The sequence below is a fragment of the Ahaetulla prasina genome, chromosome 7 (genome assembly GCF_028640845.1).
Source record: "Ahaetulla prasina isolate Xishuangbanna chromosome 7, ASM2864084v1, whole genome shotgun sequence".
Lineage (NCBI taxonomy): Eukaryota > Metazoa > Chordata > Lepidosauria > Squamata > Colubridae > Ahaetulla > Ahaetulla prasina.
In genome coordinates this window covers 90,554,727-90,626,815 of record NC_080545.1, presented here as the reverse complement: position 1 = coordinate 90,626,815, position 72,089 = coordinate 90,554,727, and the positions used below count along the sequence as shown (strand labels likewise).

Genomic DNA, 72,089 nt, shown 5'->3' with positions numbered 1-72,089 from the left:
GTTTCTGGCGCACATCAGCGCGACGATCAGCTGGCCTTTTTGCATACGGCAGTGCTGGAAACTACAAGATCTTCTAGCGGGTCTTCTGTTTTCCTGCGTGAGCTTGCGCGCCAGCCAGCTGATGTCACATGTGCATGCGCACCAGAAAACCGGAAGAGTAGCTGGCTGAAACCGGAAGTTCAGTACCTGAAACTGGAAGTTCATTTTGGGGCACGCGGATGCGCCCTGGGCAGCTCCTCTTCCGGGATGCAGCCCAGACATGTGCCCTAGAATCTTTCAGGGCACATCAGTTAGGGTTCGAGTATTAAAGGTTTAGTCTGGCAAGATTCTGTCTATAAGTAGCCCTTGATTTACAACATTTAGTGATGCAGGATCCAATGTAGCAGGATCCAATTCCTAGCTAGAGAGAATTTCCCTGAAGATGGGCTCCAGCACGAGTCCAAAAGCTCGGAAGACAAAACCTCTGGTCCCAGTGACTGACCCAGACTGGATCCTGCAACATTATACTGGGACACGTATATTTGCCTTCATTCTTTAAGTGATGATTCGAACTTACAACGGCACTGAAAAAAGTGACTTACGGTCGTTTTTCAAACTTACGACCTTTGCAGAATCCCCACGGTCACATGATCAAAATTCAGATACTTGGCAACTGGCTCATCTTTATGACGGTTGCAGTGTCCTGGGGTCACTGAGACCCTTCTGACAACAAAGTCAGTGGGGAAACCAGATTCACTTAACAAACGGGTCACTAACTTAACAACTGCAGTGATTCAACTTAAGAACTGCAGCAAGAAAGGTCATAAAACGGGGCAAAATTCACTTAACAAATGTCTCACTTAGCAACAGAAATGTTGGACTCAACTGTGGTCGTAAGTCTACCTGTATTGGCATGAGCAAATTGAGAACTGAACTTCGGCTGAATTGTTCTATGTCATTCTCGTGCGGGGCCTGGCAACATCTTATTTATGCCTTTCAACGTAACATTTCAATTGGACTGTTCAATTGGACTGTTTGGGAGAAATGGTTTTCTTTTCATGCCTTCTCCATTAGCCTGATTGTAGTCGATTGACTAAGGACCTCCAGTAAGCATTATGGATAATTGATGTTGTAAGCTGCTCAGAGTCGCCTTCTGTCAAGAAGGGCAGCAAACAAATTTAATAAATAAAAAGGTAAAGGTAAAGGTTCCCCTTGCACATATGTGCTAGTCGTTCCCAACTCTAGGGGGTGGTGCTCATCTCCGTTTCAAAGCCGAAAAGCCAGCGCTGTCTGAGACGTCTCCAGGGTCATGTGGCTGGTATGACACAACGCCAAAGGTGCATGGAACGCCATTACCTTCCCACCAAAGGTGGGCCCTATTTTTGTTCTTGCATGTTTTAGGTGCTTTCGAATTGCTTTTCCGAGAACCTTCCTTCCTGCCGTTCATGAATAAAAGAATAACAGAATTGTAAGGGTCTTCTAGTCCACTTCTAGTCCACTTCCCAATACCAATTCAGACAAATGGTTGTCCAATCTCTTCTTAAAAACTTCCAGTGTTGGAGCAGCCACAACTCCTTGAGACAAGCTGTTCCACTGATTAATCGTTCTAAACTGCCAGGAGTTTTCTCCTTAGTTCTAGGTTGCTTCTCTCCTTGATTAGTTTCCATCCATTACTTCTTGTCCTACTTTCAGGTGCTTTGAAAAATAGCTTGGCTCCCTCTTCTTTGTGGCTACCCTTGAGATATTGGAACACTGCTATCATGTCTCCCCTAATCCTTCTTTTCATTAAACTAGACATACCCAGTTTCTGCAACCGTTCTTCATATGTTTTAGCCTCCAGCCCCCTAATCATCTGTGTTGCTCTTCGCTGCACTCTTTCCACAGTCTCAACATTTTTGATATCATTATATGACTTTGAAGCACTGAAGCAATCTCTTCCAGACTCTGCTATTATGTTCCTTTGTCGTCCGTCCGTCCCCCCAGCAGCGTACACCTGCTCCAAAAAACAGAGAGACAGAAGCAACGACAAAGGAAAATGCAAAACATTTTCCATACACATGCAAAAAAACAACAACAAACCCATGTGTGCTGTCACTTTCCCCACACACTTTCTAGGAAGTAGATAAAGATGGCTTGTATCTTGAAAATTCATCCAGTCAAAGCAAGGTAAAAAAGGGAGAAGGGAGAGTTTCACGCCCCTCCCTCTTCACAGCCAGTTATTGTAATGAAACAACAAAGTTTCATTTACACAAGTTTAAATCCCTCCAAATCTCTACCTTTGCAGATCTCTTTCCCTTTGAAATGTATCCCATGTATTATTATCCTTGAATACACATGAAAACATTAAGCTGTGAATTCGTAATAAGAGCTACATCTGGTTCGGGCCGCACTGAATTACACGCGCATGTTTGATTAAATGCCCAAATTATTCCCACTTAAGCAATATCCATATGGGCAAAGCTAGGCACCCTACTTAAAAATTAGCTTTTAACTGCTGATCCCAAGGGCTTGCCGCGCAAGTTGTGGACTTCACCGTGTGTGTGTGTGTGTGTGTGTGTGTGTGTGTGTGTGTGTGGTTGAAGCACTTGGAGGCTTATCTGTGTCCTCAGGGTCATCTGAGTAAAGCAAATGTGTGTGGAGCCTTCTTGGCTGCAGGATGTTTAACTGATAAACATCCAAGTGGCCTCAATGACTCTAATAGAATAGAATAGAATTTTATTGGCCAAGTGTGATTGGACACACAAGGAATTTGTCTTGGTGCATCTGCTCTCAGTGTACATAAAAGAAAAGATACGTTCATCAAGGTACAACATTTACAACACAAATGATGGTCAATATATCAATATAAATCATAAGGATTACCAGCAACAAAGTTACAATCATACAGTCATAAGTGGAAAGAGATTGGTGATGGGAACGATGAGAAGATTAATAGTAGTGCAGATTTAGTAAATAGTTTGACAGTGTTGAGGGAATTATTTGTTTAGCAGAGTGATGGCCTTCGGGAAAAAACTGTTCTTGTGTCTAGTTGTTCTGGTGTGCAGTGCTCTACAGCGTCGTTTTGAGGGTAGGAGTTGAAACAGTTTATGTCCAGGATGTGAGGGATCTGTAAATATTTTCAAATATTTGAAGGCCCTCTTCTTGATTCGTGCATTCTTGATTCTTAAATGGGTGCAAATGACCAGCTGTCTTCAAGGAATGTAAAGGATATAAATCCTTCCATTCTCCACCATCCAGTCAGAGCTGAAGAAGCTTCTTGGATGAGAAGTGAAACATCTTCAAAAGGAAAAACAAGAATCCCCAGTTGCCTCCTGAAAAACCCCTTTTGGGATTCCACTGAGTAATTATTCTAACTATCAGAAAACTTCTCTTTAGTTCTAGGTTGGTTCTCTCCTTAGTTTCCCTCCCTTGTTCTGCCTTCAGGGGCTTTGGAGAATAGGTTTACTCCCTACCCCTTCTTTGTGGCAGTCCTTAGAAACTTGTCCCCTACCAACTGAATATGGACGAGAGAGACGGAAAGTCCAGGAATATTTCCCAATTTGTATCATCCCAAAGGCACATCAGCTGACTTCATCCAATCCTTTCTCCTTGACGTTATGCACCCCTTTATTATTTCCCTTTCTTTCATTTTTCAGAAAGAAAGACATATCATTTTTCAAAGGCCCCCCTTGTGTCTTTTCAAAGAGATCAATGCAAAAATGAGGGTCTACACTTAAAGTTCTAAAAATGGAAACTAATTCCCAGGTTTTAATAACAAATTGCTGGGCTGTGAGTTGAGTCAATCCTGCTCATTTTCTCCTCTCCCTGATTTTTTCATGCGTTAGTAATGCATTCACACCATGTACTCACAAAAGGGTTTTTATACTAGGGATAAGTAAGAATCACGTCGCTTAGTCCAGTGGTAAGACCAGTGATAGCCTCTAGAACAGATGTGTCAAACTCAAGGCAGGATCTGGTACTGGGGCCAGCCTGGAAACAGTAACGGATAGGCCCATGGTGCCTTTGCTAGTGAAAACAGGGCCTCTGTGGTTCAGACTGGTAAGACAATCTGTTATTAACAGCAGCTGCCTGCAATTACTGCAGGTTCAAGCCCCACTAGGCCCAAGGTTGACTCAGCCTTCCATCCTTTATAAGGTAGGTAAAATGAGGACCCAGATTGTTGGGGGGGCAATAAATTGACTTTGTATATAATATAAAAATGGATGAAGACTATTGCTTGACATAGTATAAGCCGCCTTGAGTCTTCGGAGAAGGGCAGGATATAAATGCCAAAAAACCCAAACAAAAACGGAACTCCAGGGGTGGGGCTGGCAAAGGGCTGCAGGAGGCCATCCAGGCTGAAAATGGGGCGCAGGGGGGTCTGCACACACACACACACACACACACACACACCCTCAGTTTTTGCTAGCAGAGGGCTATCAAAACAAACAAAAAACAAAACAAAAGGAGAAATGCTTCCCCTTTTGCATTTGAGCATGCAAGAAGGCACCGGAAAGGGAAAGAGGAAAGAGGAAAGGAAAAGAAAAAGAAGGGAAGATGGGAAGAGAGCAAGGAAGGAAAAATAAGGAAAGAGGGGAAGGAAGAAGAAAAGAGAAGGAAGAGGGAAGGAAGAAGAAAACAAAGGAAGGGAGGGAGGGAGGGAGGGAGGGAGGGAGGGAGGAAGGAAGGAAGGAAGGAAGGAAGGAAGGAAGGAAGGAAGGAAGGAAGGAAGGAAGGAAGGAAGGAAGGAAGATTATAATGAGAATGAGTGAGTGTCTCAGGAAGTGCAGCCTTAGCACTTGCCCACCACAGATGCCCCCGACATGAGTCCTGTGTCATGCCCACCATGGCCACACCCCATGCCCCCCATCCGGCCCTCCAAGATCAAACACAACAGTGATGAGGCCCTCGATGAAATCAAGTCTGACACCCCTGCTTTAGGGAATCACGTTCCTCAAAATATATAGCTGCCACAGCAGATCTTAGCTTCTTCCTCACCTAACATCAGTGTGCTCAGAGTCAACCCTGATTAATTAATCCGGTTAAGCAACAGGAAGCTATTATTTGAAGTAGCAGCAGGTTTTATCTTCCTAGGCACAAAAATTCACAGGGATGGTTCCTGTGGCCAAGAAATGGAGCGATACCTCCTACTTGAGAGAAAGGCTTTGACAAATGTAGGCAAAATAAAATCATTTATTTAGGGAGAGCCTGGTTAGTTATGGAAAATGATGGCCAAAAGCATCGGTTTGGTCTAGTGGTTGAGGCACCTGGCTGAAAAACAGGAGATGATGACTTCTAGTACCACCTTAGGCATGAAAGCCAACTGGGTGACTTAGGACCAGTCAGTCTCTCTTAGCCCAACCCACCTCACAGGGTTGATGTGGAAAAAAATAGGAGGAGGAATGAGTATTACTATTGTTTACCACCTTCAGTTTTTTTAATAGAATGAATGGATAGATGGATGGATGAATGGATGAATGAATGAATGGATGGATGAATGAATGGCACTGACGACAAGGTTATGCGTTGTCAGAACTGGTTGTCCCAACTGTAAAAACCCGATCATCTGAAAGGAAAACCAAAAAGAATGATTGCTTCTAAACTGAACTTCTGCTGGAGCAAATCATTGAAAATACTGTGGATCACCAAAGAAGAACAAATAATTCAATATTAAAGGGAGTAAAGGCAAATGACTGTCCGGAGACACAAATAATGAAACCAACGCTTTGATATTTTGGACACTCAACCCAACGATAAGGGTTATTTGGACAAGATCCTGATGCTTGGAGGGGAAAAAAACAATCAGAAACAAGACTGACAAGGAGAAAGTATGTTACCACTGACGATACAAGCGGGAGCTTAGAAGATTGATCAATTTGTTTGTTAATGGCAAATGATCCTAATGAAATGAAGTCCATTGCGTTATGAAGATTTGGAATTGACAAATGAGAAGCTTTAAACGCAAACCCAAATGAGGGGGCTAACTGAAGCCAAACAGCTTGCCCAGTGAAGTCATAAGAACTTCAGAATGCTTTGCTTTCAATGCAATGCTTTCTAGATGCCAGATAGATCTCACAAGGGCTTCTAGGGAACAATAAGCCTTCATGCTGCCCTCCAGTGGTTTATCCTCCTATCATCCACAGCAAAATTTCTTTTGTCTAGTTCAGTAATGGCGAAACTTTGACTCCCCACATGGTGGCCTGCGTGCCGGAAGTGACATACAAAACCATCCCGTGAGGTATGCGCAGCCCCACTGGCCTTCGTGCATGTGGGAGCGCCAATACCCAGATGAGCGGCGGTCCGTCGCACATGCGCGAGTTGGCACCCAAACACCCAGATACCAGCATGGAAGCGCACCCGATGAACAGCTGGCCATCGCGCATGCGCGCAACATCAACCCAGAAGGTCGGGTGCCGGCCTGCGCATGTGTGATAGGAACGCCACTCTTCCGGGTTCTGCCGCGCACATGATGGTCAAATGACTGGCGGGTATGTGATCACAGGAATGCGGAATAGGAGCCAGCGAGGCCGCGCATTCTTTGCAGAATGATTTCGTGTGCCGCTTCCGACATACGTGTCATAGGTTCGCCAACACTGGTCTAGTTTTATTTATTTATCAAATGCATAAGGTTAGCCAACTCCATAGCAATTCTGGGCACTCTGTAATATTAAATACAAATTAATGCAGTGGTAGGATTCAAATAATTTAACAACTGGTTCTCTGCTCTATTGACCGGTTGGGTAGGCGTGGTCATGGTGGATGTGGTCAGGGGGTGTGACAGGTAGCACTCGGCCTCCTGCACCCCCCTGGGAGCAGAAACAGGCAACAGGGGAACTCCTGAAAGGACGGGGAGGGGAGGGACTGTACCAGCCAGCAATTTAACTACCAGTTCGCCTGAACCTACCTGAACCAGCTGAATCCCACCACTGAATTAACGGCAATAAGAATTTGGGCCCAGGAATCCCTGAAGCCTCCTGGGAGGGGGAGGGACTCCTGGAAGAGGCAGGGAAGGGAGGGATGGGGCCAGCCAGCCATTTAACTACCAGTTTTCCCGAACCGGCTGAATCCCATCACTGAATTAACGGCAATAAGAATTTGGGCCTAGAAGGCCTCCCTGAAGCCTCCTAGGAGCAAAAACAAGCCACCGAAGGTGAGGACTCTTGGAAGGGACGGGGAAGAAAGGGATGGGGCCAGCCAGCAATTTAACTACTGGTTTTCCCGAACCGGCTGAATCCCACCACTGAATTAACGGCAATAAGAATACATTGGCAATTCAGAAAGAATAAAATCAATACCCCTTCCAACATACAATGTCTCCACGTGGAGTCCACCACCAACCTAATCCAACTCTTGGAGAAAGAGTTGCATTCGAAGAGTTTATTCAAACGAAAGTAGGAGCCATAAATAAATATATATATTGCCTGTTTGGAACCCTCACCACATCTCTGACATCAATACAATTGAACGTGTCCAGAAATATTTTACAAGAAGAGTTCTCCATTCCTCTGAAAACAATAAAATACCTTATCCCACCAGACTTGAAATCCTAGGCTTAGAAAACTTGGAACTCCGTCGCCTTCGACAAGACCTAAGCTTAACTCACAGAATCATCTATTGTAATGTCCTTCCTGTTAAAGACTACTTCAGCTTTAATTGCAATAATACTAGAGCAACTAATAGATTTAAACTTAATGTCAACCGCTTTAATCTAGATTGCAGAAAATATGACTTCTGTAACAGAATCATCAGTGCTTGGAATACTTTACCTGACTCTGTGGTCTCTTCCCATAATCCTAAAAGTTTTATCCAAAAACTTTCTACTATTGACCTCACCCCATTCCTAAGAGGATCGTAAGGGGCGTGCATAAGCGCACAAACGTGCCTACCGTTCCTGTCCTATTGTTTTTCTTTTCTTCTTCCTATATATATGCTTATACCTCCTTATATTTACTCATATATGTGTTTATATACTATATAATCTTTTTTGTATGATACCTACATATATTGTTGTGACAAAATAAATAAATAAAATAAATAAATAAATAAATAAATCTCCGGGAGGGGGGGCCACAACCTCCAAGAGGGGAGGTGCCATAAGAGGGAAATCACTTCCTGAGTGCCATCAGATGACCTTGAGCAACTGATGGATCAAACAGGATGGGTGGAAGCTATGAGAGACAGACAGTCCCTCAAATAGTCCTAAGCTATAATTTTGGCACTCTACGGAGAAAAAGCATCCTAAAATCACATGGATATGGTTGTAAGGTCAGGGGTTTCCAAATTGGGCAGCTTTAAGACTTGCGGACTTCAACTTCCAGAATTCCTTAGCCAACTATGAGGAATTCTGGGAGATAAAGTCCACCAGAGGAATTCTGGGAGTCGAAGTCCACAAGTCTTAAAGCTATAGGCTTAAAGCTATAGGCTGAAAGATCAAGGGAAGTCTTTAAGTGTAATAATTAAAACATGCCTCAAAAATGCCACAAATGACTAGCTATGTAAAAGAAATCAACAGTCGTTTTCTTATTTAAACCCACACAAGTTAAAATGGGGAGGGAGAATAAATGATAAAAATGAAACATACAATGCCAAACTGTTCCAAAACGAATCTTCAACCTTAACACAAGTGTTGGTCTAGTTTTCTGGATAGGTAGATAAATGCCTGTGCTGGAATTTCCCTCTCCTCCTCTTTAAAGGTAATACCTTAATTTGCATAGTAATAACCCAATTATTGTAAGATTAGGCTACGGGAATCTCATTATGGTTATTCTTACCTAACCGTCAATATTCCATTCAATATCTTTTAATCTTACCTACCTTAAGACGTAATTATTCCAAAATAAATGCTCATTCATCATTAATGCAATTCTTTTAATAAGGTTGGGGGAGGGGAGGGGGGAAAAAAAGAAAACCTCTGTAATTTTAGCTTCACTTCCCCCCACTCATACATCACAACTTAAATTCCTTTCCCCACTTTTCTTTCTCTTCATTTAGGCTGCTATAGAAACAGTTCAAAAGTGGCCAATGGTAGAAAGGCAGGACAGAGGCTAAATTCAGAAATGGAGGCCAGACACCCTTAAAAATAGAAATAAATCAACCCTTAGAAATAAATCAACAGGCAAACAAAATATGGAAGTAACTGTAAGGTGACATATTTACAAAATTAAGATATGCAATAAATTCAAAGAGGCATACCAATAACGATCTTAATAATTATCTTAGGGCCGTGATGGTGAACCTATGCATTCGTTTGTGTGTGCGTGCCTCCTGCCAGCCAGCCAGCTGGTCTTCAGGTCTCTGCCGCGCATGCGCGGAGGATGGGCGTGTGCGGGGGGCATGCAAACATGTGCGGAAGGCGGGGCAGTTGTGGGGGGGGCATGCTTGCCTGTGCGGGGTACATGCAGGGACCACACCAGTTGTGGCATTCAGCCAGTTCTATCTAGTTCAGGCGAACTGGTAGCGACGGCTGCAGGAGGCTCCACCCACCCACCTGGACATCATCCCGTCCTGTTTTTTGACGTTCGGCACATGCGCGGAAAGCTCTGCTTATGCGCGGAGGTGGCACGTGCGAGCTCACATTCGCGAATCGGTAGCGAAGGTAAGTGAATACCACCCCTGGGCCACACGCACATGCACGGGTGGACGGGACGTGCGCATGCGTGGGAGGGGGCACCCGCAGGGGCCACACAGGCATTGCATTTTGGGGGTGCGTGCGTGCTTTCGGTCCGGGAAAAGGTTCGCCATCACTGTCTTAGGGAGTCCATCATCCATTGCATTCTAAAAGTGAAAGTTTGAGGAGCATAGGGATTTTCATCATCTAAAAGAAAAGCTATAGAGCAATCTTCTGCCTGGTCTGGAGTCGCTGCAGAAGAAGGAAGATTTAGGTTCTGCTATAACTGGGGCAAGGGATGCAGTGGCTTAGTGGCTAAGATGCTGAGCTTATTGATTGAAAGGTCGGCAGTTCAGATTCAGTTCGAATCCCTAGTGCTGCCGCGTAAAGGGGTGAGCTCCTGTTACTTGTCCCAGCTTCTGCCAACCTAGCAGTTCAAATGCACGTAAAAAATGCAAGTAGAAGAACCTTTGTTGGGAAGGTAACAGCGTTCCGTGCACCTTTGGCGTTGAGTCATGCCAGCCACAGGACCACGGAGACGTCTTCGGACAGCGCTGGCTCTTCGGCTTTGAAACGGAGATGAGCACCGCACCCTAGCGTTGGGAACGACTAGCACCTATGTGTGAGGGGAACCTTTACCTTTACCTTTATAATTGGGGCAAAGGAAGGCCTTTTTCTGAAATGCAAATAGGTCATGATGTTGTTCTTCAGGACATCTTATTCTCATCCCTTTCCTGATTCACCAGCCCAGCCTCCCCTACTTGGTGACAAAGATCCGGTCTGTCATTCCCAGCAAAAATTTAATCTCTAGTACCTCCAAGATGTCGTTTCACAAAATGTGGAGGCTTCCAAACTAACCTTCTACTGTAGAGTCACTTTGACTTTTAAATAGAATTTCAGCTGGGAGAAAAAACTGACAATGACTTTCCGTTCTAATCCTCCTGTGCTTTCCTTCCTTCCTTCCTTCCCTCCCTCCCTTCCTTCCCCACTCCCTTCCTCCCTTCCTTCTCTTCCTCTTTCCTTTCCCTTCCTCCCTTTTCCTTCTTTCCTTCCTCCCTTCCCTTCCTCGCTAGCCCTTTCTTTTCCTTCCCTCTCTCTCCCTCTCTCCCTCCCTCCCTCCTTTCCTCTCCTCTCCTTTCCTTCCATCTTTCCTTTCTCCTCCTCTCCTCTCCCCCTCCCTCCCTCCCTTCCTTCCTTCCCTCTCTCCTTCCCTGATTAAGAGAAGAAAGCTAGACTTCTTGAGGGAGAAAAGCAAGAGCCATCAGGAAGTATCCTTGAATCCCATTTATCAAGGGCAAATAGTTGCCCGTCTCCGCGCTACACAATTGTGTGTTTGCAGGAGTTTATCAACTGACTGCTGTTCACCCACAATCACTCGCCCTAGCCAAACCATCACAATTTCAAGCAAGATTTTGGCATTTGAAGGAGGGGAATCTTTCAGAGAGGTTGTGCAAATTACACTCCTGGCTACAAGAGGTAGCTAATGACAATGCAACGTGTGAAAAGAACTAGGAGCCTCTGATCAAGAAACTTCTAGTCCTGCAAACAGACCTACCCAAACCCCAACTTTTGAGCCGTGTGAATTTCAGACACGCGTGGTCTCATTTGCTCTCCATTTATGCACATACATCTAAAAACCGTTTTAACTCTTGGCTTGGGTGAGCCGGTCTGCAATACATTACCAGTACTAAAAAGATAATTTGGTAAAATTAATATTCTGTTCCTGTAAGAAAAGAAATAATTAAATAAAGCAAAGTGAAGACATCTGGTTGGGCTCGGCAATTATAGAATAGTCTTAATTGTCAATTGATAACTTCCTAAGGGCTGCCGAATGATTAGCTACTTAAAAAGAAAATGTAAGACAGGGCACATGTACTGCATCAGTGGGTTTTTTTCAAATATGTATGACACGTTTCTTTGTGCCTATGACACGATTAAATAAGAAAGGAGGGAGGGAGGGAGGAAAACTGCTTGTGCATTAAAAGCTCTTGATAAAACTGAATTTTTCATAGGAGAACATTAACTCCAACTCTCCTGAACGTCCATGATATTTTGAAGATGTTTGAAACATTAAAGTCTCTTTAGTTTGAATGATGCACATGCAAAGCTGGGTGGTTAGAATCGTTTTTCTTTGGCATGCAAAATCCAGACAGGGGTAATAGAATAACATAGTTGGACAGGAACTTGGAGGTCTTCTAGTCCAACCCCCTTCTCAGGCAGGAAACCCTACACCATTTCAGACAAATGGTTGTCCAATCTCTTCTTAAAAACTTCCAATGTTGGAGCACCCAAAACTTCTGGACGAAAGCCGTTCCTCTGATTAATTGTTCTCACTGCCAGGAAATTTCTCCTTAGTTCTAGGTTGGTTCTTTCCTTGTTTAGTTTCCATCTATAGGTTCTTGTCCTGCCTTCAGGTGCTTTGGAGAATAGCTTGACCCCCTCTTCTTTGTGCCAGCCCCTTAGATATTGGAAGGTTGCTATCATGTCTCCCCTAGTCCTTCTTTTCATTAAACTAGACATACCCAGTTCCTGCAACCGTTCTTTATATGTTTTAGCCTCCAGTAAAATGATCTTTCATGTTCTATTCATTGCATTAGATTGTTCCCTAATCATCTTTGTTGCTCTTCTCTCTACTCTTTCTAGAGTCTCAACATCATTTTACATCATGGTGACCAGGGTGGGTTTCTACTGATTCACCGGCGGCGGCAGAAGGCTCCACCCACCCACCCAGACATCATCAAAAACACTCTGCACATGCGCAGAAGCACTGCGCGCTAGCAAAGCGAGCTCGTGCACCCACACGCTACCAATAGTGAACTGGTAGTACCGGGATTTGAATCCCGTCTCTGATGGTGACCAAAACTGGATGCAGTACTCCAAATGTGGTCCTACAAAGGGTAAGATGGGATGTTGTAATGATGGCTAAATTTGGGCTAATATCAGATGATATGGTCCTGGCAGACCCTAAAACAATCACCATTATTTTTTTTTCCCCTAAAGAGAAATTCACTCTCAATGAAGGTAGCACGTTTATCGGTGTGCGAATCTGATAGTCGTGTACAAATCTAACTAGCATTCAGCAAGAGTCAATATTGTATGAGGTCTACTGCTCTAAAAGAAACTTGTGAATCCTTTCTTTAAAAAAAAAAAGTAGTACAAATAGTAACATGTTAATTATTAAGTTCTATAAACCCTGAAGGGATGTGGTGGCTCAGGGGCTAGGATGTTGAGCTTGTCAATCGAAAGGTTGACAGCTCGGCGGTTCGAATCCCTAGTGCTGCCATGTAACGGGGTGAGCTCCTGTTACTTGTCCCAGCTTCTGCCAACCTAGCAGTTTCGAAAGCACGTAAAAATGCAAGTAGAAAAATAGGGACCACCTTTGGTGGGAAGGGAACAGCATTCCATGCGCCTTTGGCATTGAGTCATGCCGGCCACATGACCACAGAGACGTCTTCGGACAGTGCTGGCTCTTCGGCTTTGAAACGGAGATGAGCACCGCCCCCTAGAGTCGGGAACGACTAGCACATATGTGCAAGGGGAACTTTTACCTTTACCTCTTATAAACCCTGAATCCAAGTTAACCTATTATGTCCAAACCAATGAACCATGTATGGGTCATCCTTGACTTACGACTGGTTGCTTAGTGATGGTTCAAAGTTATAATAGACCTCTCCCAGGACCACAGGTAGTTTTCGACTTACAATAGTTCATTTAGTGACTGTTCAACATTACAACAGCCCTAAAAATAGTGACATAACCACTTTCCAAGCTTAGGATGTTGAAGCATCCCCAGGGTCACGTGATCGAAATTCAGACGAATTTGGTAACTGGTTTATATTTATGACGGTTGCAGTGTCCTGGGGTCATATGACCTTCTGGCAAGCAAAGTCAATGGGGAAGCCAGATTCACTTAATGACCGTGTCACTAACTTAACAACTGCAGTGATTCACTTAACAGCTGTGGCAAGAAAGGTCGCAAAATGGGGCAAAACTCACTTTGTCTCACTTAGGAACAGAAATTTTAGGCTCAATTGTGGTCGTAACTTGAGGACTGCCTGTACTCACGATCCACTTTCAAAATTTTGGCGACTGCCCTTCCCCTATCGTGGTCATATGGCTGCATTTTGGATTTTTTTTTTTTTTTTGGCAAACCACTTGCATTTGCAACTTAAAGTAACTGAGGATAAAAAAAACATTACCATAGTAGATCCTGCACTGACCAGGTGGTTGGACTAGATTCTCTGATGCTAAGAAACTAGATGCAGTAGATCATTTTCTAAATCAAGATCAGAGGTGTGGCTCAGGCTGTAAGACAGCCTGTTATTAAACACAGCTGCTTGCAATTACTGCAGGCTCGAGTCCCACCAGGCCCAAGGTTGACTCAGCCTTCCATCCTTTATAAGGTAGGTAAAATGAGGACCCAGATTGTTGTGGGGGGCAATAAGTTGACTTTGTATATAAATATACAAATAGGATGAGACTATTGCCTTACACAATGTAAGCCGCCCTAAGTCTTCGGAGAAGGGCGGGATATAAATGTAAATTTAAAAAAAAGAGGTGGGTTTCAGCAAGTTCTGACCAGTTCTGCAGAACTGGTAGCGGAAATACCACCTCTGACTGGCCCCGCCCCCATCTAGCCTGTGCCTCCCAAGTCCCAGCTGATCGGGAGGGTATGGAGATTTTGCAGTATCCTTCCCCCTGGAGTGGGGTGGGAATGGAGATTTTATAGAGTCCTTCCCTTGACACGCCCACCAAGCCAGAACCGGTAGTAAAAAATTTTTTGAATCCCACCACTGATCAAGATCCAGGGCCCAAATGTCCAGCTGTGGCCAGAATGTATTTTTCAGATGCCTCCGTTAACCTCCCCTTATCCTACGTGTTAAAACCCTCTTGGTGTCAAGGATTAATTCAACTCTTGTATTACATCAGGGGTCTCCAACCTTGGCAACTTTATAAGCCTGGCAGACTTCAACTCCCAGAATCCCCCAGCCAGCTTTGCTTTGCTGGCTGAGGCATTCTGGGAGTTGAAGTCCTCCAGGTTTAAAGTTGCCAAGGTTGGAGACCTCTGTGTTAGATGACCGGTCATTCTACCTACTTCTGCCCTTGGTCCAGTTGGATATGGCCCCAGCTTCCCAAAATATTATTCAACCCTGTTTTCTATATCGTGTGAAGGTCACGTTTCCCTTCAGACCACAGTTGCCCTTGAAACATCAAGTGAGATTTAAAGAAAATACAGAGACTGAACAATATTATAGAAAAGACACTTCATTCTTCCTTCTCTTTCTTCCAGGCAGTGATTTCACTCCCTACTATAAGTAGGGAGTCCTCAACTTATGACTACAATTGAGCCCAACATTTCGGTGGCTAAGTGAGGTAGTTTTTAAGCAAGTTTTGTCCAGTGGTGGGTTTCAATTTTTTTTTACTATCAGTTCTGTGGGCGTGGCTTGGTGGGCGTGGCTTGGTGGGCGTGGCTTGGTGGGCGTGGCAGGGGGAGGATACTGTAAAATCGCCACTCCCTCCCCACTCCAGGGGAAGGATACTGTAAAATTTCCATTTCCTCCCCACTCCAGGGGAAGGTTACTTCAAAATCCCCATTTCCTCCCCACTCCAGGGGAAGGTTACTGCAAAATCCCCATTTCCTCCCCACTCCAGGGGAAGGATACTGTAAAATTTCCATTTCCTCCCCACTCCAGGGGAAGGTTACTGCAAAATCCCCATTTCCTCCCCACTCCAGGGGAAGGATACTGTAAAATTTCCATTTCCTCCCCACTCCAGGGGAAGGATACTGTAAAATTTCCATTTCCTCCCCACTCCAGGGGAAGGTTACTGCAAAATCCCCATTTCCTCCCCACTCCAGGGGAAGGTTACTGCAAAATCCCCATTTCCTCCCCACTCCAGGGGAAGGTTACTGCAAAATCCCCATTTCCTCCCCACTCCAGGGGAAGGTTACTGCAAAATCCCCATTTCCTCCCCACTCCAGGGGAAGGTTACTGCAAAATCCCCATTTCCTCCTGATCAGCTGGGACTTGGGAGGCAGAGAATAGATGGGGGCAGCGCCAGTCAGAATTTTTACTACCGGTTCTCCAAAGTACTCAAAATTTCCTCTACCGATTCTCCAGGACTGGTCAGAATTTCCTAAATCCCACCTCTGGTTTTGTTCCATTTTACGACCTCTCTTGCCACCGTTGTTAAGGGAAGCTCTTCCATTGTTAAGTTAGTAACACAGTTGTAAAGTGAATCTGGCGTCTTCATGGACTTTGCATAACAGACGGTCGCAAAAGGGGATCACATGACCCCAGGACACTGCAACCGTCATAAATATACGTCGGTCGCTAAACATCTGGATTTTGATCACGTGACCAAGGGGATGCTGCAACGGTCATAAGTGTGAAAAACGGTCGTAAAGTCACTTTTTTCAGCACCGCTGTAAGTTCGAGTGGTCACTAAGTGAACTGTTGTAAGTCGAGGTCTATCGGTAATGGAAGGCTTTTTTCAAAGGCGTTATCAAGAAACTGAGACATCCAGAATATCATCCTCAGTATGAAATGCGGCATGAACCTTTGCTGGCTGGGGAATTCTGGGAACTGAAGTCCACCCAATCTTAAAGCTGCCAAAGGTTGAGAAACACAGATAAAAGGGAATGCTTTTGTTAGAAAAAAAATTCTCCTCCACTTGAGTTTTTCCTTTCTGGGCAGGTTTATTACTTTTAGATATCCCAGTAACCCAGTTTTTCAAGTTCTCTGGAAATCGACACACACAAACCAACATTGTGTAGATGTGTGGAACGCCCTTTGTGCATACCAATTTCTGTACTAAGTCCCTTCTTGGCAAACCTGCCTATCAGACTTTACTTGGTGGTAGTCAGGAGTGAAATGCTACTGGTTCGCACCGGTTCGGGCGAATCGGTAGTGATAAAAGCTACCAGTTCGGGCGAATCGGTAGTAAAAAAAAAAGCTATTTCCGATGATCAGCTGTGCCGCGCGATTTATATTCGCTAGAAAGCAGGAAATCCTGCTTTCTAGCTAATCTAAATCATGCGGCACAACTGTTCCCCCCTCCCTCACTGTTCTACTTACCTTGTTAAGCCTCCTTTTTCCGTGCAAAGTGCGGGTTTGGTGTGCACTGTGAATGCACGTGCATAGTGCATTTGGCACGTACCGCACATTGCGCGGGCAGCAAACCAGTGGCAAACCGCAGAGGATTTCACCACTGGTGATAGTAGAACTTGAAGTTCTACAAAGAGGAATTCAAGGACACAGATAAGTAAGCTCAGAGTGCCAACAACTGCCAGTATGAAACATAAGCCCTATTTATACTGCAATCAAGTCTCAACCTTTGACTCTCCTTCCTGTTTTCTCCCTCCATTTCTGAAGAACCTTTAGAACAACCTCACATACTTTGAGCTGCGTGTGCACCGGATGCTAGTCGGCAATGTGATATTATATAATATTAATGGACGTGACCCTAAATGTTAAACGGTAACTCTTGTAACCGAGTAGTGGTAGAGTAGAGCGACAAACACAGATCCGTGGAAGTATCAGAATTCTTGAAATCGCTGACCTTTATGGCGCGCGTCTATGCAGGCACCCCAAGCACAATAAGGAGAATACTTCATGCAGAAAAATTTATAAGGACATTAACTTGACAAGCACATGCATTCAGGAAATGTTCAAGGGATGAACTGCTGATGGACTGGATGTCTGCTGTCTGATGCAAATACTATCAGGACGTAATTAAATAGGGTTATATAAAGTAGCTGGATGATGCTATGAGAAAAAGGAAGACTTACACAACTGGGGAATCAAAATTTATATCCCAGTGTACTTGAAAAGGATATTTGTTCAGAAACTCATTTCAATACCTACCCTTCAGGAGGGAAAGATATGTAAGAATACAGACAGTCCTTGACTTACAATAGTTCACTTAGTGACTGTTCTGTTGTGCCTCGTCCTCCCTCCTCTCCTCAGCCGGCCCCTCCCATCTCCTCCAGGGCCTGCTATCAGATTCGGAGTCTGATAATGAAGATGAACGGCCTGTCATGCCTCCAGCCCCCAGCCCTGGCCCCATGCCCGGACAGGATGTCAGGAATGAACAAACAAACCTCACTCCTACAATGTCTGAGCAGGGAGCCAGCCACGTGCTGGAATTATCAACAGCAGATCCAGTGGAAGAGAATTCACAGTGGGAAGATCCCTGCTTCCGGAGATCTGAGAGGCGACATCAGCAGAAGGAAGGGAGGGGCAGGCCTGGATAAGTGCTGAGTCATGGAGCCACACCCCACAGCCTTTATAAAGGACCAGCTTGAGTCAAGCAACTTTGAGTCAAGTAAAGTCTCATTTAGTTTGCTCAAGCCACAACTTGGATTCCTGCCTGCCTTGAGAAATCTGAAAGGAATTTGGCAAAGCTGCAGAGGCTTCGTGGCCACACTTGATACGGACTTCCTAGACCCGGTCGTGGGAGTGGGAGTGGGACACGACATGTTCAAAGATCCCCTTCTGCGACCTTATGACAGACAGAGTCAATGGGGAAGCAAGATTCACGGTCTTAATAACCGTTGCTATTATCTTAACAACTGCAGTGTTTCACTTAACAACCGAGGCATGAAGTTTCGTAAAATTCACTTAACAAATGTTTCACTTAACAGCATAAATTTGGGCTCCATATTGTGATCGTCAGTCAAGGACTGCCTGTAACTTCCAACTCCAAATATCTCCGGCTTCATTTTGGATCTGGGAAACTTCTAAATGTTCCTCAGAACAAGGAATAATGAGGCCGGAAGGTCAGAATAATCAGAAGGTCAGGGAGATGGGACACCCTATACCAGGCTTGTCAACTAGCTGCGACTCCCACCTCGGTGTAATGCCGTCCAATTTAGCCACATTTTTTTTATTGAAATTTTTTTACAAAAACAAAAACAAACAAAAAATTAACAATTATTCCCCCCCACTCCTCCCCCCCACTCCCTTCCCCTTCCCTCCCCCCGCCCGAGACTTCCCAGAATAAAATACAGGGTATAAAATCTAACAATCATAAACTAAAATACAACAAAAACCATAACCCATAGTCTCTCCTCTCCCTTTGCACCCTTAACTCCCCTTTCCCATTTAAACTAATAGGTTAATATAATTTAGCCACATTTTTGAGGCCAGGTGCAGGTGCAGAAGGTGCGCGTGAGAGCAAAATGCACGCGTGGAAGGTGGGACACATGTGCGGAAGGCGCGCGCACATGTGAAGTGAGTGTGCACCCACGTGGTGAACCAGGAAGAATATTGGAAACCCACCGCTGACTGTGATAGCCTCCTCCAGCCCTCCTGCCAGCAAAAACGGAGCTTGGGAGGGCCTCCGTTTTCACTGGCAGAGCGCTCGGGCCCCAGGCGCCCCTGACACAAGTGCCCACCCTCACCACGCCACCCTAGCCCCACAAGGTCAAACACAACCCTGATGTGGCCCTCGATGAAATTGAGCTTGACACCCCTGCTCTATACAGTACATTCTCCCAGAAGAGAACCAGCATAATAACATTCCATTCTCCTGAACTGCTATTTAATGGGAAACTGTTCCTTAATTTAATAAGCTACCACCAAGCGATAAGGAAGTCTGCCGAGGATTTTTCGAGGCAGAAGAATAAGCAGATCTGGTTTGTTCGCCTAGCTGTCGTATCTGGGCTGCAAAAACCCGGATAGCCATTAAATGGCGGGAGAAAAATACAGAGACGGCTAGTCCTTGACTTCCGAATCAAGAATTTCCATTGCTGCTCAAGGTGGTTGTTCGGTGAGTTGCGCCCAACTCTGTCATCTTTTTTGGGCCACGGTTGTTAAACGAATCCTGCAGTCATTAAGTGAATCCTGTTTCCTCTATTGCGTTTGCTTGTCAGAAGCTAGCTGGGGAGGTCGCAAATGGGGATCACATGACACCAGGACGCCACGACAGTTGTAAATACATGCCAGTTGCCAAGCCTGTTATTAGAACACAGCAGCCTGCAATTACTGCAGGTTCAAGCCCGGCCCAAGGTTGACTCAGCCTTCCATCCTTTATAAGGTAGGTAAAATGAGGACCCAGATTGTTGGGGGGGCAATAAGTTGACTTTGTAAATATACAAATAGAATGAGACTATTGCCTTATACACTGTAAGCCGCCCTGAGTCTTCGGAGAAGGGCGGGATATAAATGTAAATTAAAAAAAAAAAAGTGGCCCAATTTTGATCATATGTCTACGGGGAATGATGTGACGGTCACAAGGGCGAGGACCTCTTGTGACTTTTTTTCAGTGCCATTGTAACTATGGACAGATGCTTACTGAATGGTTGTAAGTCAAGGACTACCTATAACACACTTTGAAACAGTTGAAACAGTACCAGCATCGGTTGGTTTCCGATTACCAGGCTAGGTAACAACTTCAGTGGAGTTTAGGGGACGTCAGAGTCAGAAACGTTCAGAAACTAACCCAAAAACTCAGAGAACGAACCTTCACCCTCTTCCTACACCCGAACTACAGATATTCGCCACTATTGCAAATATATATTTTATTTTATTCAACTTGGAGACATCTAGGACAGATACTGTACTAAGAATTTTTTTAAAAAAAACACCACATGATAACATTGGTGGGGTTAAATAAATTGCCCAATATTATAACCCCACCCCGCTTTGTCCCTTGGCAAATGTTTGCTCTGTTGTTGTGTTGCTGAAGTTTTCCCTTTTGGCTGCTTGTTTCAAAACAAAGTTCATGGGAAGTTCAGAAGGAAAGAATTTTCAAAGAAACCCAAACATACAAGGCTAAGAGAAATAATGCGGAGGGCTGACAACAAGATGACAAACCATAGTGGGTTGGGGGAAGGGGGGAGGGAGGGAGGGAGGGAGAGAGAAGAGAGAGAGGGAGAGAGAGAAAGAGAAAAAGAGAGAGAGGCAGAGACGGAGAGACAGAGAGACAGAGACAGAGAGGCAGAGACACACATACACTAAGACAGAGAGAGAGAGAGGCAGAGACAGAGAGTGAGAGAAAGAGAGATAAGGAGAGGGGGAGAGAGAGAGAGAGAGAGGAGACGGGGAGAGGGAGAGACAGAGACAGAGAAAGAGACAGAGGCAGACACACATACACAAAGAGAGAGAGAAAGAAAGGCAGAGACAGAGAGTGAGAGAAAGAGAAAGAGAGAGATAAGGAGAGGGGGAGAGAGAGGCAGAGAGAGAGGGAGGGAGGGAGGGAGGAGACAGGGAGAGAGAGACACACACAGAGAGAGAAAGAGACAGAGAGAGAGAGAGAGAAAGGCAGAGACAGAGAGCGAGACAAAGAGAGAGAGAAGGAGAGGGGGTGAGAGAGAAAGAGAGAGGCAGACATACATACACAAAGACAGAGAGAGAGAGAGAGAAAGGCAGAGACAAAGAGAGAGAGAGGGAGGGAGGGAGGGAGGAGACAGGAAGAAGGAGAGGGAGAGACAGAGAGAGGCAGACACACACAAAGACAGAGCAAAAGAAAGAGAAAGAGAGACAGAGACAGAGAGAAAGAGAAAGAGAAAGAGAAAGAGAGAGATAAGGAAAGGGAAGAGAGAGAAAAAGAGAGGAGACAGGGAGAGGGAGAGGGAGAGGGAGAGAGAGAGAGAATAATTAAGTAGATTGAAATTTTGTAATGTTGCATCAGGTCAGAACTGCTTGGTGGTGTGCTTTTTTTTTTTTTTTTTTTTCCCCTGGAAGGTTCAAATGCTTTCCATCTTAATATTGCAATTTTGCTTCTGGACCTTGATCTCTGCCACAGAAGATCATACCAGAGACAACAGCTCAAGAACTTTCAAATAGAGAAAAGGGAGTTAAAGAAAAGAAATGAAATTAGGGGGAAATATGTCTCTCTGAGATAAGCTTTTCCCCGAGCATCATATAACGCGGAGAATTTTTTTCTTTGAGCTCTTTAAAAAAAAAAAAGGTACAAAACTTTACACACAGGACTGGAGGTGAACCGATCTCTCTGAGCAAGGTGTAAAATATCCTGATGCACCAAGAAATGAGATTTGGCAGAAACAACATTAATCTCCTTCTATCTAACTCAGTTGTTGTTGTTTTTCAGAGATGAGTTTTTAAATGAAAAGAGAAGGGAAAAACAGAAAAAGGAACCAATGTTGGGCTGTTAAAACTATAAACAGGACCTGGGGGGGGGGAGTTTAGGGTTGCACAATTTTAGAAGAACAAAAATTTCTGCTCAGCCTTGGTAACTTCACTCTATTTCTTTCCTGATCTGCAAATGAGGGTTTCCTCATTTTACCGACCTGGGAAGGATGGAAGGCTGAGTCAACCTTGAACCGGTCAGGATTGAACTCCAGGCAGCGGGCAGAATCAGCCTGCAATATTCCTCATGATGGATTTTCTGAATCTGTCTATAACTGGATAAATAATTTTCTTGTAACAGACCCTTTCAGCCAACGTAACAGAATTAGAAATGGTATCTCTCCCACCCCATTCTGACCACACTTAACAGTAATTATGGCACTTTCTCTCGTGACACGGGGAGACATTTCTGCAGCCTCTAATTTCACAGGCACTGTATTATTACTCTCTCTGGATAAATTCGACAAGATGAAATATTAAGATATCCAGAAGCTAACAAAAGCAGAAAATGAGAACACTTACTGGTCATTTGTCCCTTGTCTAGCCCATGATTATTACATGCCGTTCGACATCCCATGTCTAGGGTAATGCTAAGTCTGCTACATTGATACTCCAGTTGACACCCCTGAAGAGCTGAACTTAGTCTTTGAAGACATCTTGTTCCTCAAAAGAGAAGGACTATAATTAACCTTTTCTTCTTGATGGTTTTCCCTGCCTCCAAAGATAGAAAAACATCTTGAACTTCGGAATGCTTTAGCAAAGGCCAGAACACATGGAATCCATTGGAAGTTATCTTCTTTAACAGACATAACAGATTGACCGAGTTGGAAGAAACCTTGTAGGTCATCATTCTAGTCCAACCCGCCGCCCCCCCATACCCAAGCAGGAGACCCTACACCATTTCTGACAAATGGCAGTCTAATCTCTTCTTGAAAGTCTCAAATGATGACGCTCCGGCAGCTTCTGTTCCATGGGTTGATTGTTCTCACTGTCAGAAAATTTCTCCTTATTTCTAGGTTGAATCTCTCCTTTTTCAGTTTCCATCCATCATTCCTTGTCTGGCCTTTGGGTGCCTTGGAAAATAGCTTGACCCCTTCCTCAAATATAGGAACACTGCTATCATGTCTCTCCTAGTCCTTCTCTTCACTAGATTAGCCATGCCCAGTTCCTGTAACCATTCTTTATATGTTTTAATCTCCAGTCCCCATTATGTTCCAGGTGTCTCCCACGGCTTCAAAGAGTTATGACAGATCATTTCCAAGGAACTGAGCAGGAAGAAGAAGGCGACCATGTGTTGTGGCTCATCAGTGGCCAGCGGAGCTGGTAGCAGAGTCGGACAGTGAGGAGGTTGGGGAGGAACTTGGGCCAGTCCTGGGGGCTGGGGAAAGCTCAGATGAGGGCTCTGTGTTGGAGGCAGAGAGGGAGTGAGACAGCAGCGAGGCAGAGGAACAGCTGGAGCTCATTCCCAGTGTGCACATTCGCAGAGCTGCCAGAAGTCAAGAACAACTCAGAAAGCAGGGTCGACTAAGGAGTAAAGCCACACTTCGGAGGTGATTGGCCCCTCCCATAGGAAATAAAAGAGGAGCAAACAGGGAGTGGGCTTCTGCAGGAAACACTCCTTTCATTCCATGACTCTGAGAGACTCTGTGCCAAGTTTTGCCTTGTACTGCGGTTGGAAACAAGTTACGTGGCAGCTTGCCAAACGAGATAAGGTGTGTTGAGAAATATTCCTTTGAAAAACTGTTTGGACAAACCTTGCTGACTGTGAATGAACATAATTCACAGTCGTGTAAATAAAAGAGGTTGTACCAATTCCTGCCTCCTGCTTGTTAAGGGAGCCTAGGTCAGAACACCATGGTAATTCAGAGAAATAATCTCTCTGGTCCTGCATTCTGTTCCCATAAAGTCAACCACATGTCACAATGAAGGCAGTGAAGGCCAATGGCCAATTATAAATAACTCAAGGTAGCAAACACACAATACTTACGAATGAAGGCAAATATACATGTCCCGGGTAAAGTTGTAGGATCCAATCTGGGTCGGTCATTGGGACCAGAGGTTTAGCCTTCCGAGCTTTCAGACTGAAAAGCCATACACAACCAGGCACCACATAAATATTATGCTTAGAGTAGCCCAAAGCACACATTCTGGTAGAGAGATTATTTCTCCAGCACAAGTCCGAAAGCTCAGAAGACTAAATCACTGGTTCCAATGACCAACCCAGATTAGAACCTGGAACATATAATACTCCTTCTTCCTATTTCTCACAAAAATCTTATGGGTTGGGTTAAGAGAGAATAATTAACTCAGTCACCCAGACGGCTTTCATGCCTAAGGGAGCACTATAACTCACGGCCACCTGGTGATTGGCCCAAAGTCACCCAGTCAGCTTTCATGCCTAAGGGAGCACTATAACTCACGGCCACCTGGTGATTGGCCCAAAGTCACCCAGTCAGCTTTCATGCCTAAGGGAGCACTATAACTCACGGCCGCCTGGTGATTGGCCCAAAGTCACCCAGTCAGCTTTCATGCCTAAGGGAGCACTATAACTCACGGCCGCCTGGTGATTGGCCCAAAGTCACCCAGACGGCTTTCATGACTGTGGAACTAGAACTCACGATCTCTGGCTTTTTGCCTGGTGTCTTAACCATTAGACCAAACTAGTTAATTATAATTAATGTGGTGACTTTCTAGATGCTTCATTATGTTCACCTTCTGCCATATTAGAAGTCACAAGGGCAACTTTGGGAAGAGCTGCAGAGGTTGAATGGAAGGGAAATCTGAGGACAAAAGTTGTGTCTCCCAACAAAACAAAAATCAAACTTGACTGTTAAATGCTCTCCCATATACAATTCATTTAGCAGGTAAGGAGAAAACTCAGAAACCAAGGGAAGGTAATTTGAAATTTTACCTTTCTGTCGTTTTAAAAGAAATATTTAGGTTATGCATATACATACATATTTAATATCTGTCAAGCTGTCCTATACTTTAGACATCTGTAAAGATTACCCTCTAACATCATCCCATCCCGTTAAAAAAAAAACCCATGTAGTTTGCAGGAGAGGACAATGTAATTGTCTACGGAGAACCACGTTAATCACTTTTAAAGTGTCTCAGGCTAATATCAGGTTTCTCAATTGGCAGTTTTCCACGCCACAGTTTCAGACCACTAAAGATATAATTGTTAGCTATTAATAAGATAATGTTTGTAAAGTGACTAGAACATAAAAGCATTTTATGAGCCTACAAGGTATTATTATAACCGCATTCCGTAATAAAATGTGAATTGTGCCAGAGAGCTCTCAGCCCCTCCGATCCCCAAATGTTTGACATTGGCCTCCGTAAAACGTGACTTTAACAAGGGGGAGGAGAAGAGAGAGGGGAAAGCAAATGGGAACGCAAACTGGGCCAGGTGGGAGGTCGAGAGGAGAGAATGAAGTCATGTGAATAGGGCATTCATATAATAAGGATAAGCGGAAACTCGGGTTAGCACTGTTTGCAGACTCCAGCTGTCTCTTCTACCACTTCCATGCTATTACCAGGTTCCCAAACATTTCTGAAGGGGGGGGGGGCGCTAAATTAGATTCACCCAAATACACGAGATAAGACTAAAACGGGGGGGAAATTGTGGTTCATCGTGCTTTGAGAACCTAAGTCATCCTCTGAGCTGTTTGTGTGAATCGGTCCAATACATTTAACTCCAGGAATTTGTGGGTACAATATTTGATGTGGACACTAGAATTACATATTGCTAAGCCAGGTTCAGAGTCAATTTGGTGTATTGGTTAAGGCTGTGATGGCAAACCTATGGCACGCGTGCCACAGGGAGCATGCGGAGCCATCTCTGCGGGCACGCAAGCCGTTGCCCTAGGTCACCTCCACTGCGCATGCGCACGTGCCAGCCAGCTATTTCTTGTCTTGCCCCGGCCACACCGCCCCTCCCCTCCCAGGAATCTCCACATAGCCCATTTTGGACAGGGCTCGTGTGGAGGCTCTGGAAGGGCGAAAAACAGGCTTAACGTGCCTATTGGAAGTCCAGAAATGGGCCATTTCTGGCCTCTGGAGGGCTTCCGGAGGACCAGAGGAGGTCGTTTTCACCCTCCCCAGGCTCCAGGAAAGCCTCTGGAGCCTGGGGAGGGGAAAAAAACAGGCCTAACGAAAGTCCAGAAAGGGGCTGTTTCCGGCCTCTGGAGGCTTCAGGGAGGCCTGCTAAGTCCAAAACAGGGCATGAGAGGGGGGGGTCCTGTGTGCATGCGTGGGGAGGTGTGGGAAGTGCAGGTGTATGCGCAGTGGGCGGGGCAGCATGGGGGGGTCATGTGCGAGGCGTGGGGCACACAGGGGGCACTGCATTATGGGTGTGGGCACACGCGCACGCGGCCCCCCCCCATGCTACCCCCGCTTTTGGCATGCGAAGGCGAAAAGGTTTGCCATTACTGGGTTAAGGCATTGGCTAGAAGCATGGAGACCCTGAGTTCTAGTCTCATTTTAAGCACAAAGCCACCTTGGGCCAGTCACTCTCTCACAGACCTAGAAAGGAAGCAATGGCAAAACACTTCTGAAAAATCTTGCCAAAGAAACTGCAGGGACCAGTCCAGTCAGTCTCTGAGAATCAGACACAACTGAATAGAAGAAAAAAAAAATCTAGCCAAGTTGTGTGAATCTGCTAAACCTGGATGAACCCAGATGCAGAGTTTAGACCTTCACATCTCTTAGTTCGACTCCAACTGTGTAGATTCAACATTTCAATATTTTTTGCTACTGTCTTCTCAATTCAGTCCCCTGATAATTTGGGTGATGTTGATAACAGATTATGCAAATCTGTCTGATCATTATTTGCTCTCCCAATCATATAATATTTGCTTAGGGAAATATGTTGACAATTTGCTTTCTAGGCATGAGAGTGTATTAAATCAAGGGAACAGGAGTTTTTAAAAAAACATTTCTAAATTAGTGTGGTGTTACTAAATAATTCTAAGGGCAAAAATACAATAGTTTTAATGTAAAGAAACATTCGTTCACTTCCTTTAAAAATGATGATAAATTTTCAAAAGGATCCCTTAAGAAGAATGAGGGATTTGTAATTCTTTCTGCAAAATGTCAAGGATTGGATTACATTTGGTTTATAGTGACATATATAGTTTGGTTTAATATTTTTTCCAGCCTAGACAAATCCTATTCATTTCTCTGGGAAATGAATCAGAGGCAAAACTGTGGTAAAGGCTGCATCAACTCTATAGATACGTTTGTGTGTACAGGTAGTTTGCAACTTACGACCACAACTGGGACAAGAATTTCCACTGGTAAGCAAGACGTTTGTTATGTGAATCACACCCAATTTTATAATATTATTCTTCAAAGGGGAAGGGGAAGGGGAGGAAGGAGATGGAAGTGGAGGAGGAGGAGGAGGAAGAAGAGGAGGAGGAGAAGGAGGAGGAGGAGGAAGAAGAAGAAGGAGAGGGAGAAGGAGAAGGAGAAGGAGAAGAGGAGAAGGAGGAGGGGGAGGAGGAGGAGGAGAAAAAGAAGAAGAGGAGGAGGAGGAGGAAGAAGAAGAAGGAGAAGGAGAAGAGGAGGAGGAGGAAGAGGAGAAGAAGAGGAGGAGGAGGAAGAAGAAGAAATTGTCTGAAATGGTGTAGGATTTCCTGCCTGGGCAGGGGGTTGGACTAGAAGACCGCCAAGGTCCCTTCCAACTCTGATATTATTATTATTATTATTATTATTATTATTATTATTATTATTATTATTAGAAGAAGAAGAAGAAGAAGAAGAAGAAGAAGAAGAAGAAGAAGAAGAAGAAGAAGAAGAAGAAGAAGAAGAAGAAGAAGAAGAAGAAGAAGAAGAAGAAGAAGAAGAAGAAGAAGAAGAAGAAGAAGAAGAATCACCTTCTGGAAAAATATTGCCAAGAAAACTGCAGAGACTTATCACCAGGCATCAATACTTCACTCAAAGATACCCATTTTTTGGTTTAGTAATAATCAGGAAAAGTTAAATGACCACCAGCAAGCCTATTCTTAGGACTGATTTGCTTATACACCGAAAGCAGTAGAGAGTATTGAATCCCTTCAGTCTTCTAGTACAGGGGTCTCCAACCTTGGCAACTTTAAGACTTGTGGACTTCAACTCCCAGAATCCCTCAGCTGGCTGAGGAATTCTGGGAGTTGAAGTCCACAAGTCTTAAAGTTGCCAAGGTTGGAGACCCCTGTTCTAGTGCAACATTTTTTTTTTCCTGTTTGCATGTCATTGTAGAAACCACATCTTCTCGGGAAATTTTCTGTTCTCTTAAAGCAGCGATGAAATCTGAACCGGTTTATTACTGGCTTGTTGGCTGCGCATGCGCGCTGCGCACCACACCCCACACACCAAATGCAAGGTGCGCGCGCGCAGTGCACAGCAAAAGGAGACATGCGGTAAGTAGAACAGTCTGTCTGACCAGTCTGGTGATCAGCTGTGGTGTGCAATCTTTTTTTTTTTACTTTTAAAAGCATTTTTTTACAGCCTATTCAGCCAAATAGATTGTAAAAAGAATGCTTTTAAAAGTAAAAAAAAAAGCCTCTGATGATCGCATGGCTCAGCTGGGATCGTCAGAGCCTTTTAAAAGCATTTTGTTAACAACCTCTTCAGCCCAAGAGGTTGTAGAAAAAATGCTTTTAAAAGTAAAAAAAAAAGCCTCTGATGATCGCATGGCTCAGCTGGGATCGTCAGAGCCTTTTAAAAGCATTTTGTTAACAACCTCTTCAGCCCAAGAGGTTGTAGAAATAATGCTTTTAAAAGTAAAAAAAGAGGCTCTGATGAACGTGCAGCTCAGCTGGGCATGGGGTGGGGGAGCAGGGATTTTTGCTACCAGTTCTCCGAACCACCCACCGCCATCACTACCGGATCAGCCGATCCAGTCCGAACCGGGAGCATTTCACCCCTTAAAGGATGAAAGGAAAATACTTTTCCAGACTCCTAAAGTAAAAATGGCTCTGTTGTCCTAGGCCAGGGGTGTCAAACTCAATTTCATTGAGGGCCACATCAGGGTTGTGTTTGACTCTGGGGGGCCGGGGGGGGGCATATGTCGGGAGGGCCTATGGTGGCCTGAGTGCTCTGCCAGTGAAAACGGAGCTCGGGCAGCCCTCCTGAGCTCTCTTTTCCCTGGCAGAGGGTTGCAGGAGGCCGTCACAGCCGAAAACGGAGCTCAGGGGGCCCCTACGCGGCCCTTCCGAGCTCCATTTTCACTAGCAGAGACACCGCAGGCCGGTCCTTCGCTGTTTCCAGGGTAACCCTATGGGCCACACTAAGCACCCCGCAGGCTGGATCTAGCCAGTGGGCCTTGAGTTTGCAACCCCTGTGTTAGACAAATAATTTCACCACAGGAAGGAAGGTGAAATCAAGTGGGGTTCCGTTCCTCTGGCATAATCTGATTTAGCATTGTTGCGGTTTTTTTAAGCGACGAAGCTGTCTTTTTCCCTTGCAGAAACAGACAGAATAATAGATCTTATCTATTTACTGTGGCATTACACCCGGTGTCTCAGAGCTTGCTATCAACTGGCTTAATTATAAGACAGTTTTATGGGAAGCCGGGAAGGTGGAAATTCACTGGGCAAAGCACAATCATAATGGGAATGGGAGAGGAAAAAAAAAAGAAGAAGTGGACAGATAGCTTATAAACATACCAGAAAGGCAGACTAATCATTTTAGTTCCTAATCTCCAGCAGAATTAATGTTACCCTGGCAGCACATTATCTGGTACATTCATCTCGTGTATTAAACAAGCAACGCACCAAATGTCTGTCTCAGAAACGTATGATTATCATATGTTTGTGAAGTCGGGTCTGCCGATTAAATGCATTTAAAATTTAATTTTCTTTGCATGCTGTTTGCTTACTCAATAAATCCCCTCCGTGAATCAGCAACAACCGAAGTGACTGCCACACAGCTCCTCAATTATTTATCGCCATGGCTGTTATTAATAATGCTGCTGCAACTTCAGCTCATAAAAGGGCATTTAATATTTCCTGCCAGCCGGCAGAGACATATATGCCTGCCGAGAATGTATGTTTCTGGAGGGCAGGACTGGGGGAAGCCGCAGACCCCCAAATCCTCTTCTGTCTACCTTGATTATGCTGCCAAATTTCAGTCACCGGATTGCAATAAATAAATAAATAACCCAGGTCGAGGTCTCCACGCAAAATTCTGGAAAAACAAATATAAATTGGGGGGAAAAAAACCCACCTTGTCTTAAACTATTAAGAAACTCCTGGAATCCCGCACCATAATCCCCCAGACAAGCAAAAAAGTTAAAGCCTACTTGATCATCCCCAAATATTAAACATTAGCACGCACACACCAACTTTCCATCTTTTGATCGCAAAGGGTAAACCCTTCTGTCTATTAAAACGGATATAGGAATTGAAGATTTTGGACAATATAATTCACTTCTCACTCTTTAACAGAGAACTGAACAGGTCATATGTTGGAGGAGTGGGGGGGGAGGAGGAGGAGGAAGAGAAGAAGAAGAAGAAGAAGAGGAGGAGGAGGAGGAAGAAGAAGAAGAAAGAGGAGGAAGAGGAAGAAGGAGGAGGAGGAGGAGGAGGAAGAAGAAGGAGGAGGAGGGGGGGGAGGAGGAGGAAGAAGAAGAAGAAGAAAGAGGAGGAAGAGGAAGAAGGAGGAGGAGGAGGAGGAGGAAGAAGAAGGAGGAGGAGGAGGAGGAAGAGAAAGAGGAGAAGAGGAGAAGAGGAAGAAGAGGAAGAAGAAGAAAAAGGAGGAGGAGGAGGAGGGGAAATTGCAAAGTAGGATTTTTTAAAGCAGACGCAAACTCTTACCGAGTTATGCATCCCACCAAACTTTGTTGGATTTGAGATGGACCTTGTTGAAGGACAGCTATGTTAAATCTAAGGTAGCAAAACATCAGAAGGAGCCCAGTAACACCTTTTTTTTTTAACCTACAACTTTTATTCAAAGGCGTAAGCTTTCATGGTTGGGTTTGCTCTGCAGCGTGTTATGTTTAATCTTAGACAGTTCCTAAGGTACCCCAAGGATCTTCTCATTCTTCAGGTCTTTTCCAAAGAAACAGAGTGAGGCTTTTCGCTTGAATAAGATGTAAAAAATGGATAAAACAGGGAACTGCAGCTGGGGGAAGAGGGAAGGCTAGTTGTTGATGGAGAGAGAGAGAGCACTAATGGAGTGCTCTTGTTAACAGCAAGGGGCTGATGTTCCCATATCTATAAATTTGGGGGGAGGGGAAGGAGCTCCCATCAACTGCATGTAAATGTTACTATTGCTTCTTCACCTTTCACTTACCCTTCTAGTCCTGCCTAACCTAGATTACTTCTATATATTGTAACACCAATGATATCCATATCACCCATCATGAATCACTGATCTAGGAAACGTAACACTTTAGTAACGTGGCCCGCTGGGATTACCTTTGCTTCTCCATTTTGAGATCCCGACAAAAATTATACAGTTTTGGCTCGATGGGCTGAACTTAGCTGGAATGTGCAAAGCTTTTGAAACAACAGTATTTCCTCTTGTGAGTCATTGATTGGCTTTAAATAAAACCCAAATATTTTATAAGTAAAATTTCTGGACAAACCAATCTAATTTGAATTCTAGAAAGGATGCAGAAAAGAGCAACAAAGATGATTAGGGGGCTGGAGGCTAAAACATATGAAGAACGGTTGCAGAAACTGGATATGTCTAGTTAAATGAAAAGAAGGACTAGGGGAGACATGATAGCAGTGTTCCAGTAATTCAGGGGCTGCCACAAACAAGAGGGAGTCAAGCTATTCTCCAAAGAACCTAAAGGCAGGACGAGAAGCAACAGATGGAAACTTATCAAAGAAATATCCAACTTAGACCTAAGGAGAATTCTCCTGATAGGGAGACCAATTAATCAATAGAATGGCTTGTCTTCAGAAGCTGTGGGTGCTCCATTATTGGAAATTTTAAAGAAGAGATTGGACAGTCATGTATCTGAGCAAGTGGTTGGACTAGAATGGGATGATGGATATGAATATAGAACTGGAATGAGAAAAATGGTTTATCCTTATCACTGGGCACATGATCAAACTAAGACCAGGTCCTCTCCTCCTTTTCAAAACTCATCCCACTAAAGAGAACAACCTAATAGAGCAGGGGTCTCCAACCTTGGCAACTTTAAGGCTGGTGGACTTCAACTCCCAGAATTCCCCAGCCAGCTTCGCTAGAAAGTCCAGGGTTAAAGCCTTAATGTTCACATACAATCTTTGGGAGCACCCTAAAAGTATTAATGAAAGTATTAATGAAGTATTAATGAAAGGAAAGAATTGACCTCGGTCGTGAGCACTCAGACTTTCTGCAAGTACTAAAATAGCTCTGAAATATTAAATACAAACAGAACTATTTTAGCATCTCTTCCAAATCTTGCCAAACAAGATTATTACCCTTGGTACAAAAATAGAAAATGTGATGCTCATAAAACCTCACAAGATTTTAGCATCCTTGCATGGGAGATCTTGGGAGATCTTGGATTGTCACCAAACGAGGTCCAGTAAGGTTTGCAAGATCCCAGGTGACGCGTGTAAGGTAAGGGGCAAAGAACCAGATGAAATCATGAAAGGACGCCAGCCCCCCAAAATATGTCCTGTTGCTCCTATAGGATAATTTTTACAGCTCTGCCCTGCGGTGGACACACGTGTATTTGGGTTTTTTTTATTATTTAGGGTGTGACCTCTCTGAATAATAATAAACAGTCATTGTTTTAATTTGTTCGTCACTGGTTAATGCTGGGCAGTGAAATCATGGGGGACCCAACTCACTTGGTGAGACAGTTCTACGCTACTGTGAGTTATTTGAATTATTGCAATGATTTCTAACTTTGGATGCAAGTACAGAAATTTAAAAATATTGTTCTAATTTTAAATTGGGGTATTTTAACCTCAAATTAAGGGACTACAGGGTCGTAAAAAGTGAGTTCTAATTTTGTTAGGATATATAAACTTTATGCAATTATATTTTCTTTACTTTCCCCTCTTTTTCTTTTCCTTTCCTTTCCTTCCCTTCCCTCTTTCCTTTCTTCTTTCCTTTCCTCTTCTTTCCTTTCCTTTCCTTCCCTCTTCCCTTTCTTCTTTCCTTCCCTTCCCTTTTCCCTTTCCTCTTCCCTTTTTTTCTTTTCCTCTTCTTTCCTTTCTTTTGCTTTCCTTTTTTCCTTTCCTCTTCCTTTCTTCTTCTTTCCTTCCTCCTTCCTCCTCCTCCTCCCTCCCTCTTTTCTTTCCTTTCCTTCCTTTCCTTTCTTTCCTTTCCTCTTCTTTCCTTTCCTTTCCTTCCTTCCTCTTCTTTCCTTTCTTTTGCTTTGCTTTGCTTTGCTTTCCTCTTTTTTCCTTTCTTCTTTCCTTTCTTCTTCTTTCCCTCCCTCCTCCCTCCCTCCCTCCCACTCTCCCTCTCTTCTTTCCTTTTCCATTTTCTTTCCCCCCATCGATTTATGTAGATTCCTTTTAATGAAATCTTAAATCAACTCCTGGTCCACAGCTTTCCCTCTGGCCCAGGTAAGTTTAGAGACCTGGAGGACGATCCATGAAAGATGGTCAGAGGGGATTCTTCCCTAAAGAGAATGTGACCCATAGCTTCATTTCATGCCCAAATCTGATGGAGCTTCCGAGATGCTGAGTTAGCTTTATTCCAACTCACGAGCTCAGAAATTGTCGGCCACAACATTCCTTTGGCACAGGATACCAAAGCCGTATAAATTATTTCTTGGTTTCTTCTAACTTAAAGAAAGGAAGCGGGGGTGGGGTGGGCGGGTGGAGGAATAGTGTTAAGTGCAGTTGTGGATGCATTATGGCCACGTGCATGTATGCCTGCTTGTGGTGAAACAGTTATCTTGTCTTTTTTTTTTCCACAGATGGGAATTATTAAATAGGGCACTAAATGCACACATTTAAAAATTAAATAGGGCACAAAGAAAATAAGTAGGGCACAAAGGAAGGCCTACTTTGAGAAAAAACAGAAGGCATAGCTTCCTCCGAGTGCATGCGGTTGCATTCCTAATGCAGTCTTGTCAAACGGAGAGTAGTTGGCCGGGATAGCTCAGGCAATAGAGAAGCCTGTTATTAGAACACAGCAGCCTGCAATTACTGCAGGTTCGAGCCCGGCCCAAGGTTGACTCAGCCTTCCACCCTTTATAAGGTAGGTAAAATGAGGACCCAGATTGTTGGGGGGGCAATAAGTTGACTTTGTAAAAATATACAAATAGAATGAGACTATTGCCTTATACATTGTAAGCCGCCCTGAGTCTTCGGAGAAGGGCGGGGTATAAATGTAAACAAAAAAAAACAAAAAAAAGGTCCTTTATTTTAAACCAGGTTTTTTTTTTAATTATTCCCAAATACCGCAGCTCCGCAAGACTTGGTAGACATAAGCCAAGTCTAGAGGGTGGGGTGGGGAATCCCTTGTTATTTGACAAGCATTGCATCTGACTAGGTGGCTCAGGGGCTAAGACGCTGAGCTTTTTTCTATCGGAAAGGTCGGCAGTTCGGCGGTTCGAATCCCTAGTACAGGTCTCCTGGGGGAGCAGGGGGTTGGACTAGATGACCTCCAAGGTCCCTTCCAACTCCGTTACTGTTAAACGGAGAGTAGTTGGTAGACCATTTCTCTGTGTATTTATGGCAGCTGTGGACCACTGGTCCTGTTTTAGAAGACAATCCAAGAAGAGCCTCAGTGGCATCTTTTTAGACTAACAGATCTTATTAAAGGCGCACGCTTTTGGGTTCATGGAAGCTCATGCTTTTTAATAAGTTTTGTTAGCTTGAAAAAGTGCTATCAGACTACTTCTGATATTTGACAACTAACAAGGACTAACAAGGTTTTCTTCCTACAATCTTCAGGACCACTTTGGCAAGTGAATTGCCCAGCACTACTATCCCTTCAATTTAAAGATGGAAATAAAATGCTCAAACCCTCAGAAGATGTTTGAAACACAGATAAACTCATTCTTCTCACACCCTGGGAGAAAATAGGAATAGAGTAGAGTAGAGTAGAGTAGAGTAGAGTAGAGTAGAGTAGAGTAGAGTAAAGTAGAGTAGAATAGAATAGAATAGAATAGAATAGAGTGGGGTGGGGTGGGGTGGGGTGGGGTGGGGTGGGGTGGGGTAGAATAGAGTAGAGTAGAGTAGAATAGAACAGAACAGAACAGAACAGATCAGAACAGAACAGAACAGAATAGAAGGAATAGGATAGGATAGGATAGGATAGGATAGGATAGGATAGGATAGGATAGGATAGGATAGGATAGGATAGGATAGGATAGGATAGGATAGGATAGGATAGGATAGAATAGTTGGAAGGGACCTTGGAGGTCTTCTAGTCCAACCCCCTGCTCAGGCAGGAAACCCTACACCACTTCAGACAAATGGTTATCCAATCTATTCTTTCAAACTTCAAGTGTTGGAGCATTTACAACTTCTGGAGGAAAGTTGTGTTCCACTAAGTGCAAGATTTTAGCATTCCTGAGAGAGAAATGGAGGTTAAATCATATGGTGAGTGATGGAGGGAGCTAGGAATGTCTAGCATATTGAAGAGAAAGATTAGGGGGGGACATGATAGCTGTCTTCCAGCTATCCCCAAGAAGAGGGGTTGACTTGTTCTCCAAAGTACCCGAAGGCAGGAGAAGAAGTAATGGGTGGAAGCTTGTCAAAGAGAGATCTAAGGAGAACTTTTCTGACAATGAGAACAAATAATCAATGGAATAATTGTGGGTGCTCCATCACAACCATTTTACTGGGATAGCTGAGCAGTGGGCTATACTAGAAAACCTCCAAGGTCCCTTCCAGCCCTAAGATTCTGTGATTCTACCCAGATCTGGAAACTTCTCTCTTATCAAAAGTGGTGAGAGAGAAGTTCCCCGAGGATGGGCTCCAGCACAAGTCCAAAACCTTGGAAAATTAAAGCTCTGGTCCCAGTGACTGACCCACGTGTATTTGCCTTCATTCGTGGTTATATATATTCTTTTTTGAGTTTGTGGTTGGTCGTGACGTATTATTGCCCTATTATCAGGGGTGGGCTGCTGGGGGCTCACAGGGGTTCGGGAGAATCTCTAGCTAAGATTCTGTGCAGTTCGGGGAACCCCCAAATCCTACTCCTGGCTGGTCTTGCCCACCCTGTCCTGCCCCATCCCCATGCGGATGGAGGTAAGTGCAGGGGGCACACGGAGGCTCTGGGAGGGCGAAAAACGGGCTTACTAGAAGTTTGGGAAGGCCAGAAATGGGCCCATTACCAGCCTCCAGAGGGCCACCGGAGCCTGGGGAGGCAATTTTTGCCCTCCCAGAGGGTCAAGGAAAGCCTCCGGAGCCCAGGGCGGGCAAAAATGCCCCCCTCATTGTTGCAGGAGGCCAACTAGGCCCGCCCACCATGGCCATACCCACCCAGCAACCGGACAGAGAACCCCCTTGCTAAAATTTTTGAAGCCCACCCCTGCCTATTATGAATTTACAGCCCTTTTGTATCCGTATCTAATCCTTCTGGAAAACTCTAACTTGGCCGTTTGATGTTTCCTGGAATCAGAGATAAGATTTCTCATCTCTGTTTCTCTCTCTCTCTCTACATAAGGCTCATTTGTATTGATGTCAGAAACGCCAGGGGAAGGGGAGAGAGGGCAAGCCCACGTCTTCCAATTTGGCCTTTGACCTCGGTAAGGGGGCTGGTGGCGGATCTGAAGCTTAATCAATGCAATGGAAGTGACATTTTGCAGTCAAATCAAATTAAATGGAAATGAAAGGGAAAATCTTAGGTCCAACCTAAAGGCTGTTCCCTCTTGCCACCGAGGTCATCCCCATGGCAACTAAATGCTACAAATGTGCTTGGTAAATCATTAACAAATTTGCAGAAAGCATGTCCAATCGAAGACGATTGTGGGGTTTTTTTATTTGGTTTTTTTTCCCCCTTCTTCTTTTTTCCTTTCCGTCACTAAACTTCACAGGTGCATGTGGGGATGCGTGCATGTCCAATGCTGTCAAAACAGAAGATTCAAAAAAAACAAAAAAAAAAACAAAAAAGAAAGAAAGAAAAAACAAAAAACAAAACTCGAGCCTTTGTACAAAACCCCACGGAAAAGTAAGATGTTGTTACGTACAGTAAGAGGAACAAGGTTAATCTTCTCCTCTCCTACATGACACGTCCAAAATACAACAACCCTTGACATATTTGCTCAGCGAGGAACCAAAAGGGAAGAGGATTAAGAATCCCTATATATATATATTTTTCAGCTTCCCTCCACTTCATCATTGATTCTTGTCAACTGTCCTTTTCATAGTCTAGAGTAGGGGCATCAAACTCAATTTCATTGAGGGCTGCATCAGAGCTGTGGGAGGCGGGAGTGTGTGGCCTACTGGGTGGGCGTGGCCTGCTTGACGCCATTCACTGGGCATGGCCAACTGGGTGGGTGTGGCCAGCTTGATGCCACTCCCCAAACTGCTGGTATGTTTCCTCTGCGCATTGGGATCGAGCCAAAGGTAGACCGGGCCCCGTGGGCCAGATCCAACTACCATGTTTCCTTGGAAACAAGACCCTGTCTTATATTTTTTTGAACCCCCGAAATAAGCGCTTGGCCTTATTTTCGGGGAGGTCTTATTATCTTGGGGCTTGTGGAGCAAGACAGGGATCCTCTTACCTGATTTCCAGCTCTATCTCCCTAACCCTAACCAGAGGAAATGGCGGGGACCGGCTGCGCATGCGTTTAAATATTTTTGGGGAGGATTTATTTTTGGAGGACAGTTTATTTTAGGGGGAGGGCTTATTTTCACGGAAACACGGTACATCATGGTCCAGATCCGGCCCACAGGCCTTAAGGTTCACACCTCTGGTCTAGAGTCCAGGCGGTCCTCAACTTATGACCAACATCGAGACCAAAATGTCCGTAGTTAAGCAAGGCAGTTATGAAGTGACTTGTGCCTAAATTTTTTGCCATGGGCCTGATATCTATATACTCATTGAAAGAATGGCTATTCTCCTCATCTGAAAAGTCAATAATACAATCAGCTGAATTGCACATAATTGTTCAGCTGTTATTAACAGGATGGAGATTTCTTGAAAACCGGAGGAAACAAATAGAGTCAGTTACATCACTTTTAATAACTTAAAACACGGTGTTACTCATTAAGAAACAAAAATAATGCGTTCTGAACCCATCGATCAGAAATGGAACATCACAAAGCCCCATTAATCTGTTTGTTCATTAAGTTACCAAAAAAGGGGGGGAGGGAGAGAAAGCCCAATCTTTCTGTTTCTATCATGTCAACTGGCACAAAACCATATGCAATTTAGCGCAACTACAAAGTGAAACCCAGAGTGTATAATGGCAGGATTTTTGATCACGCTAATTAACAGCCATTTTGTTTAAAATAAACAGATACCACTCTAATTGCCTCTTTTACATAAGAAAGGGAAGATCTTAAAAGTAAACGCATTCCAAAAAGAAAAAAAGAAAAAAAGAAAAGAAAGGGGGGGAGGGAAAGGTGATCAGGGGACCAGAATGGATAAGATCAAAGGGATGTTCTTTTCAGGCAGATCAGCAAGCGCTTTTGAAAGGAGACCGAGGGAAGTTTGCACTGCTGCTCAGGACATTCTGCAGGCCAGGAAGGAAAGACAAGGGAACAAACGGCAAAGAGCTCTCTCTCCCTCAGCCCAGCACAGCGTTTTTAATCTTAGCATCTGATTCCCAAAAGTGAAAATTTCTGTGAAATGGTCTCCTCTTGAATTTCTTCCAGATATATATATATATGTATATATGTATGTCTTTGGTTATTCGGGTTTTCTCCCACGTAAAATTGGAAGTGTCTTGGCGACGTTTCGACGAAGTCTCATTCGTCATCTTCAGGCTTCAGCTTCGTGCTCCTAGAAGCACGAAGCTGAAGCCTGAAGATGACGAATGAGACTTCGTCGAAACGTCGCCAAGACACTTCCAATTTTACGTGGGAGAAAACCCGAATAACCAAAGACCTATATACAAACACCCGCGAAAACCTCAGAAAACAAATATATATATATATATATATATATATACACACACATACATACATACATACATACATACATAAATACATACAGTGGTGGGATTCAGCCAGTTCGGGCAAGCTAGCAGTTAAATTGCCGGCTGGCCCTGCCCCTTCCTGCCCCACCCCTTCCAGGAGTCCCCAAGCGCCCCATTTTGGCTCCCAGGTAAGTGCAGGGAGGCCTCGAAGGCCCAAAACGGGATGTGGGGTGTGTGGCACACCTTTCCCCCGGCGCGGCCCGTTTTCACTCCCAGGAGGCTACAGGGAGGCCTACTAGGCCCAAAATGGGGCACAGGGAGCGGCTCATCCCCCCCCCCACCCATGGCCTGTTTTTGCTCCCAGGGGGGTTCAGGAGGGCGAGTGCAGTCTGTCACGTTCCCTGGCCATGCCCGCTATGGCCATGCCCATAAGTGGACTTCAACTCCCAGAATTCCCCAGCTGGTAGTATTCCAGTATTTGAGGGGCTGCAACAAAGAAGGGGGGGGGGTCAAATAATTCTACGAAGCACCAGAGGGTGGGACAAGAAACAATGGTTGGAAACTAATCAAGGAGAGAAGAAAGTTGGAACTAAGCAGAAACTTTCTAACAGTGAGGACAATTAACCAGTGGAACAGCTTGCCTCCAGAAATCGTCAGAGCTCCATCGTTGGAGGTTTTTAAGAAGAGACTGGACAGTCACTTGTCTGAAATAGTATAGGTTCTCCTGCTTGAGCAGGGGGCTGGACTAGAAGAACCCCAACATACCTTCTAGCTTCTGTTCTGTTCTGTTCTGTTCTGTTCTGTTCTGTTCTATTCTACTCTACTCTACCCTATCCTATTCCATCTATTCTATTCTATTCTATTCTATTCTATTCTATTCTACTCTACTCTACTCTACTCTACTCTACTCTACTCTACCCTACCCTACCCTACCCTACCCTACCCTATCCTATCCTATTCTACCCTATCCTATTCCATCTATTCTATTCTACTCTACTCTACTCTACTCTACTCTAGTCCACTCCACTCCACTCCACTCCACTCTATTCTATTCTATTTTCTTTTCTTTTCCATCCCATTCTATTCCATGGTCTTGAGAATGGGGGCTCCAGTCAGCCACCCAGGCGGTGAACTTTGACCTCTTGATGGCGTTACTACTATTCCATTCCTTTCTCCTAGCCCCTTGGGAAAAAAGAACTGAAAAGTGGCCTCCAGCTATTTCTGAGAAAAACCACATTGCTAGCAAAGCTCATGTATTAAGCAGAGTCTATGCAGCTCCTCTGAAAGGCACTTAAGGTAAGCCTAGAGCAAGGATGCATCTTAGTCCAAGAGAAGACAGACAAGGGAGAAGTTAATTTGGGAACTGGGGTGCAGTTAAGGAATTAATTGGTTTTCTCCCTCACCTAAAAAATCCCATATTCCCATGCACCTTACAGAATTCTTTTCAAGTTGTTTCAAAAGTATGTCCATACAACGTTTTTCTACAGGAAGTCATCGACTTACAATAGGTCAGTGGTGAGATTCAAAAGTTTTTACTACCGGTTCTGTGGGCGTGGCTTGGTGGGCATGGCAGGGGAAGGATATTGTAAAATCTCCACTCCCTCCCCATTCCAGGGGAAGGTTACTGCCAAATCCCCATTTCCTCCCGATCAGCTGGGACTCAGGAGGCAGAGAATAGATGGGGGCGGGACCAGTCAGAGGTGGTATTTACTGGTTCTCCGAACTACTCAAAATTTCCGCTACCAGTTCTCCAGAACTGGTCAGAACCTGCTGAAACCCACCTCTGCAGCAGTTCAAAGTGACTTATCACCATTTTTCACACTTATGGCCAATTGCAGCATCCCCATGGTCACATTCAGATGCTTGGCAACTGACTCATATTTAGGACGGCTGCAGAGTTTGGGGATCATGCGATCCCATTTTGAGACCTTCTGGCGAGTCAAGTCAATGGGGGCGCCAGATTCACCAAACATCCATGCTACTGACTTAACAACTGCAGCTATTCATTTAACAACAGTGGCGAGAGCGGTCGTAAAAATGGGGCAAAACTCACATAACAAAGGTCTCGCTTAGCAACAGAAATTTGCGACTCAATTGTGGTCATAAATTGAGGACCACCGGACTTCCGGTTTGGCTCCGCTGTGTTAATGGCGGCAATTTCAGTCCGCCCGTTCTTTGTGATTCTGTGAGAGCTGTTTAGACAGTGCTAATCTTCTGTCAACAGCTCGTAAATCTCTGCCTCGGGCAAAGAGGGGGAGATGAGCATTTGAACTGAAGTTTGAGCCCCCAAGAAAAGCCCCAGAATGATTTCTGGTGGTTTGATGGGAAACGCTCCTTCGATAGTTCAAAAAAGCTCCAGAGTCCAGAACGCCTCTGCAAAAAGCAGAGCAAAACGCAGCGTCCATCTCCGTGACTGAAGAGGATTTATGATAAATTTTCAACACGGAAGAATCGAAAGCAGGAAGGCTGGCATTTGCTTGTAAGATGATTTTAACTCCCTGACAGAGAAGTTATTTGAAGAGTGGAGATGAAGAAAGATGGCGTTTTGTTTTTTGAAAGTGAAAGCTAAGGAAATGCTGATTACAATTGCTGGTGTGGAACCTCTAAGAAGAAAATAACAAGATTTTTTTTTTTCTAAATGGAATTCTTTTTTTAAAAAAAAAAATCTATTTCTTTTTTTATCTTTTTTACAGTGTTTAAGAAGAAAAATTTATTGGGTTTTTTTTCTTTTATTCCTCCCCTTTTTTTTTTTCTTCTTCTTCTTGATATTACTTAGTTTAAAATGGCTTTTAAGCAAAGAGATTTAACCACTTCTAAATTATTGGAAATATCTTCACTTCAGGTACGGAAATTGAAAGAAGATATTAAAGACAGTCTAAGGAATTTTTACAGGAGCTTATGGGCTCATCTTTCAGAAATAGATCAAAATTTAATGAAATGGAGAGAGAAATACTGGATTTTAAAGATTTGGTGGAAGAGCAGAGTAAGGAGATGAAAAATTAAAGGAATCAATTACTCCATTATTGTTATCTAGTACACAGACAGAAGAAAGACTGAATGAATTTAACCAAATTAATTTAGATTTGCAAAGGAAAATAGATGAAGTTCAAATTAATTTGAATTTAGAAAATAAAATAGATGATATTCAGGTTAAGGCTGATAAGGCAGAGGAAGAAAGGGTTATATTACAATATAAATTAATGGAATATGCTATAAGGGTAAGGGTTTAAGAGAATTTAAAGAGGAAAATTTGAAAGAGATTTTTATTCAGGCCTTTGCCCAGATAGAGGAATGGAACCAGAAGATTTTGAAGTTAATATTGAAAAAATTTATCGTGTTAATTCCTGGTGGGCAAGGCAGAAGTGTTTACCGAGAGATGTGGTTATTTATTTTACAAATAAGAGGATTAGGTATGGAATTTTGCAAGCATTTTATAAAAATAAATTTCAAATATTAGGACAAGATATAATAATGATGAAGGAAATTCCTCCTAAAATGTTAAGAAGAAAAGAATTTGCCTTTCTGGTGGATGAGCTTAAGAAACATCAGATATATTTTAGATGGGAGGTTCCAGCAGGTTTAACACTGAATTATAAAGGAAAAAGTATTTTCTCAATACAATTTGTAAAGCACGAGATTTTTATACTAATGTATTAAAGATTGGGAATTCTTTGTTAACAGATGATAAGTTGAATGGTGAATAGATGGTTGAAAATGGGTAAGATAGAAGAAGGAGGAGAATGTTTAACTTTATTAAATATGATTATGGTTAATTTTTGTAAATGACTTATTGTGGATATAAATGTGTAATTTTAGGGGTACTATATGATATATTAAAGGTATAAAGGAATAGGAAGATGGAATATTGTTTAATTTTGGAGGATAGATAGTAAAATTTAGGAACTTGGATTAAATATTATATTTAAGAGATGGATGTAATGTTAATTAGAATGTAATTGTTATAATAGATATATTGTGGATGATATAGGTGTAATTTTAACAATGTTATTTGACATAAGTAAGGTAAAGTGAAGATTTTAATTATTACAATTGACACTTTGGATATTTGTAATATTATTTGTTGTATATATAAATGTTAAAGATGTGAAAAGATGGACTATTGCTTACCCCTGAAGGTTGGACAGAAAAATTAAAGAAACTAAGTTGGAAATATGAACTATTTTTGAGAGACTGCTAAGGGAAGAAAGACATTTTAGAAGAAACCTTGGTGAATATTGGAAGATGGAACGTTGTTTTGATATTGATTGATGAAGGTTGGATATTAAAAACTACGTACTTTATTCAAGAATAAACACTAACTCAATTGGAAACTTTGGAGAATTCTAGGAGTGGAATGGTCTGATATATAATGGAGTGGAAGAAAAGTATCTTCTTTGTCTTTGGAAGGGGAGTGGAGGTTTTAAGGAACGACTATGGATTATGATTTGTGCTAGATTTTAATTTTTGTTGTTAGTTTTATACCCTGTACTCGGTTCTCGGAAGTCCTGGGGGGTGGGGGGAGGAAGGGGAAGGGAGGAGAATGTTTAATTTTATTATATATGATTATGGTTAATTTTTGTAAATGATTTATTGTGGATATAAATGTGTAATTTTAGGGGTACTATATGATATATTAAAGGTATAAAGGAATAGGAAGATGGAATATTGTTTAATTTTGGAGGATAGATAGTAAAATTTAGGAACTTGGATTAAATATTATATTTAAGAGATGGATGTAATGTTAATTAGAATGTAATTGTTATAATAGATATATTTTGGATGTTATAGGTGTAATTTTAACAATGTTATTTGACATAAGTAAGGTAAAGTGAAGATTTTAATTATTACAATTGACACTTTGGATATTTGTAATATTATTTGTTGTATATATAAATGTTAAAGATGTGAAAAGATGGACTATTGCTTACCCCTGAAGGTTGGACAGAAAAATTAAAGAAACTAAGTTGGAAATATGAACTATTTTTGAGAGACTGCTAAGGGAAGAAAGACATTTTAGAAGAAACCTTGGTGAATATTGGAAGATGGAACGTTGTTTTGATATTGATTGATGAAGGTTGGATATTAAAAACTACGTACTTTATTCAAGAATAAACACTAACTCAATCGGAAACTTTTGAGAATTCTAGGAGTGGAATGGTCTGATATATAATGGAGTGGAAGAAAAGTATCTTCTTTGTCTTTGGAAGGGGAGTGGAGGTTTTAAGGAACGACTATGGATTATGATTTGTGCTAGATTTTAATTTTTGTTGTTAGTTTTATACCCTGTACTCGGTTCTCGGAAGTCCTGGGGGGTGGGGGGAGGAAGGGGAAGGGAGGGGGAGGGGGTAGAAAATGGATTGATAGTTAATGTACAAAGATGATTGAAGATGTATAATTAATGTAAGATCGGACCTGCCTGGTTACTACTTTAGAATGAAGGGAAAGAAGGAGTAGAAGAGAGAAGGAGGAAAGAGAAGAGGAGGAGGAGGAAAGGAAGGAAGGAAGAGGGGAAGAGGGAGAAGAAAGGAATAGGGAGGAAAGAGGAGAGGATGTAGATAAGAGAGGGGGAGGATGGTTATGGAAAGTAGAAGAAGGTAAAGAAGGAGAGTAAAAGGAAAAGGAAGGGGGTGGTGACCGGGCAGACCCGATTAATTGTATATGAGGGTACATTAAATATGTTATTGGATATGTTATTGGATAAGAATGTCAAAATAAAACTTTTTAAGACAAAAAAAAAAAAAATAGACTGGGCGTCTCCTGACTCTTTCGGACCTGCGCAGTACATTTCCTGGGAGCGGGTCGAGTTGACCGGAGGGGCTGTTTGCTCCTCTCGGCTCCTCCTCTAGGCCATCCGGCCCTGGATTATTTGCCGAGTCGTCCCTGCTGTTTTCTAATGGAACCTGTTGGCGTCGCTGGACCTCCGGGAATTCAGTTAAGTCCTGCGATTTCCCCGGGTTTGAGTCAGCTGTGGGTTCAAGCATTGTATAGTCAGGGCCTGTTTCGTCTGACTCGGATTGTTCCGCTAACCGTTTCCTCAATTGATCTATATGTCGCCTCCATACTCGGCCATTCTCTAACTCCACCAAGTATGATTTGGGACCTGTTATGTTTAGAATTTTTCCTGCTACCCAGATCGGGCCATCACCATAGTTGTGTGCCCATACCCGGTCGCCTATTTCCATCCCTCTTGTTTTTTCGAGACCTCCCTTGTAACCCTCTGGTGTATAGTTTGGATTTAAACGGTCTAGTGGGCACCTGAGCTTTCGGCCCATTAACAATTCTGCAGGGCTTCTGCCGGTTGTGGCACAGGGGGTTCAGTGTTGGACGGCCAGGAAAACATCTATTTTTGATTGCCAGTCGCCTGGCTTGAGTCTGGACAATGCCTCTTTCGCGCTTCGGACGAAACGCTCTGCAAGGCCATTCGTCGCAGGGTGGAAAGGCGCCGAGAGGGCATGCCGGATGCCCTCTTCTGCCAAGTATTCCTCAAACTGTGTTGCCGTGAATTGCGGGCCGTTATCGGATACCAACGTGTCGGGCAACCCATGTGTTGCAAATAGGTGCCGTAGGACTGAGATCACGGCCTCGGCTGTCATGGATCTCATGAGAATGATTTCCAGCCATTTGGAGTAGGCATCGACTACTACCAGGAAGGTTTGGCCGTGGAAGGGGCCGGCAAAATCAATGTGGATTCTAGACCAGGGCCCTTGGGGTCTTTCCCATTCCCGAACCGGGGCCGTTGGGGGTAGAGGTCTGGACTCCTGGCAGGCCTGGCATTTCCCTACCCTTTCAGCAATTTCTGAGTCCATTAAGGGCCACCACACATAGCTTCTCGCTAGACCCTTCATCCTAACGATCCCTGGGTGACCCTCGTGGAGGAGGTCCAACACCCTTTTTCTTAATTTCTCTGGGATCACCACTCTATCCCCCCATAGCAGGCACCCCCCTTGAGCCGAAAGTTCCCCACGTTTTTTTACAAATTCTTTAAAACGCTCGCCCGGCGCAGCGGGCCACCCTCTTTGTACCCAACCGAGTACAGTCCTCAAAGTAATGTCCCGGTATGACGCCCGAGCCACCTCCTTAGATGTGACTGGGCCAGAGTCCAGAGAGTCAATTAACAGGATGGGCGTCCCCGGAGTGGGGTCTTCGATCGCCCCTGGTAGTGGGCATCTGCTTAAGGCGTCCGCATGCCCCAACTCTTTTCCGGGCCGATGCTGCAGTTTGTAGGAATAGGCGGCTAAGAAGATAGTCCATCGGGTCAATCGTGGCGAAAGTGCCACAGGCGTTGGGCGGTCGCCAGCCAGTATCCCTAACAGTGGTCTATGGTCTGTAACAATTTCAAAGTCTCTACCAAAAACGTATTCGTGAAACTTTTTTACCCCTGACACAATGGCTAGCGCTTCCTTATCCAACTGGCTATAGTTCCTCTCTGTGGAGGACATCGTTCTGGAGTAGAAGGCTATTGGGGCTTCTGTGCCATTCGGAAGTCTGTGGCTGAGCACAGCCCCCACCCCGTAAGGGGAAGCATCGCAAACCAAAACTAATGGCAATGAGCTATGATACTGAATCAGTAAGCTATCGCTCGAGAGTAGGTTTTTTACTGCTTCGAAAGCCCTAGCTTCCGACTTTCCCCAAGACCAAGCAGTATTCTTTCCCAGTAGCTTATGTAGCGGCTCGGCAACGGTTGCCTTATTTTTTAAAAAGACCGCGTAAAAATTCACTAGACCCAGGAATGCCTGTAGCTCTGTTTTGTTTTTGGGCGCTGGAGCCTTTCGTATTGCCTTGACCTTGCTTTCAGTGGGGTGAATTCCCTCCTTGTCTATTCTGTAGCCCAAGAACTCTACGGATTCTACCCCTATCTGGCATTTATTCACTTTAACCTTTAGACCGCTGACCGAAAATGCCCAGAACTTTTCTCAAACGCTCCCCAATTCTTCTAAATTTTCGCTGATATCAATACATCATCGAAATAGGGACTACCCCGGGAGCCCTTGCAGAAGTCGCTCCATTAAATTTTGAATAGACCAGGTGCCACACTCACCCCAAACTGTAACGGGTACACTTGAAAGCACCTCTGTGAGTCACAATCGCTTGGGCTTCGCTGTGTTGGCGTCTCACGGGCAGTTGTTGATAGGCTTGGGCCAAATCTAACTTTGCAAAGACTTGCCCTTGCCCCAGTGAGTGCAGCAAGTGTTGCACCACGGGACCGGTAAGTGCTTTTCTGTAAGGCTTTGTTTAACGTCGCCTTGTAGTCAGCGCAGATTCTAACTGACCCATCTGGTTTCACTGGGGTGACGATTGGCGTCTCCCACTTTGCGTGATCGACTGGCACCAGAATCCCCTGACTGATGAGCTTGTCTATCTCCTTGTCAATCTTGGGTTTAAGGGCAAAAGGGACTCTCCTTGCCTTTAACCTAATGGGGGCTACCTGGGGGTCTAAATTGAAGGAAATAGGGGTCCCCTTGTACTTGCCCAGGCAGTCCTTGAAGACATCTTCGAACTCGTTCATGAGTGTGTCTTTTAGGTTAAAGTCACTTCTGTAGATGCCAGTCACTCCCATGCCCAATGCACGGAACCAGTCTAGTCCCAACAGACTTGGCAGGGTCCCTTCGACTATCGTGATGGGCAGGGTCTTCTTGTGTGGTCCGTACTCGACGCGGACGGAGGTGGTCCCTCGAACAGGGATTCGATTCCCTTGGTAGTCGTGCACTCGTAGCCGTTGTGTTTGCAGTTTTCGTTTGGCGATTCTCGGTAAAGCTTTTGCAAAAGTGTCCCAGGACATGATTGTGATCGCTGACCCTGTGTCCACTTCTAGTCGGCACGGCACTCCTTCAATCTTCAGTTTGGTGAAGATTTTCTTCTCGACGCGGGTTGCTGCACGGCCTATTATCACGGTCGTTCGATTTGAATTCGCGCCCTTTTTGTTTTGACCAATTGCGGGTCGCCTTGCCGATCCTGCGCTCTGATTGGTCGATTTGAATTCGCGCCCTTTTTGTTTTGACCAATTGCGGGTCGCCTTGCCGATCCTGCGCTCTGATTGGTTGGTTTGAATTTTCGGCGGGAAGGTTGGGGTGCTCGACAGACTTGAGCCAGGTGCCCCTTCTTCTCGCACCGCCGACATGTAGCGTCCTTGAACTTGCATCGTTGACGCTGATGTTGCCCTCCGCAACTTCCGCATTCGTCCCGGTCTTCTTTGCCCCTTCTCTCGGTGAGGCAAACTCCTTCCTCATCCTCGCCGTCTGATTCGGTCTGGATTTCTTCGTTGTGGACCGGGGTTGATTTCGCACTCGCCGTTGGCGTGAGTGGCTTTTGTAGGGTTTCCGCCGCTTGGGTGGACATCTCGTGAGCTCTGGCTTCGTCCAGAGCGTTTGCCAGCGTTAGATTGCTTTTTGATAGCAGCCGCCTCCGCAAACGAATGTCTCTGACCCCACGGATGAGTTGCTCTAACAGCTCCTCGTCCAAGTCTCGGTACCCACAATCTTTGGAGGCTTTCCTCAGGGCGGCCATGTACTCGCTGATGGATTCGCCCTCTTGCTGTCTGCGCTCTCCAAATTCAAAACGCCGTACGTACTTGGACGGTGTAGGCGCGAAATGGTTCTTCAATAGATTTTGCAGAGTTTGCCACGATACCGATTGTACCGGCGTTGGCTCTGCCAGGGCTTCCGCGATGTCGATGACCTCGGGACCGCAGTGGCTCAGGAAATATGCCCTTTTGCGGTTGTCTGGGACTCCTTGCAGTTCGTTTGCCTCCAGGAAGCTCTCGAAACGGGTCATGTACGTTCCCCATTTCTCCCTGGATGGGTCAAACGGCGCGGGCGGAGTGTAGCTGGCCATCGCTGCGATTCTGCCCTGAGCTTTGCTGGGTTCGGTTCTTTCGTGCGTTCAGCTCGTTCCTGGTGCTCTTAGCCCCGAGATCCCACCTTCGTCGCCAGTGTTAGATTCGGGCAATAACGAGGCAGGAGACCAGGATAGTGACAACAGCTCTTTACTATATGGTGAACCCAGCAACCGGGCTGGGGAAAAACCTCTCCTTATATACAGTTCAACCGGCGGCTTCAACCAATCAGCAACGTGCTTGTTTCCCGCCAAAATATTTAAAGATACATTACACACCCCACCCTCTTTCATGCGCGTGACTCCCCGTTTGCACGACACCCCCCCGTTCCTCCCCCCGCGCATGTACACTCACCTCCCGCATGCGACCCGCCCCCCCCACATGCGCAGCAGAGATGCGAAAACCAACTGGCTGGTGGGAGGCGTGTGCACCTGTGGGCAGAGCTGAGCTGGGGCGACAGCTCGCGTGCCCACGGAGAGGACTCTGTGTGCCACCTGTGGCACGCATGCTATAGGTTTGCCATCATGGGCATAGAGTATGGGTGATATGTAGTCAAAATAACAGAGCCATTGTAAAGCTGAACTGTCACTAAACAAACTGTTTTACGTCAAGGACTAGATGTAAACAACTTGTCTGAAAACTTCTGCTTTCTCTTTCATATAGTTTAAGTTTGCACTCCCTCCTGTTTTCCTATTTGTTTTTCTAACTGATGCCTTTAAAAGCAAAGACAACTCTGTTAAATAAAGCCAAATGACACAACTGAGTTTTGTTTTTTGTTTTTTAAAGTGCCATGTCTGGCTTCCATTTTACAGACGAGCTTATTTTCACATGAAAAGTACAGATGAATCATTAGGGAGCCAGGATGATCGATAATATGCAAATCAATAGCAACGGTCAGAAAATATACAACAGCAAAGTACTTAACTAAAGCTTCTGTCTTATTTGTTTGCAGCGACACCTAAACTCTCTAGGAGGCAGGAATACATCAGTTGAGAATATGGCTTAACAAACAGGAAAGAATAGAAACAAATTTTACATTTGTGTAATCCCTACCTTACTTCATGGATCATAGAAAAGTCAATTTATAAAGGTCAAGATTGTAGAAATTTGGGGGCAGAACTGGAGGAAATCTGCTTTTTAGGAGCCATGAAAAATATTACCCTTGGATAATTTGCCCTATGGATGTGATCCGAAAAGCTGATCCCTTATTCTGAATGAGGTAATATTACCTAGTCAGTCCCAAGGTGTTTTTTTTCAAGAGGCAACTGGACTTTCTGGTTTTTCTTTGAAGACGTTTCACTCCTCATCCAAGAAGCTTCTTCAGCGCTGACTGGATGGTGGGGAATGGAAGGATTTATACTCCTTGCAGACAGCTGGCCATTTGCATCCAAGAGTCCTTGAGGCCACCTGGTGGTTTATCTGTGTCTTCAGGGTCACCTGAGTGGTTCAAATGGGTGCAGAGCCTTCTTGGAACTGCTGAAAGGACTGGGTGGTAGACTGGAGATAGATGATGTCGTATCCCTCCCCCTCTGTTGAGATGGAGCTGTTCAATAGAATAGAATAGAATAGAATAGAATAGAATTTTTATTGGCCAAGTGTGATTGGACACACAAGGAATTTGTCTTGGTGCATATGCTCTCAGTGTACATAAAAGAAAAGATACGTTCATCAAGGTACAACATTTACAACACAATTGATGATCAATATATCAATATAAATCATAAGGATTGCCAGCAACAAGTTATAGTCATACAGTCCTAAGTGGAAAGAGATTGGTGATGGGAACTATGAAACGATTAATAGTAGTGCAGATTCAGTAAATAGTCTGACAGTGTTGAGGGAATTATTTGTTTAGCAGAGTGATGGCCTTCGGGAAAAAACTGTTCTTGTGTCTAGTTGTTCTGGTGTGCAGTGCTCTATAGCGTCGTTTTGAGGGTAGGAGTTGAACCAGTTTATGTCCAGGATGCGAGGGATCTGCAAATATTTTCACGGCCCTCTTTTTGATTCGTGCAGTATACAGGTCCTCAATGGAAGGCAAGTTGGTAGCAATTATTTTTTCTGCAGTTCTAATTATCCTCTGAAGTCTGTGTTTTTCTTGTTGGGTTGCAGAACCGAACCAGACAGTTATAGAGGTGCAAATGACAGACTCAATAATTCCTCTGTAGAATTGGATCAGCAGCTCCTTGGGCAGTTTGAGCTTACTGAGTTGGCGCAGAAAGAACATTCTTTGTTGTCCTTTTTTAATGATGTTTTTGATGTTAGCTGTCCATTTGAGATCTTGCGATATGATAGAACCCAGAAATTTGAAGCTTTCTACTGTTGATACTGTGTTGCCAAGTATTGTGAGAGGTGGAAGTATGGAAGGGTTTTTCCTAAAGTCTACCACCATTTCTACGGTTTTGAGTGTGTTCAGTTCCAGATTGTTTTGGTTGCACCACAAGGCTAGTCACAATTGCGACATAGATGGCCGCTTCAACCCCTCTTTCAAACCAGCGGTCTCTCCCTCCAGAATGTGGACTTTGTCGTCTTCGAAAAGGTTGCCTTTGTCTTTTAAATGCAGATGGACTGCTGAATCTAGTCCTGATGGGTTTGCTCTACTCTGTCAGGGATGGCTAACCTTTTTCTCATCGTGTGCCGAAAGCACGTGCACACGGGCACAAAAGCACACACCCATGGCGGCACCCATAATGCAATGTGTCCCGCGTGCATGCGCTCATGACCTCCCTCCGCGCCCCCCCCACACATGTGCACATGACCTCCCATGCTCCTCCTCCCCCCCCGCACATGCACGTGTGACCCCCCCACCCCTCATTTTTGGCCTAGCAGGCCTCCTTGTAAACTCCTGGGCCCAAACACATGTCGTGAGAGGGGGGTGGGCTGCACCCCCCTCACCCTGTTTTAGGCCTAGCAGGCCTCCCTCAGCCTCCTGGGCCCAAAAACGGGCTGTGGGAGGGCATGCCACCCCCTGCGCTCCCATTCTGCCCCCTTCGCACGTGCGCTGCCCCCTTCACAACCCCCTTCGCATGTGCGCTGCCCCCATGTGCATGTGCCCTGCTCCCACGCATCCTGAAAATCAGCTGGCTGGTGGGGACTGACAGCAAAGGGCATTATAAGGAGAGTGGGTCCATATTGGTCATGAAGTAGCTCTATCTTTATCTCTTTCTCTACCTCATCTACCTCCCTCTATCTATCTATCTATCTATCTATCTATCTATCTATCTATCTATCTATCTATCTATCTATCTTCATCATCATCATCATCATCATCATCATCATCATCATCATCATTTAATTTTTATACCGCCCTTCTCCTGAAGGACTCAGGGTGGTTAACAGCCAGATAAAATACAATACAATATACAATAAAACCCATTTTAAAAACTTATTCAATATGGCCAAATTAAAATTATAAAAAACCTGATATAAAACCCCGTTTAAAATCCAATTTAAAACCCATGTTAGGCCAGTCCTGCTCGAAAGAATAGATACGTCTTCAGCTCGTGGCGAAAGGTCCGGAGGTCGGGAAGTTGACGGAGTCCAGGAGGAAGCTCATTCCAGAGGGTAGGTGCCCCCACAGAGAAGGCTCTCCCCCTGGGGGTCGCCAGCCGACATTGTTTGGCTGACGGCACCCTGAGGAGACCCTCTCTATGGGAGCGCACCAGTCGGTGGGAGGCATGCAGTTGTGCGGTGGAGCTGAGCTGGGTGACTGAGAGGGCTCTGCGTGCCAGCTGTGGCATGCGTGCCATAGGTTCGCCATCATGGTCCTATGCCATGCATTTATGAAGTGATAGTTTTGTTTCCCCAATGTACAGATCTGCACATGGCACACTACATTGTATTGCATGTACCACATTGTTCAGTTTGCATCTGGGTGTTTTATCTTTGAGGTGGAGAAGCTTCTGCCTTAGTAGATTCTTGGGTTCGAAGTGCGCACGTATGTTGTGTTGGCTGAAGACTCTCCTGAGCTTTTCCGATATTTCTGCAATGTAAGGAATAACAACGTTGCTTTATTTATTGTCCTCTTCGTTGTTTGATATGGAGAAGCTCCTGTAGGGTCTTTTTTGAGATTTGAGAAAGGACCATTTGGGATAGCCACACGTTCTGTGGCAGAGGTGGTATTCAGCAGGTTTGTACCGGTTCTGGAGAACCGGTAGCGGAAACTTTGAGTAGTTTGGAGAACCGGCAAATACCACCTCTGACTGGCCCCGCCCCCATCTATTCTCTGCCTCCCGAGTCCCAGCTGATCAGGAGGAAATGGGGATTTTGCAGTAACCTTCCCCTGGAGTGGGGAGGGAACAGAGATTTTACAGTATGCTTCCCCTGGAGTGGGGAGGGAATGGAGATTTTACAGTGTCTTTCCCCTGCCACGCCCACCAAGCCACGCCCACCAAGCCACGCCACGCCCACCAAGCCACGCCCACAGAAGCGGTAGTAAAAAATTTGAATCCCACCACTGTTCTGAGGGCTTCCTTGATGTGTTTTAGTCCTCTCTCAGCTAGCTTTATGGTATTCCCAACCCTGGTAGTCCTTGACTTACAACAAAATTGATCCCAAAATTTCTGTTGCTAAGTGAAAACATTTATTAAGTGGATTTTGGCCCATTTTACGACCTTTTTGGTCACCGTTGTTAAGTGAATCCCTGCAGTCGTTCAGTGAGTAAGACAGCTGTGAAGAGAATCTGGCTTCCCCATTGACTTAGCTTGCCAGAAGGTCGCAAAAGGGGGAATCACCTGACCCCAGGACAAGACAGTTGCCCAGCATCCGAATTTTCATCATATGACCATGGGAATGCTGCAATGGTCATAAGTGTGAAAAATGGTCATAAGGCACTTTTTCAGTGTTGTCGTAACCCTAAATGGCCACTAAATGAACTGCTGTAAGTGGAAGTTTTCTTGTAAAACTGAACCAATCGGCTGCACTCCCTAATTTTAAAACCCTGAATGCCTTTCAGGAAAAAAAAAAATGGAAAGGAGGGTACAATGGAATAAAATCAACGCGCTCTCTGCCTTCAACGGGAACTCTGCGCAAATCCTCAGCCCAAACTCCGTCCCATACCATCTGCTGCTAGGAGTTTCTAACGGAGTTGCAGAGAACTTTTTAGCCATAAAAAGTTTGCAAGTGCAGAAGGAAAATCGCAGATGACGTCCCAAGTCTTGGATATGCATAAGAAAGCTCCCCTAGTGACAAAGGCAGCCATGCCCATGGACCAAAATGCAGAATTTGACCTCCTGTTCTTTAATACCCTGCTGTCAAAGTAGAATATTTAATAGCATAGCAATACTTTTTTTGAAGAAAAAGAAGGGCACATAGAGAAGTCTCGGAGTCACCAATTAGAGCATCTTTGACACAAAAGACAAATAAGTAGAGACATATATTACATATTTAAGCACAGCATGAGATAGCTAGGTAAGTAGGTATGTAACAGAATAACAGAGCTGGAAGGGACCTTGGAGGTCTTCTAGTCCAACCCCCTGCTCAGACAGGAAACCTATGCCATTTTCAGACAAATGGTTGTCCAATCTCTTCTTACAAAGCTCCAGTGATGGGGCACCCACAACTTCTGGAGGCAAGTTGTTCCACTGGTTAATTGTTATAACAGCCAGGAAATTCCTCCTTAGTTCTAGGTTGGATCCGATTAGGAAACGTCTAGGAGAGATCAGGAGAGATCTAGGTTGGACATCCTTGATAATGTAGCTATTGGCTTTGTAAATTCCCAGTAAATTCTGAAAAGCGAGTGAAGATTTGAAAGGTTGATAAGGGTGGCTCAGTGGCTAAGACACTGAACTTATCAATCAAAAGGTCAGCAGTTCAGCAGTTCGAATCCCTAGTGCCACGTAATGGGATGAGCTCCCATTACTTGTTCCAGCTTTTGCCAACCTAGCAGTTCGAAAGCATGCTAAAAATGCAAGTAGAAAAATAGGGACCACCTTTGGTGGGAAGGTAACAGCGTTCCGTGCGCCTTCGGCATTTAGTCATGCCGGGCACATGACCATGGAGACATTCTCAGACAGAACTAGCTCTTTGGCTTTGAAACGGAGATGAGCACCGCCCCCTAGAGTTGGGAACGAATAGCACATATGTGCAAGGGGAACCTTTACCTTTACCTTATTGAGGTTTGATAGCAATATTTAGCCAGAGTTGGGCATCTCGCAGAATAAGAGGCTATTTTAAATGGCAAATACCAAGGAGTTAGCAATAGTGATAAAATATGGAAGGCAATATTGGATGGACCCTACAGCTCTTTTTCCAACTCTTATTCATCTTCATATGTCTCCACCATCAAGTATGATGGAATAGATTGTTTCATCCATAGAACAGGAATAAGGTTCAGCTCCCCAGCTGTTCAGTTTTTATATACAGAATTACTGATACCATTGATGAGAATTGTCCAACAGTGGATTCACAACTTTTCCATATCGTCGATCTGTTCCTTTTGGGATAGATGGCCACTTGTATAGGAACGTAAGAATAGCAATAGCACTTAAACTGCTTCATAGTGCTTAGACTGCTTCACAGTGCTTTACAGCCCTCTCAAAGCGGTTTACAGAGTAGTATATTGTTCCCAACAATCTGGGTCCTCATTTTACCCACCTCAGAAGGATGGAAGGCTGAGTCAACCTTGAGCAGATCAGGATTGAACTGCTGGACTGCTGGCAGCCAGCAGTCAGCAAAATTAATTTATAATACTGCATTCTAACCACTGCACCACGGCTGATAGTTGATGATTGATAGATAGATAGATAATAGATAGATAGATAGATAGATAGATAGATAGATAGATAGATAGATAGATAGATAGATAGATAGATGATAGATAGATAGATAGATATAGACAGACAGATGATACATAGATGATGCATAGATGATACAGATAGATGATAGATAGATAGAAAGATAGATAGATAGGTAGATAGGTAGATATAGACAGACAGACAGACAGACAGACAGGATAAATAGGAGAGATAGAAGATAGAGATTTAGCACTTAGCAATAGCAGACTTATATACCTCTTCACAGGGCTTTATAGCCCTCTCTAAGCGGTTTACGAAGTCAGCATCCTGCCCCCAACAATCAGGATCCTCATTTTACTGAAATCGGAGGAAAAGAAGGCTGAGTCAACCTTGAGCCGGTAAGACTTGAACTGCCAGCAGCCGGCAGTCAGCAGAAGTAGCTTACTTTTATTTTATTTTATTTTATTTTATTTTATTTTATTTTATTTTATTTTATTTTAATTTATTTATTTATTTATTTATTTATTTATTTATTTATTTATTTATTTATTTATTTATTTATTTATTTATTTACTGCATTCTAATCACTGTGCCACCACGGCTCAGTGATTGACGGATACCATGACTGATGGTAACTTCCCACCTATTTTGTTTCTCAATCTTCATCCATTCCAACTCTTAGCTGGATCATCTCTTGCTGTTTCAGTCCCCAATGCTCAAGAATGCAACAGCTTCTCCTAGCCTCAGTTACCTCACCTCTACCTTCCACTGGAAATCCCTTCTCTTGAGCCTGGTGCGATTTGAACTGCCAAATTGCAGTCAGCCGGCAGTCAGCAGAAGTTGCCTGCAATACTGCACTCTAACCACTGCGCCGCCTAAAGTTCCTAAAGATCCATTCCATGCCCACCAGTAGTTTTTCTCCCTATGGGGAAGAGCAGAGATGGGGTCTCTCTTTCTGATGGACCATGCAGGTCTTTCCTTCGAAGACTCCAACCAACTTTCCAACCTAAGCAGATGAAGCAACTTGTTTCAGAAGAAGAACTGGAAGACAGTAAGAAGTGCTACTTGAATGTCACAGGAGGACTTTTTAAGAAGTGTTGATCCTGGTGCAGAAGGACACGACCTGGACTTTCTGTTGTGTCAGCAGTGTCCAAGACCATGCCGCCAGTTGGTCTTCCCAAGACACAGCTTGGCCTCAAATGATCCAGCCATCATTCCTTACGGAAAAAAATTGCTTGGTGACCTGGTCCACATTACAGTATTCAAGGATGACAGCTTTATGCAGTCATAAAAGTTTTATGCAGGAGAGATTCCACGAAAGAGATGGGAGCAGGGAGGAGCTGTGACTTCAGTTCTCCCCAAATCTGTGAGCAATTCCCTGCAGGCATTTCAGCTTTCAGATTCATTTTAGTTAATACCCCACTGGTCTTGTCAATGGCTGTTTTTCACCCTGGGTCCAAAAGGGCTGTATGTTGTGTTTAACATGTCTGTTACAATTCACTTCTCTTCTGTCCCCAAAATCAAAATCCTGGCAAAGAGGTGAGCAGATCAACTGTTTGGTTGGGATTTCCCAGCTGGCTGGATCAGGTGTTCAAACCATCGCTGCTCCTGCCAACTGGGGCCTTTAGTACCTATGGGAGCCAGTTTTCAACCTCCGGTATGAGCAAATCTTTAGTAATCTATAAATAAAATGCAGCGTATCCAATGCAGTCCTTATTGGACAGAATGGAGGCATTGAAGAGCAAAGAAGATAAAATAATTGTTAAGAAAAAGGGGTTAGTGGTTTCCAGTGAGGTCACCGCTCCTGCAGGGCACTCTAACAGGGCCTTTTGGATAAGAATTTGGTGGATTATTCAAAATGTCCTGAAGAAGAAGATAAAGTTCCTGCCGCAATTTTTCCTTTTGGGAATTATAACGGATTGTACAGGGATTGAGACTAAATTGATTCTGAATTTAATAACAGCAGCAAGGCTGTAGATTGGACAATATTGGAAGAAAAAAGAGTTACCTACAATAGAAGAATGGATATTGAAAGTTACTAATTTGGCTGAGATGGCTAAAATCTCAGCTTTTTTGAAAGACAATACGCAGGAAAGATATTTAATTGAATGGAAAAAATGGATTGATTATTTACAAAACAGATATCAGATTAAGAAATAACAGATTGCCTTTGAATAATTAGGAAGTATTATTTTATGTAATGTGGGGGGGGGTTGGGAAATGAAAAGATTTGGACGAGGTTAATTGGATTAGAAGGGAAAATTTTACTCTATGTTTGGTTTATGTATAACAATACCTTGTGATTGACCCGGGAAGCCTGGGGGAAAGGAGGGGAAGGGGTTTTGTGGGGGGGGAAGGGGGGAAAAAGGGGAAAAAATGTTTTTGTTTGTTAAAACTTTTTCAATTAAAAAAAAAGAAAGAAAAAGGGGTTAGCACAGGAAAGCCAGCTGGGTGACCAGGAGGCTGTGAGTTCTAGTCCCGTATTAGCCATGAAAAGCAAGCTGAGTGACCTTGAACCAATCACCAGGAGACTGTGAGTTCTAGTTCCATCTTAGAATGAAGCCTGTTTGAGTGACTTTGGGCCCATCACCAGGAGATGGTGAATTCTAGCCCCGCCTTAGGCATGAAAGCCAGCTGGAAGATTTTGAGCCAGTCAGTCTCTCTCAACCCAACCCACTTCACAAAGTTGTTATTATAGGGAAAACAGGAAGAGGAAGGAATATTGGGCATGTTGCCCATTTTTAGTTACCTATAAAAATACTTACTACATTAATAATATGTATAATACATTTGGGATATAAATAACTAAAATAACTTACTAACTAAGTGGAACCCAATATCCCAGGGGTTGCCACAAAGAAGAAGGAGTCAAGTTATTCTCCAAAGCCTCTGAGGGCAAGACAAGAAGCAATGGGTGGAAACTAATCAAGGAGAGAAGCAACAATTGATCAGTGGAACAACTTGCCTCCAGAAGTTGTGGGAGCTCCAACAATGGAGCATTCATTCATTCATTCATTCATTCATTCATTCATTCATTCATTTGATTTATATACCGTCCTTCTCCCGAAGGACTCAGGGCGGTTTACAGCCAAATAAAAAACAAATTTCACAAAACTTTAAAAACATTTTAAAAAGCTAATTCGATTAGGCCGAAACAGACTAATTCGATTAGGCCGAAACAAACTATAATAAAACCCACATTAAAACTACATTAAGCCAGCCCCACGCGATGAAACAAAAAGGTCTTTAGCTCGCGAAAGGTCTGGAGATCAGGGAGTTGGCGTATCCCCGGAGGCAGCTCATTCCAGAGGGCAGGAGCCCCCACAGAGAAGGCCCTCCCCCTGGGAGCCGCCAGTCAGCATTGTTTGACTGACAGCACCCTGAGGAGACCCTCCCTATGGGAGTGCACGGGTCTGTGGGAGGCTATTGGTAGCAGCAGGCAGTCCCGTAAATAACCCAGTCCTATGCCATGGAGCGCTTTAAAGGTAGTAACCAACACCTTGAATTGCACCCGGAAGACCACCAGAAGCCAGTGCAACTTGCGCAGGAGAGGTGTTACATGGGAGCCTCGAATTACACTTAAAGAAAAGATTGGACAATCATTTGTCTGAAATGGTATAAGGTTTCCTGATTGAGCAGGGGGTTGGACTAGAAGACCTCCAAGGTCCCTTCCAACTCTTCTCTTCTCTTCTCTTCTCTTCTCTTCTCTTCTCTTCTCTTCTCTTCTCTTCTCTTCTCTTCTCTTCTCTTCTCTTCTCTTCTCTTCTCTTCTCTTCTCTTCTCTTCTCTTCTCTTCTCTTCTCTTCTCCTATTCTATTCTATTCTATTCTATTCTATTCAAACCATGCTGCTAATATAAAGCACAGGAAATCAGGAGTCCTGCCAGGTCAAATGTATATATAGGCTTATTGTATGTTAAAGTTCTCTACAAGAATCTGAGCTACTAATGGTCAAAGCAAACTGGAAGTAGATAAGAGTCAATGGAATTCAAAGAGGGCTGGACTTAGATCTCTTGTGAAAGGACTCGAGACTGATGATGTGTTTGATCCCTCCCTCGGGTTCAGCTTGGTCATTTCCTACACCAAGAGTGGCTTGAGGAAATTCCCAGTAGCACACAAAATAGGTTCAGAAGCTGCCCATCCTTGCTTCCAGGCATTCTACACACCGTATCACAATGTTAGTTTGGCGCTTCCTCAGCCTGCCAGAAATGAGAAACCATATGCCTCATAGCCCTGTCCACCAGCAGAAGAAATGGGGAAATACACACTATGTCCAAGAGGTTTGTTCATTATATCTCACTGAAGCTCTTTACCTGCCGTTCTATTTAATTCAACTATGAATTATATGACCACTTAGTTCTTCAAAATGGAATCACAAATTTCAACAGCACATATCAATGCAATTGTCTCTGTTCCCCATTTCTGACTGGCTTATAAGAATCTCTGAGTAGTTGATGCTCCTTCTTGCCTCTTCAGATTTTTCTCCAACTCCATTTCTTTCTAGCATCTCTTCTTCCTTCTTTCCCTGCAGGAAAATCCCATTAAGGTTGAGCCTATTATCTACAGCCCTTGAAGAGATGTGGCAGCTGAAGTCTACACATCTTCAAGCAGACAAGATTGAGATTCACTGTGTCAACTCACAAAGCATCCCTGGCCTACTCTTGAGTTGCCATAGGCAAGAGGGATGGGAAAACAGCGAAGCAGCACGGCAGCCAAAAACAAAACCATATTCCAGACATATCTCTCTCAAGGCTATCTACCAGGGCTACACACAGCGGCCGGAGGGGAGAGATCTCTATAACCTGTGAAATTGCTCCATTGGCGAATGTGACTGATGACACACCCTGGTAGGAGTGGGTAAACAGGGTCAAGCCTGAGCTATAAATTACATGGGGTCAGAGTTGGCTTCACTTGGAACAAAGCTCCTAATAAAATAACTGGATTTCTTTTGAAGTTTGGCTCGAGGCTCATGATTTAATTAGGGCATCCGTCAGAACCCAGACACACTGTTCTAGAACATTGGATCCAACACCTCACCCTAGCTATTTCTGGCTCGTGACAATATAATTTTTTTTTTTTAAAAAGGAAACTAAGTCAGATTGGGGAATTCCCTTCCACCCCTTGGATTCCTCTAATTTTTAAAGCAAGGGATGATGTGTCTTACTAGGGGGAAATGCTGAGCAGGAGGGCCTGTTATATTTTTAAATCAACAAAGGAAATGACAATTACTCTTCTTGCCCTACTTGGGTTAAATCTAAAGACTGGGAGAAAGAAATTATGGCTTGCAATCACAACCCTGCAGCCTCCTTCTTTAACTCTGTTCTTGCCTAACCAATAGCCCTATCTCATGTTCTTCGTCTCATCTGGCATAAAACAGGGAATTATGCGTTTGTGGTTCCACCAAGCTGCTTCGGTTCTTTATTTGAAAATCTGGGAAGCTGCCATGTAGCCAAGCACCCTACTCAGACACAAGAGATTTGGGGCTCAATTGTGGTATACAGTACTTTGAGGATTATCTTTAGTATGCAGTTTCTCCCCTTCTGTTTTCTGCGAGGGGTCCTATGCAGAGGTAGTATTCAGCTGGTTTGAACCGATTCAGGCGAACAGGTAGCGGCAATTGTGGGTGCCCCCACCCCCAGTCTCCAAGTCATGCTATTTAGGCATGTTTTCGAGGCTGGGCGGGTGCATAAGGCGCACGAGTGAGCAAAGCACATGCGCGGAAGAGTGGGCGCGTGCGTGGACAGTGCGTGCACAAAGTGAGCATGCGCACACATGGCAAACCAGTGGTAAAGGTAAGTGAAACCCATCCCTGGTCCTATGAACAACCTCCAGGGCTAGAGATAAACTACAAGTAGTCCTTGACTTACGACCACAATCGAACCCAACATGCAAAACATTTGTTAAGTGAATTTTGTCCCATTTTATGACCTTTCTTGCCACACTTGTTAAGTGAATGCCTTGCATGGTTAAGTAGGAACATGGTTGCTAAAGCGAATCTGGCTTCCCGTTTGACTCTGCTTGTCGGAAGGTCCCCTAAGTCGATCACAGGACCCTGGGACACTGCGACCGTTACAAATATGAGTTGCCAAACTTCTGGATTTTGATCACATGACCAAGGGGATGACGCAACAGTCATAAGTGTGAAAAACGATCATGTCACTTTTTTTAGTGCTGTTATGACTTCGAACGGTCACAAAAAGCACTCTTGTAAATCAAGAACTACTTGTAATAGCCTCCGTCTTTTCACAAGTAGGTGGAACAGCTATTTCTGGTCACTTAATCATGATTCTACATTTCACCACGTAAACTGACCAATGCTCCTCTGAATTGTTTCCAGTGAAAAAACCACAATTGAATCTCTCTTCATGCTGTTACTCCTGTGTTGTTTCCTAAGGAGAAGAACAAAAATAGTCCTACTCGCTGCCACCTTTGGTATTAATACCGTGTACCCCAGCCCAGCCCAAGGATGGCTTAGTGGGTAAGACGCTGAGCTTGTTGATCGAAAGGTCGGCAGTTCAGCGGTTCGAATCCCTACTAATGGCGTGAGTTCCCGTTACTTGTCCCAGCTTCTGCCAACCTAGCAGTTCAAAAGCATGTAAAAAAAAACGCCAGTAGAAAAACAGGGACCACCTTTGGTGGGAAGGTAACATAGTTCAGTGTTCCTTTGGCGTTGAGTCATGCCGGCCACATGACCAAGGAGATGTCTTTGGACAGCGCTGGCTCTTCGGCTTTGAAACAGAGATGAGCACCGCCCCCTAGAGTCAGGAACAACTAGCACGTAAGTGTGAGGGGAACCTTTACCTTTACCCCAGCCCAGCTAAGCCCCATTTGGCAACTTGCACCAAGAATCTTGCAAGTTGTTGTGTCTCGCTCGCTTTCCCCGCAGCCGGGCCCCTCTTATCTCCTTCTGAACGCTGAGGAATGTCCTGGCATGCCTCCAGCCCCCAGCCCTGGCTCCATGCCCAGGCAAATGGAGCAACTAGACCCCTCCCCCTCCTCCACAGCATGTGAGCCTGAGGAATGTCCTGGCATGCCTCCAGCCCCCAGCCCTGGCTCCATGCCCAGGCAAACGGAGCAACTAGACCCCTCCCCCTCCCCCACAGCATGTGAGCCTGAGGAATGTCAATTACCAACAGCTGGAGCCTGGAGAGATCCTCGCTTCAGGAGAATTGATAGGCGGCGTCAGCAGAAGGAAGGGAGGGGCAGGCCTGGATAAGTGCTGAGTCATGGAGCCACACCCCATGGCCTATATAAAGGATCTGCTTTCTGGCATTCTCTTGAGTCAGGCAAAGTCTACCTTGAATTGCTGAAGTCACTTCCTGGTCTCCTGCCTGCCTTGAGAACTTTGCTAGGACTTTGGCAGAGCTGCAGAGGCACGCTTGATACAGACTTCCCCGACCTGGCCGTCAGCGGAGGAGTGGGACACGACACAAGTGTTGTTTCCCGTTCCAGGCAATAAAAGCACAATAGTAAATTAAATAACAATTTGGTGTCCGTTTGCGGTATCGAAACTGGATCATTCACTGAATGCAGGAAGAAAACTGAGACTTTTGAGATGTTGCTGAAATGAACCCAAGACCTTTCAATGTTGGCCATGCTTAGTTGGATGTGTTGAAGTTGTAGTGCAGCAGCTATGAGAAGATCAGAGGTTTCCCACCTTTGCTCTACCAGTAGGACAAGCTCTGGAGGCGTGGAGTGATTACATAACTCAGGATTCATTCCATAATATTGTTGGTGTCAGATTTTACATTCTAGCTACCTTACTTTTGAACCTCATTCACATACATGTATGTAAGGTGGGGAGGGGCTTTATCTCTTTCTTTTCCAATGCCTTTCTAGCAGGAGCAGCTACTAGGAAAAAAACAGTTATGCCTTAAAAAAATAATAGGCTGCTTAAGCCAACAACTCTTTCCTAGCAAGACGGCTTCTGTTAAATCTTGTGCTCTGTCAGAAAGCCAGGAGGAAGGGAGACACTTACAAATAAATCATTTAATAGCTTTCCTTTTATTTTTGTTGCAAAGAGCAGACCAGCACAGTAACACCTTAACAACTCTCGTGTTTTATTTGCTCTCCCCCACAGTCTACCTAGCAGATAAGAACAAAGCACATTGTCTCCCTGAAACGCAAGATAATCGACTCAGTGCTTGGTAATGATCACCAAGCCTTGGTAATAATCCCCAGGGAGGAAAAAGAGAGAGAAATAGAGAAAGAAAGGCAGAGAGAGAGAGAGAGAGAGAGAGAGAGAGAGAGAGAGAGGAAGACAAAAAAAGAGAAGTAGAGTAAGAAAGACAGGGAGAAAAAGAGAGAGAGAGAGAGAGAGAGAGAGAGAGAGAGAGAGAGATGGAAACATAGACAGAGAAGGACACACAGAGAGAAAGAAAGAGAGAGAGATAAAGAAAGTCAGAGAGAGGAAGACAAAGAGAAAAAAGAAACGAGGGAGGGAGGGAGGGAGAAACAGAGAGAAAGAGAGAGAGAAAGACAGGGAGAGAGAGGGAGAGGGAGAAAGAGAGAGAGAGAGAAAGACAGAGAGAGGGAGGGAGAGAGAGAGAGAGAGACGGAGACATAGACAGAGAGCTAGGAAGAGAGAGAGAGACGAAGAAGATAAAGAAAGAGAGACAGAGAGATAGGAAGAGAGAAAGATACAGAGAGAGAGGGAGAGGGAGAGAGAAATGGAGACATAGACAGAGAGATAGGGAGAGAGAGAGAGAGAGAGAGAGAAAGAAAGACACAGAGACAGAGAGAGGAAGACATAAAAAGAGAGAGAGAAAGACAGAGAGAAGGAGAAAAAGAGAGAGAAACACAGAAAGAGAAAGGCACACAGAGAGAAAAAGACAGAGTGGGGACAGAAAAACAGAAAGACAGAAGGAAAATTTAATCACAAATTAAAGCAGGAGGCAGGATACTGATAAAGTATATTTATCATGTTAATCTACAATTCATCTTCTGGGCGAGTTACTAAAGGTCATTTGTTTTTCATGGCAAGTGTTGAAAACAGTTTACAATCAGGGTCCGACTTAAGGAACCGAGTCACTACCTTGGGGCCTACAGTGACCTTTCAGCCTTGACAAGGAGCTCTGAATCTCTTGCAGGCAGGGAAGCGGTCATGTTTTCAGATTTCCTTTTCCATCAGCACCAACACAACCACTACCCTTACCACCCTACCCCACCCCTCCGCCTCCTCTCCTGCCCCATTTTCGACTCACCCTTTTAGTACAAAACGCTTTGTGACAAGGAAACAGGCCGTAGAGTTAACACGCTTAACTCGAGAATGCGACATATTTTTTGCTCCTGGTGGTTTCATCTACTTCTGGGCTTTTTATTCTGCAATATGCGAGGGAAAGGATTCACAACATTAAAGGGACAGTTTCTGGAGCCCTAAAAGTCTCTTCGTGTGTTCAAGAAATCCAGGTGAATTTGCAAATCTTCCCCAACCCGTTGATGCATTTGGATTACAATACCCTCAATTCAGGGGTGAAATGCTTTAAAAAAGTAAAAGCATAAAAGTAAAGCATAAAAAATGCTTTTAAAAAGTAAAAAAAAGAAGGTTTTAACAATCGCCAGGCACAGCTGATTGTCACAGCTGATTGTCGGAACCTTTTTTTTAAAACTTTTTTAGAGTATTTCTTAACTACCTATTCACTGGAACCGGTAGTAAAAAAATGTTTTTTAAAAAAGGTTCTGACGATCGTGGGCACAACTGATTGTCACAGCTGATCGTCGGAACTTTTTAAAAACTTTTTTAGTTAAAAATGCTTTAAAAGAAAAAAAAAAGTGGCCATGCCCACCCAGTCACAGGAATCTCCCCCGCCACCAAGCCACACCCACAGAACCAGTAGGAAAAAATTTTGAATTTCACCACTGCCTCAATTTCCAGCCAGCATGGTCACGGGCTTTATAACCTCCAAAGATCATGGCTGTAAATCATAGGCGGTTTATCCCTCAAAGCCAAGAATTAAAACAAAACAACCAATCTCTGAAAATAACAATTACTGGACTCTTCCAGGCCTGAATAGGGTCACCTAATTCCACGTTTGTTATTTGCACACTCTGGCTTCTCAATCCTCTCCAAGATGAATGGACAGCTTTCAACTTGTGTTCGCTAGGAAGTGAGAAAAAGCTTTGTCTGAGAGGGGCCTCATTTCTCCTCAAGCAAGCTGCAAGCCGAAACATGTGGCACACGTCACAATTCAATACGGAGAGTCCAAGGACAACCCAAACCTTCTAACTTTGTTGTTGTTGTTAGTTGCAAAGTCATGTCCAACCCATTGAGACCCCATGGACAACGTTCCTCCAGGCCTTCCTGTCCTCTACCATCCTCTGGAGTCCATGTAAGCTCACACCGATTGCTTCAGTGACTCCATCCAGCCACCTCGTTCTCTGCCGTCCCCTTCTTCTTTTGCCCTCCATCTTTCCCAGCATTAGGCTCTTCTCCAGTGGGTCCTTCTTTCTCATTAGGTGGCCAAAGTATTTCAGTTTCATCTTCAGGATCTGGCCTTCTAAAGAGCAGTCAGGGTTGATCTCCTCTAGGACTGACCGGTTGGATTGCCTTGCAGTCCAAGGGACTTGCAGGAGTCTTCTCCAGCACCAGAGTTCAAAGGCCTCAATTCTAACTTACTCCAACACTTCCTTCTTCCGACACCAGGAAAACATCCTTCCATCACTTTTCCCTCTAACTTTGAATAATCCAAGCCTACCCCAAGTTTCCAGCGCTAAATTTCCTATATTTTTCTCCAAATTGCAGATTAAAGTACTAGAAATAGAGAAAACTCACAAAATATCAATATCTAGGCTGCATATTTCTACTTATACCCTTCACCTAGTTCCTGAACCGACTACTGTGTTTCCCCGAAAATAAAACCCTGTCTTATACTTTTGTTGAATCCTGAAATAAGCGCTTGGCCTTATTGCCATGTGCTCAAAAGCCTTAATGGGCTTATTATCAGGGGATGTCTTATTTAGGGGGAAAGAGGTTAATTTTCAGATTTTGCACCAAGCATGCATTGGGGTTGTCCAATACAGGTAGTCCTCGACTTACAACAACAATTGAGCCCCAAATTTCTGTTGTTAAGTGAGTTTTGCCCCATTTCATGACCTTTCTTGCCACGGTTATTAAGTGAATCACTGCAGGCATTAAATTAATAACAGAGTTGTTAAGTGAATCAGACTTCCCCATTGACTTTGCTTGTCGGAAGGTGGCAAAAGGTGATCACATGACCACCCCCGGGACGCTGCAATCGTCATAAATAAGAATCAGTTGCCAAGCAGTCGAATTTTGATCACGTGACCATGAGGATGCTACAATGGTCGTAAGTGTGAAAAATGGTCATAAGTCACTTTTGTCAGTGCCGTTGTAGCTTTGAACAGTCATTAAATAATAATAATTATTATTATTATTATTATTATTATTATTATTATTATTATTATTATTATTATTATTATTATTATTATTATTTAATTTGTATACCGCCCTTCTCCCGAAGGACTCAGGGCAGTTCACAGCCACAATAAAATACAAAAAAACAACACATACAATGATAAAAACAACCATTAAAAAACTTATTCAATTGGCCCCATTTAAAATATAATATCAACCCTGTAAAATTTATAAAATTTAAAACCCATAAAGTCAATTAAAATTTTTAAAAATTCAAGCCAGTCCAGCAAGATGAAATAAATAAGTTTTAAGTTCGCGGCGAAAGATCCGAAGGTCAGGTAATTGACGAAGTCCAGGGGGAAGTTCGTTCCATAGGGTAGGAGCCCCCACAGAAATGAACTGTTGTAAGTCAAGGACGCCCTGAGGATATGGCACACTGCAACTGAACAATGGTTTAATACTGACCATCATTGGTGGAATGCTGCTGGTTTAACAACCGGTTTGGTGAGGGTGCGCTTTGTGCATGCAGGCGCCTAAGGCGCTTGCACGCAACGCTAAAAATGGAGCATTTAGAAGCTCAGTTGTTTAGCTTCCAAGTCAGCAATGGTAAGTAGAACAGCGAAGGGGGGAGGAATCAACCGTCCTGCACGATTGAGATGAGCTACAAAGCAGGTGTCGTGTCCCACTCCTCCGCTGACGGCCGGGTCAGGGAAATCCGAATCAGGCTTGCCTCTGCAGCTCTGCCCAAAGTCCTAGCAAAGTCCTCAGAGCAGGCAGGAGACCAGAAAGTGACTTCAGCAAGATAAGTTCGACTTTGCCTGACTCAGAGACTGCCAGAAAGCAGATCCTTTATATAGGCCATGGGGTGTGGCTCCATGACTCAGCACTCATTAAGGCCTGCCCCTCCCTTCCTTCTGTTGCCTCCGCCTATCCAGTCTTCTGATGCGAGGGTCACTCCAATCAGCAGCTGTTGGAAATAAACTTTCCTCAGGCTCACATGCTGTGGAGGAGGGGAAGGGGTCTAGCTGCTCCGTTTGCCTGGGCATGGAGCCAGGGCTGGGGCCGGGGGGTGCTCCCTCCTCTGCAGCCTGCTTGGGCATGGAGCCAGGGCTGGGACCGGGAGGTGCCCCCTCCTCTTCAGCTTGTCTGGGCATGGAGCCAGGAATGGGGCCGGGAGGCATACATTCCTCCGTGTTCGGGAGCAGATAAGAAGGCCCCGGCTGCTGTGAGAGCGGGCAAGACACAACAGCAGGATATAAAGGACAGGATAGAGCGGAGGCGGGTGAGCAGGGCCAACTGATCGTAGGAGCTATCCGTTCACCCGAACCGGCTAAATACCACCTCTGCTGACCATGTTGTACAAACCCAACATTTGGGTCATATTTTTCATTGCTACCAGTTGCATCACAGAAGAAAGGGGAAAAATAAGAAGTGAGGTTATTGCTTAGGGCAGAGAATTTAGTTGGCATTTCACTAAGACAAATAACCATTGGCCAGAATACCGGTGCAGCATTCCTCAGAGTTGATAAAAATGTCTAGAACTGTATTTGCAAAGAATTGGAAAAATGAGAAATTGCCATCGCAAGATGAAATTATTAAGAAAATAATGAAATGTGCAGAAATGAGTAAACTTACGTTTGAAATTAGAGAACAGGAGGATAAGCAATATTATAAATATGGGATTTATTTTATCAATGTTTAGAGGAGAAATTATGATAAAGAAGATTGGAGTTTTTAACAAGACAAGAATTACTGATATAATTGTTTTAAAACGATGGAATAAACAGGGCAATAAGATAAAATATTGTTCTAAAATGACTATTAAATTAAAAAACAAAATATTATAGTTGATTTAAGGATCAATTGATTAAAGTATTTGATTATAAATTGGATGATAAAATGTATGATTAAACAAATTAATGGTAAGTAATTGTCGCTTGCACAAAAAATTCCAACCCACCCACTGACACATTGTATTTGAATAGTAGATGCTTTTATATTTGTATGTTTTAAAAATAAAAAACATTTTTTAAAAAAAGAGTTGATAAAAATGTACGGCAAAGTTTTTCCAGTGGTGATGTTTTTATCGCTTGTAATTTCTAAGCAGGCCTATATATTTTACCAAGCATTTCAACGTTAATTTAAAATAAAGAGTACAGGTAGTCCTCGACGTACGACCACAACTGAGCCCAAGATTTCTGTTGCTAAGCAAGACATCTGTTCAATAAATTTTCCCCCATTTTACGACCTTTCTTGCCACGGTTGTTAAGTGGATCATTGCACTTCTTAAGTTGGTAACACGGCTGTTAAGCGAATCTGGCTTCCTCATTGACTTTGCTCGCTGGAAGGTCACAAAAAGGGGATCGCATGACCCTGAGACACTGCAACCGTCATAAATACGAGCCAGTTGCCAAGCGTCTGAATTTTGATCATGTGACAATCCGCAACGTCGTAAGTGTGAAAAACGGTCTTAAATCATTTTTTTCAGTGCTGTTGTAACTTCAAACAGTCACTAAATGAACTGTTGTAACTCAAGGATTACCTATATATTTATGCCGGTTTTGGTTTTTTAAGCGTTTATTGCATTATATTATTTTAGAAATAGAATAGAATAGAATAGAATAGAATAGAATAGAATAGAATAGAATAGAATAGAATAGAATAGAATTTTTATTGGCCAAGTGTGATTGGACACACAAGGAATTTGTCTTGGTGCATATGCTCACAGTGTACATAAAAGAAAAGATATCTTCATCAAGGTACAACATTTACAACACAATTGATGGTCAATATATCAATATAAATCATAAGGATTGCCAGCAACAAAGTTACAGTCATACAGTCATAAGTGGAAAGAGATTGGTGATGGGAACGATGAGAAGATTAATAGTAGTGCAGATTTAGTAAATAGTTTGACAGTGTTGAGGGAATTATTTGTTTAGCAGAGTGATGGCCTTCGGGAAAAAACCGTTCTTGTGTCTAGTTGTTCTGGTGTGCAGTGCTCTATAGCGTCGTTTTGAGGGTAGGAGTTGAAACAGTTTATGTCCTGGATGTGAGGGGTCTGTAAATATTTTCACGGCCCTCTTCTTGATTCGTGCAGTATACAGGTCCTCAATGGAAGGCAGGTTGGTAGCAATTATTTTTTCTGCAGTTCTAATTATCCTCTGAAGTCTGTGTTTTTCTTGTTGGGTTGCAGAACCGAACCAGACAGTTATAGAGGTGCAGATGACAGACTCAATAACTCCTCTGTAGAACTGGATCAGCAGCAGAAATTAAAAGATTCTAAAAATCAACCTTGGATATTTGAAGGGTGGGGGAAGTTACATAATGCAAATGACATGAATTCTGTAATCTGCAACAACAAATTATACAGTCGGTGTCATTTGTGTGATTATGTAGTGATAACAGAGTGCCTTCTAACAGCCACGGATGTATTTAACACTGATTATTTAGGTCATCCATCTTCCTAAGACATGATTTACCAATCCGTGATTTATTCAACAAACTGCACTACACTTTTCCACTTTATGTGCACCAAATTAAGGAGTTCTAATGACTGTACCAGCATAAATTAACATGCTACTTAAGATTTTTAAAGTCTTAAATGACTCCGGAGTGGAATTATTTGAATAACCAGTTTCTTGCCTGAAACGGCTAATCACATCTAGTTGTTCTTCTAATTACTTGATCTGTATTTCAACACCAAGGAAAGTGCAACTGATAGATATATATATGTGTGTGTGTGTGTGTGTGTGAGAGAGAGAGAGAGAGAGATACACACAGATATATATATACATACATACATACATACATACATACATACATACATACATACATGCAGGACAGGGCCTTATTAGTGGTAAACCCCAGATAATCTCAAAGTAAAGGCTTCCCCTGTTCAGTTATGACTGACTCAAGGTTGTGGTGCTCATCTCCATTCCTTAGTCGAGGGAGCCAGCTTTGACCAAAGATGCTTCCGTGGCCATATGGCTATATGCTGAATATACACTGAGGCACACAGAACGCTGTTACCTTCCCACCAAAGTGATACCTATTTATCTACTCACACCAAAGTGGTACCTCTTTATCTACTCACATTTGCATGCTTTCAAACTGCTAGGTCAGTGTTGGTGAACCTTTCTGGCACCAAGTGCCAAAACAGGAGCGCATGCACATGTGCATGCGTGCTGGAAACCAGAACAGCAGCTGCCTGGTGCACATGTGTGCGCCGGGAAGATGATTTCCCAGTTTCCTGTGCACGCATGTGCCCGGACAGCTGGTCTTTAAGCATGCATTTGTGCCAGAAACCGGAAGACCAGGTGGGTAGTGCGCATGCACACGCCAGAAACCAGAAGACCAGCTGCCCAGCATGCCCATGCACCCCGGGCAGCTGCTCTTCTGATTTCTGGCGCTCCTGCGCATGTGAAGACCAGCTGGCCGGCATGCCACAACCTGGAGCAACGGGAGCACAGGAGCAACAGGTGACAGCTTGCGTGCCCGGAGAGATGGCTCTGCGTGCCACTTCCAGCACACATGCCGTAGCTTCGCCATCACAGTGCTAGGTTATCAGGAGCTGAAGCAAGTAACCGGAACTCACCCCACTGTGCAGCTCTCGGATCTCAAACCTGGCCTGTCAGCCTTCTAGCTGACAGCTCAGAGTCTTTAACCACTGAGCCATCGATGCCCCCTAACTTCAATGTAGATGACTCTAATCCAGAGTCTCTCAGCCTTGGCCACTTGAAGATGCATGGACTTCAGTTCCCAGAATTCCCCAGCCAGCCATGCCAGTCCACAGATCTTCAAGTGGCAAATGTTGAGAAACACTGATCTAATATCTTCTTTGGTGATGTTTAAGCAGGTTATTAAGAGGTATCCGTTCTGGCAGATTTTCAGTATGTTTACTCATGATATGTTTGTCACTCTCATGTTTAACTTTCTTCAGTCTCCCCCCTCCTCCCACCCTATAATTTGTCATGCTAAACCACAGGGATCCCTTTTTATATAGCTAAAAAATCAGTACAAATGTTTTATGAATAAATAAATACCTTTACAACTGCTGGTGTGCAGTCATGCCTTTTGCTGCACAATCTTTTCCTTTCTGGTTTTTATTAACTTTTATTTCTTTGAATAATGCATTTCAGAGGAACTTGGAACTACTGCATGTTTATTTTTGATAGCTATTTGTGCTTCAGAAAAGAATTCATAGAACTACCTTTTTTTGTATTACAGTATCTTGAGAGTGCCAGGGCCTTTTTTTTTTTTTTTCCATAATGCATTTTGGAAAAAGAAGATGATTATGTTATGTTTAAAAGTTGTTTTTTTTTTTAAAAAATCTGGGTTTTGCTATTTTGGGGGTTTCCTTTATTTATATAACGGGTTCATGGATTAATCAATTTCTGGTTATTTTAGGTGGTATTCAAGGATACAGAAAAATATTAGCATATAGTGCAATTTCAATACATGCATATACAAAAGTCAGTGGAGCTTACTCCCAAGTAATGTGCTATGCTCTAAA

The 72,089-nt window shown here is 44.0% G+C and overlaps 1 protein-coding gene and 1 pseudogene across 1 annotated transcript; both read right to left on the bottom strand.

Moving 5' to 3' along the window:
* Positions 1-25,143: 25,143 nt before the first annotated feature.
* On the bottom strand, positions 25,144-46,458 carry LOC131202589 (uncharacterized protein K02A2.6-like; annotated as a pseudogene).
* A 449-nt stretch (positions 46,459-46,907) lies between these two features.
* Positions 46,908-47,469, bottom strand: LOC131202645 (uncharacterized protein K02A2.6-like; the record flags this gene model as incomplete). Its single annotated transcript, XM_058191774.1, has 1 exon — positions 46,908-47,469. A coding segment is annotated over exon 1 (510 nt), but the record flags the coding sequence as incomplete, so codon positions are not given.
* Between the last annotated feature and the right edge of the window lie 24,620 nt (positions 47,470-72,089).